Source organism: Diceros bicornis, chromosome X, assembly GCF_020826845.1.
Source record: "Diceros bicornis minor isolate mBicDic1 chromosome X, mDicBic1.mat.cur, whole genome shotgun sequence".
NCBI classification, from domain to species: Eukaryota; Metazoa; Chordata; class Mammalia; order Perissodactyla; family Rhinocerotidae; genus Diceros; species Diceros bicornis.
In genome coordinates this window covers 2241423-2313511 of record NC_080781.1, presented here as the reverse complement: position 1 = coordinate 2313511, position 72089 = coordinate 2241423, and the positions used below count along the sequence as shown (strand labels likewise).

The following is a 72089-nucleotide window of genomic DNA, read 5'->3' as shown; positions in this document are numbered from 1 at the left end:
ATCTCCAGAGATACGTGTCAGATTTGGGCGATGGTCCAGGATGATGTTTCCCAGGCTGGTTCTGGGTGTGGCATCCATCCGTGTGTGGGTGGGTGAATGGAAGGTAGAGAAGAAGAGGAAGCATCTTGTGGGGTCTCCCTGGAGCTCCTCAGGTGGCCTGGGCTCTCCATTAAGCCTCCCTAAGAACCCAATGCCTTGTGTGCGAAGGAGCGATTTGTGCCTACCATAGCAGACTTTCTGGTCCCACTGACATGTAGTTACTACATACCGGGAGGAAATATTTACCGTGATTAAACTTTTAATAACACTTCATTAAGGTTATCCCCCCTGAAGCAACTTGGCTCCCAAAGACCTGGCTGTTATGGTAACCGCGGTGTCTCTTTACGGGTGAAGAAGAATTCAACTAGGCTTCGATTCGCACATTCCTGCCTTTTTCTCCTCCCGGATTAAAAATACTCTGAAAGAGAAACCTTTCTCTAAGAACTGGATGTGTTGAAATGCATGTGCAGTCATTTATTGCAAACGGAGTCCAAACACTGAATTTTCCTCATTCCCTCCTATTTTTTGTAGCTTTTGGCTTGACTTTAGCCTCCCCCCCCCCTTTTTCCTTTTAGTTCTGAGCGCATTTCCAAAAAATACACGCAGAAAATAATTTAAGAAATTTCCCCTCCTAACGTATTTTCATAATTTAAGGTGTCAGTGCCATCATTTTAAATTTATATACTTGCACAAAGAAAAATACATCCTCTCACAGGAACACAAAGACATACTTATGGTCCAGTAATAAAGTAGACCCGTCCCAAATGCCAGAGAAATGAAGAAAACAGATTCTTCTCTCTCTGGTAACTTAGAAATGCGTTTGCTTATTTTTACACCTTCTTTGAGCCAACCCACAATGACAATACGGAAGAGGTATTCAAGTTGGGTAACCAGATCTAATGTTTCTGAAGTTTGTAAAACTCTCGCATGGTACCACAAAGCTGTCTTTGATCTGAACCCCAAGGAATCTCTCCCTTCACCTCTCTCAACTCTTCCCTTTTGTGGTCACATGGAGATTGGTCATCATTCCACTGCACTACTTCTGAAATAGTGGCTCTGAGAGCTCCCGTCTCTAACCACCACTCCGGGTCACTTTCTCTAGCATCCTCCTCACATCCCTTCCAGGCACCAATAAGTTGACCAATCTGCCCTTATTTCCACCACTTATGTTCCACGTCATGGTTGAGAACCACAAGCACTGCCTTCAAACATCCTTCACTCAGTGATCCCTTCAACGTCAATCCTGCTTAAATCTTGTTCGCCAATTCACCTGAGCTGGGTGTGGCTGGAGAAGAACCTGACCATCATGCCCATTTCTCTGAGGTATCCTTTTGTGCCAGTACATATCTTTTCCCACTTTCTAAAATCATTGTTTTCCATCTTCTCCCCTCTTCCTTAAAACCCCAATATGCCTTCCCCAGTCTAAGCTAATGACCTTAAACCTTATAAAGAACATAAATTCTATCAGCTAAGATCTACATCTCCTTCCCTCCATCAAATCCACCAGTCCACCTATAGCGCCCCCTCCCTTCTCTCTATCTCCTCGAGTTCAAATGGAAGAAGCGTCCGAGCTTCTTAGCTCTGAAGCTCCTATGTTCATCTCCTACCCCGGCAACCCAAGTTAATTCCCACACTCCCGAAGGGCTGGTCCACTGTCCGTGGCACATCTCCTCAGTCATGTCCAACTCCAGAAGAAGATGGTCTCCAGTTCCTATGCATGCAGGCAATATCCCACCTCCAGTGGCTCCTCCCACAGCTGTTCTGTCTCAGAAACTCTGGCAAAGCTCAGATTTTTGGAGGAGGTGGCGGTGGTGAATAGCATCTGGATTATCCTCAGCCAACATGGATGGGTTTGGGACATAGGTGTCCCATCCTTGGGGGGACAATCCTGATATTCATTCTACCAGGATGCTGAGAGAGTCCCCAGTGGGACTGAAGCCCAGCTGCACCATGGTTACCATCCCTTTCCTCCTGTCTCTCTCACACCAGATTCTTGGGACAACCTCCCAAATAAACTACTTCACCCAGGTCCCTGGCTCAGGCTCTGTTTTTGATGGAACCAAAACTTAAGACGCCCACCTCCACAGGAAACGCCTGCTTTTCCACCACAGAGAACAAAAAGCCTCATCGTTCCTCTGAAAGTAAGAAAAGGCTCATCTCAAAGCAGAAAGGCTGGGAAAATCTTTTTTTGAGGCTTAGGACTCAGAGCTGAGCACCATCCAACCTTTCTTTTTCATTTCTTGCCCCAAGTCCCAGACCTCGATAACCACTTTTCTACTCTCTGCTTCTGTGAGTTTGACTGTTGGGTTTTTTTTTTTTTTTTTTTCAGATTCTACATATAAGTGAGATCACACAGTGTTTGTCTTTCTCTGTCTGACTTATTTCACTTAGCATAATGCCCTCAAGGTCCATCTATATTGTTCAAATGGCAGAATTTCCTTCTTTCTTATGACTGAGTAGTGTTCCATTGTATATATACAGCACATCTTCTTTATCTATTCATCTATCAATGGGCACATAGGTTGTCTCCATGTCTTGGCTACTGTGAATAATGCTTCAGTGAACGTGGGGGTGCAGATATCTCTTTGACGTAGTGATTTAATTTTCTTCAGATATATACCCAGAAATGAGATTGCTGGACTGTATGATAATTCTATTTTTACTTTTTTGAGGAATCTTTGTACTGTTTTCCATAGTGGCTACACCAACCTACATTCCCACCAGCAGTGTATGAGGGTTCCCTTTTCTCCACATCCTCACCTACACTTTTATCTTTTTGATAAAAGCCCTTCTGACAGGTGTGAGGTGGTATCTCACTGTGGTTTTGATTTGTGTTTCCCTGATAGTTAATGACGTTGAGCACATTTTCAAGTACCCATTGGCCATTTGTATGTCATCTTTAGAAAAACATCGAATCAGGTCCTCTGCTCATTTTTTAATCAGATTGTTTGCTTTTTTGCTATTGAGTTGTGTGAGTTCATCTCATCTTTCTTGATAACATTAGTTTTAAAAACAAAATGTGTGATAGTTTGCAAATGACCTGTTATTAGGTCATTGAAAGACATACCATGAATGCAAAGAGCGGCCAAGACTAGAGCACTCACGACTAATGTTTCTAGCCCAGCCTATCTGGGAATTCAGATGGGGAATCAGAACAATCTTGGTGAAAGTACTGTGGTAGAGTAATCGATCCTAAATTAACGACTTAACCGGATCCTGAGAACCTGTTTAAAATTGGCCAGCCACCTAGATGCTATATCTTTATTATCATACTGAAAATGGAATTAGTTAGCAATGGTATGTACTCAAAACATACTTACAGCTCTTTTCCTTGAATATTGAATTAGTGGCAGACATTTGGCTTAAATTTCTGTTCAAAAAAACGGATTATCGTCTGAAATGTGGCTGGAGTGAAAGGCACAGATGCAGACAGCCCACACAATAATTAGTTGAACAGTCAGAGAATTGGTTTTCCAGATTTCTTAACCTGCTCGACAGGACTCCAAGAAATAGAAAAAGTCCATATGCATTTTCATTCTTAAGGGATGTTATCCTTTGGAAAAGTATTACTCAAAAGTGGAGGAAGCAGAATTACTCTCTTCTGGAAAACAGGTGTATCTAATGTTATAATTTTTTCATGAATTGTCTATCTTTCATGGCTGTTCTTTCTATTCTAAGAATTTATGGAGAGCTGAAATGACTTTTACTTCAAGGTCATAAAATATAAGACAAAAAGAGAAACTGGTCTGTAACAGTTTACAAACATTTGCACACAAGCCTGTAAAGAGAGTCGCTTTTGGCAAGTGTTAATTGTTGACCATCTTAAATCAAGATATTCTGGAGGGCTGAGTGATACTCGATGGTGAATCCTGGTGGGATCTGCCAATCTAAAAAGGAAATCAGTAACTAGAGAGGTTCCATATGTCCCAAGGTTCTCTATATTTCCACCAGAGTGTGTGTGTGTGTGTGTGTGTGCGCGTGTGTGTGTGTGCATCTGAGTTCTACGTCAAGGAAATGAATGGGGCAAGGACAATAATGTCTATGGTGAAGAAGCTTGTTGTGGATTGAACTGTGTCACTGTTCCCCCCCAAATCCATATGTTGAAGTTGTTGGGGAAGAGGGAGAATCCCCCTCCACACTTTCCCATAAGTTTCTTATGACTGGCCAAATAATTAAAAGACAGGCTAGCAGGAGAAAATAATACCAAGTTTAATAACATGTATACATGGGGGAAACCATGGAAACTGAGTTTCTCAACAAAATGGCAGAGATTCTCATCTTAAATACTATCTTCAGCTAAAGACAAAGGAGGATGCTGGGGAGGGGGGTTTGGGATTTCAGAGGGGAAGAAGACAATTCACATGGAGAGGGAAATGTAAATGTTTGTCAGACAATTCTTTGCAGGGCCACCTGTAGATAATGTGGCTGGAAAGACAGGAATCACAGTAATCAAGAGTATGTAGATTTAAGTCCTCTTCTTCCAGCCTGATAAGAGTTTTCACAGATAAGGTCATCCGCCCCTCTTCCCACTACACAGAGGGAGACACCTTTGCAAATGCAAATATTTGGTAAACAGAACTTTGAAAAGAATGGGCTCAGCCAGGACCCTGCCAGTCTGTCCATACCCAGAGCTAAATTTCTTTAGGCAGTTTGGAGGAGGTCAAATGTCCGTGACAGAAAATAATCAAGGTAAAAAGACATATTTCAGGGTGGCCAAATTTTTATCTCCCACAAAGTCCTAACCCCCAGGACTTCATTATGTGACTGTATTTGGAGATGGGTCTTTAAACAGGTAATGAAGGTAAAATGAGGTAATTAGATTGGATCCTAATCCAATAGGACTGGTGTTCTTACAAGAAGAGGAAACGAGGACACAGACACACACAGAGGGAGACCATGTGAGGACACAGGGAGAAGATGGTGTCTACATGCCAAGGAGAGAGGCCTCAGGAGGAACCAGCCCTGCCCACACCTGGATCTCAGATTCCAGCCTCCAGAAGTGTGAGAAAATAAATATTTGTTATTTAAACCATCTAGTTTGTGGTCTTCTGTTATGGCAACCTTAGCAAAGTAATGCAAAGCTCTAAATGGCTGTTATGATGCAAAATACTGATGACAATGATGATAAAGATCTTGCAATTAATGAAGGAACCTGGAGGATGAGTACTATGAATATTGTTTACTGTTTCAGCTTCCTGATATTATTGACATGCAGATTTCAGCAAAGTACATTTTCTTTAGCATTTTAACTCTATGCTTTATAGGAGGCATAGTTTCAAAAAGGGAACGAAGAGGACAGTCACCATGAATGCATGAAAAGGAGGAAAAAGCTAATGGAAGAAAGGATGTAAGTGAAGAGTACCTATTGTTAAATTGAATTATTAACATCAGCCAATTGAGTTAGTTTCCTAGGACTACATTATTTATATGGAATGTAGAAAAGCAAAAACATATTTGCCAAGATGAAATGCCAATTTACTGACAGCACATTGAAAAAATGAATGAGAGATCACTTTTAAAGATAAGACTTTATACTGTACCACCTTCCACTCATACTTTGAGAAATTCTATTTATGAAAGTTGAAAGCTTGAAGATCATTTTAACCACCACAATCTATTTGTCCTATCTGGGATTACTTTTCACTGGAGAAAGAGAAGAGAAGGAAATATGAATTGCATACACAGTAAATAATTCCGTGAGGTTATTTCAAAACTCACCAAATTGATGTGTACATTGTAATGTTGGTGCTTTATGTGTATTGATCTGTTGATTTGAAGTTGGATATTCAACTTTATAAGCCATGCGAAGACTTGAATTGGAAAATATAAAGAGCCAATGACGCACATGTGAAATTTGGCATTGATTGATAAATGAAACTTTGTTATAAGAACAATATTCTCTGCTTAGTATCCTATAAAAAAGGCTAATTTGAGTCTCTGGTATATCTTTAAAACTCCATTCACTCTTGTCCATGCTGCAAATCTTACACTTAAATGTTTATATAACAAATTTCTATGAAAAGAGAAATATGCAGTAAAGATACATGGTTAGAACAGGGAATTAAAGGCAGAATTTGACAGGTTAGTGATTTACTTCACTCAAAACAGCTCAGGAAATGGAAACATACAAATATTATCCACACACACATACACACATATGTGTTTATGTATATGTTTATATGTACTTGTGTATATATGTTATCGAGATAAATTAAATGGGTTATATAAATACATATACAGAATAAAAGTTATACACTAGATCATTACCCAATTTTTACACATAAACGTCAGGTTTAATCAAGTAAAAAGAACAGTTTTCTACATTGATGAGTATAAATAAAATATTTAAAAATAAACAAAGCAGATAAATTTTAGTTAATTTAAATAAAACGTCTCTCTCCCGAAAGATGAGCTTGTATGAGAAATGTATGAGAAACATACATTTATCTTGTAGGTTTTTGTATCCACTTGGGTTTGCTCCTGCACCCTCTGAACCCACAGATACAAGGTATCTGTTGGCCATAGAATTACTCTCTGGGTCTTGCTGGTATAGCAGTGGATTACCTTTAAAAACTCCATTTCTGTGAGTCTTTCCTTGAGTTCAAGGAAAGTCTGTTATCTTTCTTTTTTTTTTTTCAGCTTAGCCATATCAGAAATTTCTGTGAAGGGTCCCAACACCTTATTATTTGTTTCTGTCAACTTCAGGGTAGTATTTGATCACGCATGCCTGGTATTCCTATACCCTACATGCTTGCAACTTTTGGGAGACACAAAGTTCATTTCTATCATTTAATAAGAAATTCTGTCTAATCCTTCTGCATTCACATTCCATTGAAAGGCCAATACATGGTAAATTTATTATTATACTTCTTCCCAGGAAAGTCCTACATACTGTTATGTATTGTATCTGTGTGTCTGTGTTGATATCACTGGCATTTTCTAAATATTAAGGGCTCACATGCCGTGGTGCAGGGCTGCGTACAGAATAGTCAGTGTGATTGCTTCCCACTACACTCACATTATTTAGCAAAATATGAATAAATGGTACACTGTGAAATGCTGAGGAATTAAATAGCTGCCAATTGAGTACCATCTGAATGAGAGCATTTCAATCCACTCATCAGCAAATTTAACTGTGCCTTAGACATTTGATTCTGAGCATTCTCAGTCATGACTCCTTCAATAAGCTTCAAAAATCGTTTCAGGGTCTGGTCCCATGGCACAGCGGTTAAGTGTGCATGCTCCACTGCTGGCGGCCAGGGTTCGGATCCTGGGCACAGCCCGATGCACCACTTGTCAGGCCATGCTGTGGTGGCGTCCCATATAAAGTGGAGGAAGGTGGGCACGGATGTTGGCCCAGGGCCAGTCTTCCTCAGCAAAAAAGAGGAGGATTGGCAGATGTTAGCTCAGGGCTGATCTTCCTCACACACACACATACACAAAAATCATTTTAAAGCAAGGATGCTATCTCTGCTAACTTTCAACAATGTACAGTCCCAAGAGGAGAAACAATTAACGCCTCTGAAATAGGAATCATTCAAGATCTCCTCTACCTCCTACCTACCCACCCAGCCGTTCTGCCCTCCACAAGACACAGAAACATTGCAAGGCACTTGAAGTAAAAAGGAAACATTCATTTTATATATCAGAAAGCAGGGATTTAAAACGAATTAGGAGTACGCTCACTTTGGGGCAAGAAGAGCCCACATTGAAGCCTAGATGTGTTCAATCCTAGGCTCAGACAGCTAACCATTCAGCAATACTGACTTGCCAAGGCTGCACACAGTTTGGGAAGTATATGGGCATGTGTAGTTACTATGGCAATGAGCCAAATTTCCTTCTGCACTTCTTTATAGTTAGAAGAAAACCATGATAAGTTAAAAAAAAAATCCATAGTGCCCATTGTGCAAACTAAAATCACTTGATAGTCGGGGAGAGATTTTTTCATGTTTCCTGGAGTTGATTTAGTGGAAATATCCTTGATGACGTTCTGACATAAACACATGATGTGTTTCAAAAGCTCCTTGTTTTCATGATCCCAATATAAACCTCTGTCACGGAGCAGAAGCAATATTGGGAAGGCTTTTCTGTAAGAACCCAGCATATTGAACTCTAAAATTATATCTCTCTTAAATTTCAAATATTTTTTAATGGTCTGAGTTGACCAGGGGGTAAAATCTAGGATATATAGAAGAACTAAAAGACTAAATGTCCCTCAGGCAATCCTTCAGGAGTAATGAAGTTTACCTGGGATTCCGGGTAAAGATTGAAGGGTGAAAACTTCAAAGTTGACATCTCTTGCAGAATCCCAGAGTCCAGATGCTGAGAACAAGCAAGGAATCACAAGTCAGGGTTGTACCTTCTCATGAAAGCAGACTTCCAGCAAATTTGTTTATCTAATGGATGTCACCCCAACCTTGTACGGAAGGGGGCTGGAACGTATCTCTGGATGGGACAAAATCTTCCCCAGAAAATAATTCTGGATGGACACCAATGTGCATATGGTTGTTGAAGCCTTAGGAATGGGAATATTGGCAAACACTGATTTTTCTGGATTGATTCACTCATTTATTTACATTTTTTGACTCACTTATTACTGGTTTAATTTATTTTTGGGCACCACGTGCTAATCTTCTGCTTTGCCCAAGGGGCTGTCAACAAAACCTCACAACTACAAACGCTGAAAATGAAAAACAAACAAACAAAACTTGTCCTGCCTTGAAAGCAAGTTCAGTGTTCCAAAATGGTTGATTTGAACGGTTTCATGTCTGGGTGAAAAAAAAAAAAATCCCTCTTCGACAAAGATACAACAACTTGGCTTCTTCCCATCTTGCCCACAGGATTGGAATAAATATTCCTGCAAGAATCGGTATGCAGCTTTGATGTAAACTGTTGGCAGAAATTTTTGTTGAAAATTAGTGATATAAAGTCTAACAGCTGCTTAGTTTTTTTTTTTTTTCAGAGTTTTATACTTTCATTGATGTTTTAATAGTTTTTAACATTGTGAAATTTCGGGTTGTACATTTTTGTTTGTCCATCACCATATGTATGTCTCCCTTCACCCCTTGTGCCTGCCCCCCACCCCCACTGCCCCTGGTAACCACAGTCCAGTTTTCTCTGTCCATGTGTTGGTTTATATTCCACATATGAGTGAGATCATACAGTGTTTGTCTTTCTCTTTCCGGCTTATTTCGCTTAACATAATACGCTCCAGGCCCATCCACGTTGTTGCAAATGGGACGATTTTGTCCTTTTTTATGGCTGAGTAGTATTCCATTGTATATATATACCACATTTTCTTAATCCAATCATCAGTCAAGGGACACTTAGGTTGCTTGCACTTCTTGGCTATGGTGAATAATGCTGCAATGAACATAGGGGTGCATAAGCCTCTTTGGATTGTTGATTACAGGTTCGTTGGATAGATTCCCAGTAGTGGGATGGCTGGGTCATAGGGCAACTCTATTTTTAATTCTTTGAGGAATTTCCATACTGTTTTCCATAGAGGCTGCACCAGTTTGCATTCCCACCAGCTGTGTATGAGGGTTACAGGCTGCTTAGTTTTTATATATACTAACTTTGTTTTCTTGTGTTGTGAAAATCAAATCAACCATATACACAGATATACAGATATATAATGCAGAAAATGGATATACATTATACATACCTACATACACACACACATACATATACACATATGTACTGTAAATCTCTTCTTGGCTCTGTTTTTGCCTAGAACTAATTAGAAGCTTGGTGAGGCCAATTTAACGTGTAACAACAACATTCTGCACCTTCCAATAAAGTGACTTTTACCCAATTTGAAGAACCAGTTAGCAGAAGATTTGAGATGAGTTTTAGGTCACTGGGGTGTTTGCTGTCCACCTCAGGGTTAGGGGGCTGACCTCAGGGGATGAGGGCTTCCCAAGGTGAATTCAAAGTGACCCTTGTCCCCTGACGTCTCCCCTAAGCCACCAAACCGGCCTGGGGCTCCCAACTGTCCCCCAAGGGGTCTCCTTCACCTTCCCTCCATCTGTTTATCAGGACCCAAATGGCCCTATGCTCCTAATTGCCTGGAGACCTTAGTCCTGGGGATGACAGCCAAACTCAATATGTGAAGTACTTGCCAATCTTTGTAGTGTACATACTCTGATCACAGCTGATTGCAAGCCATCTGTGACTTAACAACCCGCAGGCTCCAGCAACCAGCCTCATGCAAACAGAACTTCAGCTGGTCCCTCTGGTCTGTTATTCTGCAGACTAGATAGTCCCAACCTCGGCTGCATATGAGCAACATCTGAGGAGCTTTTCCGAAATCCTAATGCCCAATATGCACCCCACATCAATTTGCTAGAATATCTGGGGTGTGCCTTGGGTATCAGTATCTTTAAAGATTTCCCAATGATTCCAATGTGTGATAAAGTTCAGAAACCCCTGTTCCAAGTATTAAGCCCGTTAATTAACTAAAAAATTTTAAAAAAATGCCTGCTTGTTGCCTACTCTGACGCGTCTGAATTTTCGGTATTACACTGGAGGCTCTCACCCTGAGATCTTTGTAAAACCTATTCCCCCGTGCCCCTGGGAGCATCAAGAATGTAATCTAGCACAATATTGCATACTAAAGGTACCTATATATGTAGGGACCAAAATTAAATCTGTTATTTCATATTGATTCATATACTAGCTTCATGGAAATTTTTAAAAATCTATTTTTTTAAATTAAAAAGATAATTAGTGGTGGATACATGCCGTTGTACATTTGTCCAAACCTATAGAATGTACGACATAAAGAGTGAACCTTAATGTCAACTATGGACTTTGAGTGATGATGTGTCAATTGTAGGTTCATCGATTGCAACAAATGTACCATCTGATGGGGATTGTTGATAATGGGGGAGGCTGTACATGTGGGTAATGGGCAAGGGGTGTATGGAAACTCTCTGTTCCTTCTTCTCAATTTTGCTGCGAACCTAGAACTGCTGTAAAAAAAAAATGAAGTCTTAAACAAAAAACTAATTTGTCTCATGCAAATTGAACATTTTTCTCTATTTGTAATGACCTGAGCTTTTCAATTACTTTTTTCAAAGCTTGAGTCTTCTGAATCAGCTGAGTTAGACCCCAGGCACTGAGTTCTCAACTTGCCTTGTACTTCCCTGGGTGAATCGTCCACCTGTCTCCCTATTCTGGCTCCTTTCAACACAGAGCTCCTTGGGATTGCAGACGGTATCATTAATGCCTACCAGATAAAGCAAGGATTTGCAGTCTGGTGGACTTCAATTCTTGAGCAATTATTTTTATTAAACGTCTTTGGACTTTGTTGGGCTTCAGACAGGATTCCATGAGATGCTGTGTGCCAAGGACTTGGCCCCAGGTACGTGTACAAATCATCCTCTTCTCTGTGTTTCCTGGGGTTTCAGATGGTGCTCATTGTTGAATGCAATGAGCCTATTCTCATGCCATGGACTTATATCCAAACCAAATACAGAGGACACACATTTCTCCTAATGTTGATGGAATTCCGTTTGCAAGTATACATACACAAACCACCCTCTTTTTCACCTACTGTGTCTTACCGGAGTCTCTAAAACACTGCCTTTGCAGCAATTGGGAAAATAAAACAGTCATGATGCATCACTTAGAGATATAACCAGAAGGCAATGGTTAATCAAAGTATTTTTCTTTCCAAATTAATTATTTCACCTAAGGGGAGAAAGAATTCTAGTTAGTATTCATTAACTGCCTCATTCCCTACTAGGCATCTTGAACTGAGTCCTGGTTCCTTGAGAAAACAGATCAGAACATGCTTCACAGCCTGAGATCATAAACCAGATAAAGCAGTTACCAGGATTAATATGAGTTGAGACAAGAAATGCATCGAGAAGAGTCCTTATCCTCAGAATTCCAATGTTTACAAGTGAAACAAACATAAAGAGTAAAACATCATTACATTACATTTGTTCCCATGAGCTAAATAAGGAACATCTTTAGACATTTTTATGAACCGTGCTATGTGAGCTGCCCAAGGATGCTTTTCAAAATCAGCAGGAGCAGCCAGAACTATGGCTCCTGGGGGATAGAGTTTCCTGTTTAACTTCCTCGTCCAAGACAGGCTTCCTGGTAGCTAAGTCTTTAAATAGCTTGGTAGTACAGTATCCATATCCATTTGTTTATGGGTATTTGTTGCTAGATGCCAGGCACAGAGCTGGTGATGGGGATCGAGGAGTCAACACAACCAGACAACCGTGCTCATGGAAGTCACCGTCTAGTGGAGGCAGAGAGTAATAAAAAAAAATCAGACAAATAGCTGTATAATTACAGACTGCGGTGGGGGCTAGGATGGAAATGAATGTGATGCTAAAAGAATGTATAACAGAGTGAGTGGGTTGATCCAGGAGGTCAGAGATGGATGGACTGTGTTTTAGGGTCTTCCTGGGAAACACAGTATGTCCAGAGGATCTCCAGCAGATAGAGGTGGAAGTGGGGAAAGCCAGTGCGACTAGAGGGCATCTGGACAGGGGAGAGAGGTGAGAAATGAAACCAGGGATGGAGGGAAGGACCAGAGCATAGAGTCCTGTGGACCATGTCAAGGACATCATTCAATGTAAGAGCAATGGCAAGCAGTCAAAAGGTTGAAGAAGGCAGGGCTTCCTCGAGTAGAGTGGAATTCTGGAAAGGTCACTGTGGCTGCAGGGCAGAGAATATGGATGGGAGTGGGCCCACAGGGTGGCCTCCTAGGAAGCAGATAAAGTGTCCAGGTGAGAGATGATGGCAGTTTCCACTAGACTGATGGTGACGGAGATGGAGAGATGCAGAGAAATGAGAGCCATCCATGAGGGTTGGCGATGGATCCGAGAAGGGGGAATGAAGTCTTCTAAGTTTTGGGTTTGTGGAACTGGACCTCCAAGGCTGGAATGCATGTTTGTTTTTTGGTCTTGATGAGTTTAACAACCTCTAAGGTATCAGAGATGAAATGTTGGAGATGAAATGAAATATAGGGGTCTGGAATGTCGAGACAAGATCTGGGCTGGAAACACAAGTTTGGAATGAGAAGTCTAGAGATGGTGATGGAAACCAAGGACATCCAATGATAAAACTTAGAAAGGAGAGTAGTATAAGAGGAAATAGCCTAGGAGACACCCTTGAGGAGCTCCAACACAACTGCTCAGTGAAGATGGTGAAGGTCTAAATGCATTCTTTGGGTTAAGTGATGTTAACTGAATTGTCATGAGCTCATCGAGAGTTATGGGGGAGGATGGTCAGGGTCAACTTCAGATCGTGTCTGAGGATGAAGGGGGTAGAGAAATAGGACTTTGAGTATCAACAACTCCAAGAATATTGTTTACTATACTTACTTAGCCATGCTTCTACGTCATTGCATATCATCTACTTATGATATGCTATACCATCTCACACCACTAGAAATAAACTCTTTCCTATTATTTCTCTTACCAGTACACAGGGTTTCAATTCAGCAGTAAATTGTGAATTACATTTTGCTGACAGAAGCACAATCTGCGTGTCTCTTATCTCCCCTGAGGTATTTTTCTTTAAAGCCTGGAACTGAAATCATTAATATGCAAAGACAGATATCTTCCATTGCATGGCATGACCAACTTGAAAAGGCAGCCTGTTTTTTTGAAAGTTCCAAGAAGCCACCAAGTCAATGAAAAGCAGAACACCATTCCTAAAAATATGTATTTACAGTTTCAGTAAAGAAGTATGATATGTTCCAGAAGAAATCTGGAAAGTCAAAAAAAAAAAAAATCGGTTCAGTGGGAAGCAGTTTTATTTCCCTGGATGGAACTACCTGGCTCAGCAAATTCTCTGCACGTCGGCTGAACTGCGAATATGATTTCCACTCCTAGCCTGCTGACGAGGCTGGACCGCCTTGAAGGACTTCTTGTCCAGATGGTTCGGGCCATCCACCCTGTGGTCAGTGTGTGGTCAGCAGACAGTCCTCTTGGGGGGAAAAGACACAGACAGCGTGGTCTCGGAGGGGAGGGTGAAGAGTTGGCACCCATCATCTGCCAAGGAAATCCCAGAGAAGGAGGTGAGATGCTCTTGTTTCATGAAAGAACTCAGGCAGGATGAGATTTTTGCATCGTGATCTCTTGGTGTCTCAGAGGCCTCAGGAAATGTTGCGGGCGAGAATCTGGCTGCGGCTGGAGGGAGCAAGTTTCTGGAGAGGAAACTGGCCTCCCACGTGTTGGATAAAGCACGGAAGGGAGAGATTCAGAAGCTCCGGGGATGGGCAGAGGAAACTTGAGAACTCTGGCAGCAGGAACAGAAAAGCTGTAGTCAAAGTCACTGTGTGGTTCCTCCCTGCCTTTCTCTCTCTTCCCACTCATGCTTTCTCTGCCCTGAAGCCTCTTCTTTCCCTCTCTTCCCTTCCTCTCCCTGCTTTCCACCTCCCCTGCTCTCTCCTCCCACACTCTGTGCACATCTTCCTTCCCTCTCCTTCCACTCTCCACTCACACAGAATGAATTTGCATTCAGCCAACTGACAACTCATTCTGGTTTATCCCTTTATCTCTTCCAGGGCACATTTCCTTTAAATACAAACCTGCAAACTGAGGATTCTTTCCTGGTGAAATTTCAACATGTGACAGTTGATCGGAGAGAGTGTGGTGAGCTGGAGAAACTTTCTGGGTGACATAACTGAGCCAGGAAGGCAGTCCCCAAATTACCCCAGACCCACGGCTGGCTCCCTGTGATGCTGATGCATATCGGACAGATTTTTACGTTGAGTGCATGCATACGCTTCTGCAGATCAATAAAGGGTTATGAAGATTAAATGATGAATCCATACAAAGCAAAACCATTGCTCAGGGAGCTTAACTGTGTGAGTAACTGATCTTAGTGCTTTAAGATGTGGCTCTGAACTCCAACTTTTATGTTTTTATTAGTTTCCAAGGGCTGCCATAACACAGCAACTCCAATTTCATCTTCTACTAACCACAGACTGGGGGCCTAAAACAACAGACATGTATTTTCTCACAATCCTGGAGGCTGGAAGTCCAAGATCCAGATGTGGGGAGGGCTGGTTCCTCCTGAGGCCTCTCTCCTTGGCATGTAGACGCCATCTTCTCACTGTGTCCTCACATGGTCGTGCCTCTGTGCCTGTCTGTCTCCTCATCTCCTCTTCTTACAAGGACCTCAGTCCTATTGGATTAAGGCTCACTCAAATCACCTCGTTTTACCTTAATCACCTCTTTAAAGACCCATCTCCAAAGGATAGGTAAATAGGAGCCAGTCAAGGACAAAACCTTTGTTTGGAAGGTGTGGGGTTTGGACAACCCATCCCCAATGAGTTAACCTTTTACAGCACAGCTTCCCACAAGAGATCTCACAAGAGATGCAGGCCTGGTTGGAAGGTGGACTGCAACCTGGAACCATTCACCAGCTAGGTCAGGACTTTGCTGCCTTGCCCCTTCATCTCCTTCACCCCAACTCTGGAAGGGGCGATAATGAGCAGCCAGCAGCTGAAGAATGAAGAGAGCATCAACCCCGCGACATGGTTTCCCCAAGTCAGCAAAGCATCAATCACAGACCATGGTGGCCAGAGGGGAATTCTGAAGTGTTGTTAATAGTGCACGTAGGACACTTTTACTTTCTCCAAATTGAGACTCTATTTTGTGACGTGAGATGACTGTTGGACCATCTGTTACTTAAGAAAGAAAAAATCCATGGGACCCACTGAGTTTTTAAATAGCAACAGGGAAAGTTTTCTTTAGTTAAATAAATTGAAAAGAACTAGCAGAAGACAAAAATGGAGTTGCCTTTTACCCCATTGTTATAGGTGGAATTGTGTCCTCCAAATTATCATGTTGAAGTCCTAACCCCCAGGACCTCAGAATGTGACTGTACTTGGAGATGGATCTTTAAAGAGGTGATGAAGGTTAAATGAAGTCATGAGGGTGGGTTCTGATCCAATAGGACTGGTGTCCTTATGAGAAGAGGAGATGAGGACACAGACACGCACAGAGGGATGACCATGCGAGGACACAGGGAGAAGACGGCCTCTACACGCCAAGGAGAGAGGCCTCAGGAGGAACCAGCCCTGCCCACACCTGGATCTCAGATTCCAGCCTCCAGGACTGTGAGACCATAAATGTCTGTTGTTTAAGCCACACCATCTGTGGCCCTTTACTATGGCAGCCACAGGACACTAATGCACCCATGCAATGGTCATACCTGTACACATCATCTCCATATTTGAGCAGGAGGTTGTACCTCTTCCCAGGTCCTTACAATGTTGATGAAAACCATGACAACTCACATCAAGGTATTTGTTTCGTGTTAGTTTAGAATCATTATCTTTAAATCATGTTAACTTTAAAACAAAGATGGCTTATAGAGTTTTGAAAGTTGGGCACAGAGAGTTCATGGCAACGAACTCAGACTTTTAGAAATTAATGTACTTTGTGCATCTCCCTTCCCATTAGCAACAAAGGCTGCCATTCATAAGTAATCTGTAAGAAATAGTCATTGAACCAATTCTTAGTAATATCAACTGTCCAGTCACAGAAAGGATTCAAGAGTAAATTAGAAAAATTGAACAGGAAATGTGACTCTCTCGGTTAGGACTATAGAAACTCATAAGTCCTGAGCCCTTTTGAAATACAAGAAAACTCAACATGAAAATGGTAGTATTTTTAGAGCAGCCAATAAAGTGCAAATTCAATTGAGTTCAAGCCCTGCCTAAGTTTACATTTCTGTCAAATACATCCAACCACCCATATATGGGGAAGTGTTTATTAGGGTGAATAGGACAAAACCCACACAAAAAACTCAAAGCTTGAGGAGGTATGCCATTTTAGATTGCAAATGAAATTTCACGGCAATGGAATAACGTTCCCTGCTTCAAAAGAAGCCCTTCTAAGTCAGTTCACTGTGTGGACTGGAGGTGAGATGGGGTGAGCGTGATCTGGAGCCTTACGTTTGCAATTGGCATCCCTTCAAAGACTCCACACTTGGGTCTAATCAGCAATTATCTCCACGTCTAGACAGTGAGGTAGGCCTGGCCAGCGATCAGGCTTGCTCATGCAGATAGAGTGGGCTGGCGTAGTCCACCAGAGGTCTTTGACGACAAAACCAAGAGACAGCGCTGGTGTACAACCAGGGACATGACTTCCGTTCCATGAACTGGCTCTCTGAATTCCAACAGATGCGTTGGACACATTCGACGATGAAACTCCTACACATCGTTTACCTAAAATGCTGCTGGCTGATATCATTTCTGGCAAGAGCAATGGATTATAACAAATCATGATTTCCTAGTCTTCACGTTGCTGGTAATTTTCTTTTTCGCTGTGAAATTCTCCAATTCCCTGGGGGACACGTTCACAGCCCAGTGGCCCTACCTCCTTCTACACATGGATCTTAAATTATCTCATGGCTTCAGCATCTTGTCAGGAGATAGCGTGTCTGGAATACTAAGAAGTAAAATGAAGAGCTAATTGTCCAATTGGTGAGAAATGATGAGAAACAGGGCAATGAACCCATTTCTCCATTGTACAGAAACGAAAGTATATAAAGTCATCACGATAATATCGATGAATGCTCCCTGTGTGCTAGAGCCTCTGCTAATTGCTTCACAGACTTTATCTTTCTGAACCAGTGAGTCAGGACTATTATGATTATCCATCTGGGAGCTGGAGTCTGAACTCAGGATTTGGCTTGGTCTCTGAGACTTAACCACCGGTCTACACAACAGAGCATTTCAGGGCTCAGCATAATCATTATATGTGGGCTTTTATTTTTTCTTCTTTTCACATCAGGATCTTGGAGTTCTTTCAAGATATAAATAAATGGCGCTTTTTTGTATGAAACAGAAACTTTTTGCTAGAAATTTTTTTTTGTTTTTTTTCTATTTAATCTCTCTCCAAGCAGGAGAATCTAACTGAAGAAAAACGGTGATTCCATTCAAGTAGGGAGAGCTTATTATGGGTGAATATGCACTAAAAACTGTTGTGACTTTGTTCCATCACAAACCAGGAGTGGGGCTGGAAGAGGAACTGACTCTTAGACCCCCTCAATTTTGAATCAATGATATCTCTCGTGGTACTTTCATTGGTGGTTTCTAGAAGGTGCCGGGATAGTCCTTAGTGTAAATTTCCTCAACAAGAGAATCTGTGCAAATCTGCTTCTCATGTTCTCCTGAAGCCCTAGTAGCTGTGAAAAAGAAATTGTTTATTTCTAGAACCACAGAGCTCTGGACGGCCCTGCATGTTCCCTGTGCTGCTCAGCTGCAAAGAGACGACGCAGGCTGAAGCTCTATGCCCTCTTCTCTTTATCCCTGGCTGTCTTACCTTTCTTGAGTGGTGAGAAATTGTCCATCTCTCTGAGCTGCCCTCACGAGGAAGAAGTGTTCAGACTGATTTCTCGGCTTGCTGATGATAGGATTTCAGACAGCATTGGCTCCCATGGCTCTTCAGGAATTTTGTTTTGGAAAAAACACAAAACATATTTGGCACTGATAATAGTGTCTTTCAGATGAAGTTGAGTGGGCGTGTCAAGGAACTCATATGGCGGGGGAAGGAATGGATGGCGTCGTCCCAATGAACATCATGACTCTGTAGGGGTGTCTCTTGTGTAGACTGGAGGCCAGTGCAGCCTGATCGAATGCTTCTGTTGTCACCATCTGTCTGTCTGTCTTCTCTCCTCCCCCACAATCCTTATTACCACCTGCCTCACCATCATATTGCCTTCTCCTCCTTTCTTCAAGGATGAAGAATGCCCTCTTCCCACTTGGCACCAAAGGAGGAATGGAAAGACTACATTTGTGATGGAATTTCCTCCACTCGAATTTGTAGCCCTTCAGTCATTAGTTTCTGATGTTTTTTTTTTTTTTAAATCGATAAAAGATCTTCAGATCAAGGATGCTGGGATGGTGAAGAATCAGGTATGAAAACCTCGGAGTCAGGGAAGCAGGCTGCGGTTTCCATCATTCCACTCTGCTGTTGTGCCAACTTGGCCAAGCCCGAAGAGCCCTAGATCTTATTCTCCGTTCTCCTCTTCTGGAAAACGCAGGCGTCTGCGTAAATCTGGATTTTTCGATCCCAGCTGCATATTAACATTACCTGGAGAGTTTAAGAACCAATCCAGTGCTGGATTCTGCTCCTGGAGATTCTGACTTCATGAGTCTGCTACTCCGAGTGTGGTCCACAGATCCGCATCATCGGCATTACCTGGGAGCTGTTGCAAACGCAGAATTTTGCCTCCCCACCCCCTCCAAATGTGCTGAGCCAAAATCTGCATCACAACAAGATCCTCCTTGGGTGATTCATATGAACATTAAAGCTTTAGAAGTACTGGTCTAGGAGGATTGCTCAGATCCTTGTATTATGGGCTTTTCTTCTTACAAAGCACTGCAGATGATACCATATACACCGAAATTAGAAAGTACCAATTTTATATTAAGAAGCTCTGAGCAAGCAGTCCATCTATGAAACGCATTCACAGAATGCTGTTCACATGCCTAGATATTACGTCTACACTTTTAATTTCTGTTTTAGATCTCTTTAATAGATGCTTGCTCTCATCACCCTTTAATTTAATGCTGGATAAAGGACGAGCCAGAAAGGAACCTTAAATCTCTTTCAAAGTAAACAGTATTGAGAAAGAGTTCTTCTATGGTTCATCATTTTTTTTTTTTTTCTTTTTGCTGACCGAAAGCTAAACCCCAAAACAGCATCTACTGCAATTCCAGGGCACCATGTGGAATCTTAGAAACAAATTATATGTTAACAATTTGCAACTGCAAATTCCCACATGATCAGTAATTGAGAGAGTACGTACAGCTTACAAAGAATAAAGGAAAAAAAAAAAGGAGACATTCTTTCGCCTAAGGCTTTATTTTTTAATTTGTAAATTGGCTTCCTTTTTGCATTTGTCTTCCAAGATGTGGAGCAATTTAGGGTATGGCCACTTGTCATCTGCTTCATTCAATTAAAAACGTTTTTGATCCTAATATATTTTTCACCACGACTTTTTCCTTCTTTTAATCTACCTGCTTAGTGACAGTTAAAATATACATTTGCTCTAAGTGGCTGCAATTTTCAAGGTCTTTGTCAAAATTATAAAAGTAGTTGCAATTGCTTGGCTCTAGTGAGTTAAAAAATAAATTCTTTAGGCACTGACATGCTACAGATCACGGATCAGCCTCCTTTCCACTAATCTGTCTTCTGCTTGTGATGAATATTCAGCATTTGCATTATCCAGTTACAATGTGTTATGTTTTGCATTTATCGTGTATCCTATTATAGTAAAATCATTGCAGATTATTTTTTTCCAGGCTGTGTTCTCTGTAAAAACAGTTCAAATAAAAATTTCTAAAAATGACATTTTTTCCCCTTTTGGATCTAGTTGAATTAAAGATTCCTTGGGTCTTTAAGCGTCAAGTAAAGACATTCAAGTCTTTTGAACTGATGCCACTTTTATTTTCCAAATGCTAGTCATGTAATAGTTCGCAAATGCAAAGAACATACTTTAAAAACATCCAGAAGCACGAGGCTGAAAATGATCAAACAAGGATAGGATGAATACTTTAGTATCACATATGGAGATGCATTTTTAAAATACATTCAGTCTGCATTGCTACTTTCAAAGAAAAGTCGCTATTTCCTGTGGGTTCAATGCTTTGTCTTTGCCTGTTAGCATCCTGACCTGGAGAAGGAAGAAGAAAGAGCAGATGAACAAGGCTAGGCAACCGGGTGTGACTTTGCGTGGTTATTAGAACAATGCCCAAACTGGTGGGATTTGAGGTAAACAGGGAAGTTCTTGCATCACAAGAAATCAATATAATAGTAATAATAATTCTATTGAGGCTAAAGAGTCAGATACTCGGTCTAATATCAACTCACTTATCTTTTACTTCTCAAAATGCAATGGCCAATGGTAGAGTTGTCACATGCAGCAAACAGGGTGTCCAGCGAAAGGTGAGTTTCTGATTAACAACCGATAATTTTTTAGTCTAAGTATGACCCACAAAATATGTTGGATATTGTTATACTTAAAAAAATATTGTTCATCAGAAAATCAAATTGAACTGAAGTCTTGTTCATGGGGGCAATGCTACCATGAATATAGGGAACTCTGCATCTTCAATACCTCAGAAAGCAGGGGAGTCCAGGATTGTGCCCCCCTGGGAGGAGGCCGGGGCAGCCATCTGGAGGCATAAAGCTCCAGGAACGAGGCACTCCTGTCGGGATCAATTGTCGTGAAGAAGGAACAAGGCATTCTGGGAAACTCTGCCCAGTCCATCACTTGGCCCTGAGCCAACCTTGCTGCTGGTACCATCTCAACAGATCAGAGTACCTTCTCCCCTCACTAAAGAAACAGTGGCTGTAGAATGAGCAGATGCTAACGTCTGTTTGTTTCATGGCACCTAAGAACAAACACATATAGGTGAGTTTATTTCTGGATGTCAAAACCCTTCCTGGCCCTAACCACTCGGCACTCACGTTGTCATTCAAGGCATGTTATCTTTTCCTTCTGTCATCTGGTCTTGCCTCACCAACCCGTGTTCTTCACGCTCTTGGCTATTTAGTAAAATAAAGTGAAGAGAAAAGATGGCTTCTATTCTTCTGAACACTCTGGGCTTGGTTTGGCTTCTCTATACCTATACCATCTCTTCCCTCTTGCTTTCTCTCACAGATCTATGGCAATACCAACGTCATGTAGATCCTAGCTGGTTTTAAGTGGAGATTTCGATAAATCAATGCATGAGGATTTAGTATGAAATGGGGTCACCCCTTCCCTGTTGTAGAGAATCCCTGTTTCTCATGGAGTCCAGCATTCCGACCGGGAGAAACTTCTCTCTCTCTCATGCATTGTGTGCAGTACTTGGTCAGCACGTGGCATTGTATTTCATTATTATTAATTGATAAATTATAAATTGATAAATATTTGTTTGTTAATTGATAAATTATAATTGATAAATAATAAATTAATTTATTATTAATGGATATCTATCTATCTGTTATCTATCTGTTTATCATCTATCTATCCATCTGTCTATCATCTATATCTATCTATCTATCTACCTATCTATCTATCTATGATCTATGTATCTATCTATCATGTATTATCTATCTATCTACCTATCTATGTATCTATGTATCTATGTATCTATGTATCTATGTATCTATCTATCTATCTATCTATCTGTCTATCATCTATTATCTATCTATCTATCTATCTATCAACCATCCATCCATCTATGTACTTATCTATCAATCTATCATCTATCTATCATTTACCCATCAATCTGTCTATCTACCTATCTATCAATCTATCTATATATCTATCCACATAGACTATCATGGGAATATCCACCCTACTAGATTCCAAGCTCCTTGAGACAATATTCATCTTCCTATTTATAGGGCACACATATTACTCTCCTCCAACAAAAACGCCCACACAGTTCAAAACTGTCCACATATTCTGACTACTTTATTATCCAATTTTACTTTTCACATAAGCCGGTTCAAACCCTCTGTCTAGTTTAGGCAGGTGGGCCCAATATTCCTACTATACTTAGCGCTAAGATTTCACTTTTAGTCTAGCATTCTTGAGTACAGGAATCATCACATTTATTTTTCTTCTTACTTTTTTCAACTTAAGAAATGCTCACCCCGGGATATCTTGGCCTAAGCTCCTCTGAGGCAGGATTTGTGAGCAGAAACTTTATTTGCCGAGTGATTCCAGGGCAAAGTGGGGAAGGACTGTGAGGTGGAACCGGGAAGAAAGTAAAAGGCAAACGAGATCGTGTTGTGAAATTGGTCTTTGTTGCAGAAGACCCTTCAGAAGGGTGGCCTTGAGAAATGTGCTTCAGAACTGCCCACTCAAGGGGAGGAAGGGTTAGTCGCTTCTCTAGCGGCTTGTAAATCCCACGAGGCATCATGTTCCCTGCACATCTAGGTCTTGCTTGCCTACCCACAAGAAGAGAGGAATCCACAGAGAAGCACTGTGGCTGGAAGATAAGGTATGGCCCACACACCTGAGACTGGACTGTCAGGGGACACCCTGGGGAAAGTGGCTGAAGTTTCTGGGAACTGGCCATTGCAGCAGTAACTGGGGTAAGAGATGAACCTGGGAGGATTTGACTGAAACCCAGAAGGTGTCCTATAACAGAAGGGGCTTGTCAAGCAAATAATGTAGAAGTCGGAATATAAAAACATTTTCAACTTCAGATATTAACTTTATGTCTCAATTTGGCTGGGCCACAGTACCCAGATATTTGATCAAACACTAGTCAAAATGTCATTGTGAAAGTAGTTTTTGGATGAGATTAACATTTATATCAGTACGCTTTGAGTAAAGCAGATCATCCTCCATAACGTGGGTGGGACTTGTCCAATCAGTTGAAGGCCTTAAGAGAAAAAAGACAGACAACTCCAAAGGAAGACGAAATTTTGCAGCAGAGGACCTTTGACCTTGAGCCTCACTGTCACCTCTTTCCTGGGTCTCCAGCCTGCTCGTCTACCCTACAAGTTTTGGGCTTGCTGAGCCTCCACAATAGTGTCAACAAATTTCTTAAAAAATAAATCCCTCTCTGTCACTCTGTCTCTCTCTCTCTCATACACACACACACACACACACACACACACATATATACACACAAACACGCTCACACACACACATCCTGTTGATTCTGTTTCTCTGGAGAACCCTAACATATTAGGCAATGAATATAATGCACATTAGTCGAGTAAATTCAGTCTTCGTTGCACTGAAACTCTTACAAGTCTGGGGAAATGACACATTTCACAATTGTTGAACATACTAAATATGAAGTGGACATTAGCATCTGTTTTATAACCTCCTACGAACAGAGAGTAGGAATGGAAAAATTCAAGCCAGTTGCTGAGCTCTGAGAATCTGCCTTGTGCAAGCCTATGGGAAACTTCACACCCTCAGAGCTCAATAAAATCAGGACCATTAACCAAATGGCATGTGCCATCAGAACTGCTCCAAGTGGAGGGTAATTTGTAGTTGTAGTGATCTCTTTGTTGGTAGTCAACATATAAATCTTGCCTTGTCCTTTGAAGAGCAGGAGAGGGATGATGCAAGAGAAAAGAGAATTACACAAGATAATAAAATACAACTGCAAATAGGATGTTATGGAATACAGATTACGAATGAAGACTAGAAAACCAGGGTGATGGAATAGATCAAAAATGAACCCAAGAGGGTGAACATAGATGGTAATGTACGTGTGCTTTCTGACAGTCTAAATAGAGAAGGAACATAGTCAGACACCAATTTCAATACTTAAGAAAAGGAAATGTGACTATGTTTAAGAGGAGGCAAATCTTTTCCTCCTACTGGATTCCAGAACGGACCACTTTCTTGGGATGTTATATATGGCGGAGAGATGCATAAAGTGAACACGGCCCTTTCACAGATTCCAGTGGCTGATCCAGTCACCAATTTCACACAGGTATTTATCGGCACATCCTTCAATGTGCCTTCATGTGCAGCTGCTGGCAGCTCATGAAACCACAACGACCAAGGCATGGCGGTAATCAAACTATCTCCCAACTTTGGAAAGTGCTGATGCTGCAGCTACGTCGGAGGATAGGATTTGGAGCATGCAGAGTCAGGGACAGATTATACAAAGACTGTCTTCCAAAAATAACATTTCTACTGGATGATAAAAGAGCTTCAAGGCAGAGAGCACAATGCTAGAAGCTCTGGGGAGAACTGGATGAAAGTGAATTATGTACTTTAGAAGCTGATCTGCTGCTCCTGGTGTTGAAAGTCTCATGAAATCTGGGGTACCCAGACAGGATTCTTGCCTGAATGAGAGACCAGGATTAAGATCAGAGATCCCCATAGGCAAATAAAGAGGGAAGCCAGCCACCACATTGGAGCTTCCCAATGGAGAACTCCACATGCAGGAAATGGAGGGATGCCTTTAGACAATAGCCAGTGAGGAACTGAATCCCGCTAACAGCCGTGTGAGTACAGATGCTCCCCCAAGCCTTGAGATGAATGCAACCTCCACCAACACCTTGATTGCAACCTCCTGAGACCCTTAGTCGTAAGACCTGACTAAGCCATGTCAACTTGTTCTCAGATCCCTATCCCACAGAAACTATGAGACATGTGTTGCTTTAAGCCCCTCAGTTTTGGGGTAATTTGTTACACAGCATTAGCTAACAGGGTTATGAATCGCCAACAAGGGTAATACATCCAACATTTCTAAAGTGTATTTGATCATAGAATCCATGTTGAATGGACCATGTTGTGAGGATAGGGTGCTGTGGGGTAATGGGACCCATGGGGAAATGCTGCCCCAGAATGCAGGTAAGGTCACTGCATTGTGGGAAAAAAAAAAAGCACATAAGTAATGAGAACCCTAGAGCACCATTAATTATAAAAAGGGTAATAATGATTATTGCTGTTATTATTATTGTTTTAAATGCTACAGAAGATCTACTCTTTGGCAATCTATCAAACAACAGCTGTCCACCACGTCAAACCCTCTTAAATCCTCTTATGCCTCCAGCCACTGCTGCTTTACCAGTTTCCCAAGAATCCAGCCTGGCTGCAGTCACTCAGCTGTCATGGAAATCTTTCCAGCTCTCTGGAATGCACATTTAGAAGGGAGGGGGAACCATCCTGGACCAATGGGAGTTGCAGAGAGATGGATAAATAACCTCCTCTTTCATCTTCTGGGAACAGAATCTTGAGATTATTTAAAATCCTCGTAAACTCTGCAAGGCCAGATTCAGTTGCCAGCATTGGTGGCTAATCCACTAACGTGTCCTCAAATTGGCCTTCTCTCCTTCTACTTTATCCCCTCTTCCTGAATTCTTGTTTCTGGCTCTCCATTCCCAAATAAATGACTTGCACAGAAGCCTTGGCCTCAGTCTCCACTGTGAGCGATCCTCTGAGGATATGGTACCTACAAAATAAATTCTTGGGTGGCTAAGAGAATCAAATGAATGCACAGAGTTCTTTGAAATGAATCAATTGCATTTTTCGAACATCTGCAAAATACCATCATTTCATTTTTAAAATAATTATAACACTGATCTTTCCGGCAATTCAGTTCTTAATTAGTCCCAGACGAAAGTGACTGAAAGAAAAGAGTGTGTCGATGTATCCTAGTTAAGTGTTTGAATTTGGGGACGAAAGAAAAATATCTTAGAAACCAGGCAGAAAAGTACCTCCCCACCCACACACACACGGTGTATCAACCTGACAAGAAATTAATATCTATAATATCCAAAGAATGCCTATTAGAACAAAAAGGAAATCTAAGAAAAAAAAAAGAGTCGGTGGTCAGGGAGAGATAGCTGTTAGAAGGGGAAGCCCATACAGTTTAATTGAAAGTAGTAGGCAGAACAATGCCTCCCGCAAAAGACATCCACATCCCAATCCCCAGAAACTGTGAATATGTTACATTCCATGGCAAAGGGAAATTAAAGTAGCAGATGTAATTAAGGTTGCTTATCAGGTGATTTTCAAATAAGGAGATGATCTTGACTTATCCAGGTGGGCCCAATGGAATCACAAGGGTTCTTATAAGTGGAAGAAGAAGGCTGAAGAGAGAGAACCACAGAGGAAGCAGCGTAAGAAGTGTTGGACCCAACATTGCTGGCCCAGAAGATGGAGGAAGGGACCACATGCCTAGGAATGTGGGTGGATCCTAGAAGCTGGAAGAAGCAAGAACACATTCTCCCTTGGAGCCTCCAGAAGGAATGAGGTCCTGCCTTGCCTAAAATACATTGATTTTAGCCCAGCAAGACCCACTTTGGAATTCTGACCTCCAAAAGGGTAAGATAATAAAGTGCATTGATTTAAGCCACTGAGTTTGTGGTTATTTGTTACAGCAATCACAAGAAACTCACACAATGAATAGGAAGAGATGCCCAAATTAGAATTAAAATAATGACGTGTTACTTCATACAATCAGAAGGAGGTTAAAAGGGAGAAAATTAGGAAGAGAGAAAGAATAACATTTCCTGTTGCATTTTCCAGTCTTATTTACTTAGTGCTTTCAGTATTTTATGTGAGTGAATGTTAATATAGTAGCGTGTCATTCAACATGGGACAGACAAGACCAGTGTCAGCCATTCAAATGGATGATGGGAAACATGGGGCAATCCTGGTTGGCTTAGCGACCCACCGTCCTCCAATTGGGCACGGAACCATTCCATTCAAAGGGTCTCCTTTTATCACATCAAATGTTCATGGACAAATCTACATCCTATGCATCTGTTTCCTTGGAACATCCAGAGAATATCTATAAATATTTTTCAAAGAGTTCTTCCCATGCAGACGCGACATTTCTTTTCCTTCATGCTTCTCTTCTCTCCATAATCTTTCTCAGGGGAAAAAACTGAAGCAACGCCTCCTTCCAATTGCAAAAGTCTCACTTGGCACATGAGAACGATTTCCTTCATGTGGTTCCACGTATGAGCTTCACATAGCCCCTCGATTTCTCCTCAGTCTTCTAGTGGTGTAGACATTGGATGCAGACACAACACACTACTGTTTAGGGTCCCAAAGTTTTGTTTCTATTGCATCTCTTGGGACATCATGATTTTCTCGGTGGCTTCTTGGAATTAAATTACAGGCTTTCCTTAGGATGGAATTGCACGGAAAAAATATTTACCATTGTCTTTGGGAGTTAATGGGCAAATACCGCCTGCCCACTAAATGTCCCCTTCATTACTTTCCATTTCCATTCATTACAACTGTCTTAGACAACTAAAATTCTGCCTGTCCCCCTTATGTCTGAACACATAGCCAAAAAACTCGGTTGGCTTCAGATAAAAGAAAATTACTTTCTGTGCGGAACTTTGTATATGTTTTCTTTATTTCAGAAATATAAATTGTATAATAACGTTTAAGTCCTTAAGGCATAGATAAGCATGTACACACACGCACGCACACACTTGTCTAACTCAACTTAAAAGCTGAGTTTGTTTTACTCTGTAGATGGAAAATATGTACATCTTGATACAAAAGATCTACTTTTTCAGGACTTTTCCATCTTCCCTGATCTCTTGCGTTCCCCTCTCCTGCATCTTGAGCCAATTTGACATTCACTGTAATTTGGTTTCTATCTTGGGATCTGGGTGTTACCACATCCATACGTGGATTGTTGCAGTCACCTGGAGAACATTTACCATCCCAGGGTCCAGACCAGACCACACCCAAGATCATTGAAGCTGGAATCTCTGGGCAGGACCACAGGCGTGGGCATTTCCCAAAGCACGTGGTGATGTCACTGTGCATCTGAGTCTGAGAACCATGGGTAGAAGGAGCTTCGCCCTGTGGCTTATGTCTCAGAATCAAGGACACACATCCAGTGGGTGAGTATCTTCTGATCCTGGTTTCCAATTGTAAGAGATGTGCTTCTGCTCTTTCCCTAACAGAGCCTTCTGGCTCTCTCTGTCCTTCATTGGACCCCCTAAACTTTGGCCATGCTCATGTCTTCATCTCATAGGTACTGATGGCTCTTGGTGCCATATTACAAACAGCAGTGAGTCAACGCTGAAAATGCCATCAAGCTCACATTTTGCTGGGAGCACTCAGGTATTGTGCAATAAATCCTGAATTTAAGTGTTAACGGCTGTTTCCAAAAGTAAATAAGGGCAAAGAGAGGGAGTTGTTTTGTAAAGAAGGGGAGCAGGAAAGCCTCTCTGAGGAGGTGTTCTCTGAATAAACCATTCAGCATTTGGAGGAAGAAGTTTCTACCAGTGAGAGCAGTAGGTGCAAAGGGCCTGAGCATGATTTATCTTGTAGCTTACATTGAATGGCAGGATTCACATGCGTTAGTCTCCTAGGGATGCTGTAACAGATGATCATGCACTTAGTGGCTTCAAACAACACAAATTTATTCTCTTACTATTCTGGATATCGAAGTCCTAAAATTAAGGTGTGGGCAGGGCTGCGTTCCTTCTGGAGGCTCTATGGGAGAATCCGCTTCTTGCCTTTTCCAGCTTCTAGGGGTGCCCACATTCCTCTGCTCTCGGCCCCTTCTTCACATCACTCCCACCTCTGTTTTTCTCCTTTTTCAAGCATTCAGCCTCTTGCCTCCCTTTTATGAGGACCCCTGTGATGATATCATGCCCACCTGGATAAGCCAGGTATCCTGACTCAGTCCACACCAGCATTTGCTATCTCCTCTCTATACTCAATGGGCAGAGATTACTGAACGGCTCTGAAACCTTTTACAAATCCCTACCGCTGAATCAATGAGAATTGGTCATGAGAAATACCTACCCAGAGGGAATGAGGCACTATGACATCCAGCTGCATCAGCTAAGGGGCAAATACAACCCTCTGCCCTACCTGGGCCCACCTGGATACCACGGGCACCGACTGCTCTATTTTGAAAGGATGCAGAAGAGCGAAGGCAGGTGTAAGGACTGTTAACCACAACATGTATGAACACGGATTTATTCTAAAGAAAGAGAAACCCAGGAAGCACAGGGATTTTTTTTTTTTCCTAACATTTGAAGGGCTGCCATGTGGATGAAGTACCATAGACATCCCATGTGGCCCCTTGAGGTATATCTCTTTCCCAAGAAAGTTACAAAGAGATGGATTTGGGGGTATCAGAGCCGGCTGAATGTGGAACGCACATGCCTCGAAAAGAATCAGGCTCCTATCCCTGGAGGCAGTCAACTCATTTAGTCCAGCCAGGCACTTGGCAAGGATGTCATGGAATTAATTTAGCCATCTATGGGGTGATAAAATTAGACGGGAACTATATAGCCAAAGGGGAAACCGCTCCCAGTGAATTTATTTCCTTTAAAAGCACAATGATATCTGTTATCTCCATTGTTCCTTAAACAGCAGTCCTGAATAATTTCCTTCTTTTTATTGTGCTCCTAACTACCCAAGCCAGAGAAGGATCCAGATCACCTGACTCCTTCTGGATCTGCACAGTTTCCCTCCATCGAGGTTACATTCACGATTGCAGCAGTGTCTTTATCTACAATTAATTTAGCCACCTGGGTTACTTAGACTGCTGTTTCTATATGTGGAAAGTATGTAAATCGTATCTGTACTCCTTCAGAAAAAAAAAAAAGATATAATTTCCCAGGTGTTTAGGTGTTTTGGCCCCAGGGTTAAGTTTATGTATGAACATGTTACTTTGTTTTTACTTACTTCACTGTCATGCAATGTTTAATCTCTCTTGGAAACTGTTACACAACACCACTCAGTGGGTGTCACTTAAGGATGTTCTGCGAAGGAAACAAAGTCACCTCCTCTTAGATACCTGTCCGGGACATGTGGGTGGTTCATTTAGAACACAGGTCTCATATTTTAAGATTCAAGTTCACGTGCACCTACCACTTTTTTCTAGGACTGGCAGAAGCAGGGGCTGAAATTATGTTGTTAAATTCACGCACTTTGAAAAATTCAGTTACGCAATCTAATTTGCAGCAAGCAGCTTAATAAGCACTTTTAAAGAAACGAAGTTTGAGGGAAAAGCGACTAACCAGAGACTATGATAATCAGATTTATGTTGTCCTGTTGACACTGTGACCTCAGCTTAAGGGGAGGGAGGGAATATCTAGGTGGCAAATCATCACCAGGGTTCATAATGTGGGGTAACAAGTTAGACGGGGAAAGGGAAACACAGCACAGAAGCTTCACGACACTGGATTTGGCAGTGATTTCTCGGATGTGACACCAAAGGCACAGGCAACAAAAGAAAAAATAGACGAAGTGGACCTCATGAAAATTAAGAAATTTTGTGCATCCAAAGACAATATCCACAGATAAAGAGGCAACACCCAGAATAGGAGAAAATGTTTGCAAATCATAAATCTGATAAGGTATTAACATCCATTGTATATAGAGAATTTCTAAAACTCCACAACAAAAATAATGAACCGTCAGATTGAAAAATGGGCAAAAGTCCTAACAGACATTTCTCCAGAGAACATACAAATGGCCAGGAAGCACGTGAAAAGAGGCTCAACATCACTAATCATCAGGGAAATGCGAATCAAAACCACAACGAGATGTCACCTTACACCTGTTAGGGTGGCTACCCACCCCCTCACCAAAAAAAAAAAAAAAAAAAAAACAGAAAATAACAAGTGTTGGCGAAGATGTGAAGAAATTTGAACGCTTGTGCACTGTTGATGGGAATGTAAATTGGTGCAGTCACTACGGAAAAGAGGATGGAGGTTCCTCAAAACATTAAAAATAGAACTACCATATGAGCCAGGAATCCCACTTCTGGGTATATATCCAAAAAATTGAAAGTAGAATCTCACTTTTTAAAGAATATGGAAATGCATTTTATTATTACTTTATTTCAAAAGAAACCATTACACTCAAAATTTCAAGGGAACCTTTGGAAAAGGTTGTTTTTTAATCAAATTAATGGAAATGAGTTGTGTTCATTTATCTTAAGTATAGGTAGGTAGATAGATAGATAGATGATAGATAGATAGGTAGGTAGGTAGATAGATAGATAGATAGATAGATAGATAGATAGATAGATAGATAGACAGATGATAGGTAGATGATAGATAGATTGATAGATGATGGACATATTACCCTACTCTCTCCAGAAAAAAAGTAGACTACCTTGAGAAATAATAGTATACGAAATCTTACAAAATCCCTACTCGCTGCAGTAATATTTTCTCTATGAGGTTTTCATCATAACTTGAACACTTGAGTCTGTGGGTGGTCGAGTTCTATTGGGAGAACAGCAAACCAGATGATGACTCCAAATGGATGCTCCATTGGAGAGTTTCTCTGAGCCTTTTCCAGCAATGAACAATTTACACGGTAGGAGACCACACAATACAAAGCAATTTGCTTGTACACTATCTGGGCTTAACAGAGATTCCTGAACTCAGATGTCTTCTGAAAGATGCTGGAAGGAGAACCTTCCCCTGTGTTAGTACATCATTGTTGTACTTAGTTTTTGAAAGTCTGGCATGCAGACATGCATATCTATAAGAAGGTATACCTGGGCTCTTCTCTTCTCTTGCCAACGTATATGGCAGAACAGCATGGAATTCCTTTAGATCTAAAATCAGGTCTCAGAGTCCAGAGTTGCATCAAGGTTATGTGAGTGTGTACGCACTTCGGGACAGGACACATATTATTCTATTCAGAACTTAAAGTCAGCAAGGAGACCCAAGGCTCATTGGTGTGAACTTTGGTAGGCAAGGCATAAATAGTCATAAAATATACTTTTCCTTTAACAAATTAAATCTAACTTAAAACATTAGCAAGCAGAAAAATGGCTGTATGCTCTCATTCTCTGTTCTTTGACTTAGAAAGTGCTAAAATGGGCAGCATTCATGCTAGGCTACAGAGAAAAGGTTTCGCACCGGACACACTTTGCCAGCTCATCTTAATTATAGTTTTATTGATGCAAATTACAAGCTGAGATAACCATAACACCTAGACACGAAATTCAGAGTCAAATGCCTTTAATTAAGTGCTGCTAGGGACAAGTCAGCAGTACAATGTAGCTATTAGATTTCAAAAAATGATTTTCATCCCTAGTTCTATTGAATGATGCTGCACATGGGTTCCAAACAGATTTCTCATGCATTTCATCCCTGTGGAGAAGGGATCAATTGGGAGAAAGCCCACCTTTCCCTGGAGAAGTACAAGAACTGTGGATGCATGGGTGTTCTCAGACACTCTACGTGTCACAGTCGTGGGTGGCTGTTTCTTGACATGCAGAGCCCACGGCTGTTTCAGCAGGGCTAAAATAGAGGCTGACATCTTTGGCTATTTTCTCAACAGCATTACACTTAGTTTTACCCATCCATCCAAGGGTGAACAGATAGAACGTGGTCCAGCATGCAGGGGAATATTACTCCAGCATGAAAAGGAATGAAGCACTGACACACGCTACAGTGTGGATGGACCTTGAAAACACCATGCTCAGTGAGAGAAGTCAGACACAAAAGACCACATAATGTATGATTCCATTGATACAAAATCTCCCAAATAGGTAAATCTATAGAGACAGAAAGTAGATTAGTGGTTGTCAGAGCCTGGAGGAGGGGAGAGTGCGCAGTGACTATTTAATGGGTCTCCTTCAGGGATGATGAAAATATTTTGGAACTAGACAGAGGTGATGGTTGCACAACACTGTGAACGCACTAAGCGCCACTGAATGGTACACTTTAAAATGGTTAAAATGGTGAATTTTAGATTGAGCGAGTTTTATCTTAATAAAAGTGAAGGTCAAGGAATTACTAAACCTCAGACAGATGTTTCATTTAAACAAGAAATATTTCTTCTTAAAAGATTATTCTAAGTGAAAAGAAAAAAAAAAAAAAAAACCAAAGATTAAAACCATTATATGCCCTGGGTCTTTTAGAATTTTAACTAGGATAACCTCATGTTCTTTAATGGCTTTACGTTTAAATGTCCAAACAATAAAATATTCAGCTGTTTTTTAATAAAAATCAGAAGACATTCCTAAGCCAAACAAATCACGCTTTTTGGTATAAAACTAAAAATATATATAGTAAAAAAACAGAAAAAAGTAAAGAATAGAAACACTAAACTTTTCTTTCTGTGTACTCCCTCTCGTCTTCCAGTCTTAAACACTAGGAGTGACCATTAGCAATTTCTTTTAACTTCTTGCAGAATTTTTATATACACTCAAGCATGTATATATGGATGGGTGCCAGTTAAAATATTTTGATTAATGAAAGAATAAACATTAATGCATCTGCCTACCTTTATAATGATTATGCCTGAGAAATAAATGGAGAAAGACCAGTCATAAACCATTACCTTAGCAACCATTTTCAAGAAAAAATGAAACTCCTGGGTAAATGACTATGCCTCATAACAGTAATGAAACATAGTGTAATAGTGAAAACAAAGCAACGTACATTTTTTCCCCTCTATTTCCCCACCAGTTTAGTACTGGTTTTGGTGACCTAGGAAATGCTGAATCTTACATTATCATTTGCCTAAATGATACAATTTTGTAAAAAAAAAAAAATTGAGTTTACACTTGAACCCTGATTATTATATCATAGAGAATTTCTTTTGGTTGTTGCAAGTAAGAAAAACTCCAGTCAAATTAAGACAGCCACAAAGGTGTGTATTGACTTAGTCAGTATTAAGAAGGTTCCTGAATCAAACGAAACCATGAAATCCCCACCAATGATAACCTGAGACTCAAAGCTGCTGCCCATATCTGCCTGCTTCTCCTCAGGTCCACTTGCCTCTCCTTGGCTCTAGACTCTGGAAAAATAAAGAAGGAAAGGAAGTTGGAAAGTATAGCGGGATTGGTCAGGGCAGGACCTGCTGAAAGGGAACCACTGACCAAGGATGAGGAGAAGGTGCTGGAGGAAGCCAGGAGGGGAGCTGGGAGAAGAGTATTCCAGGCAGCAGACAGTCTCTGCAAAGGTCCTGAGGCAGCAGCTGATCTGGCTGAATCAACGGTAATGAGTGTGAGAGAAAGTCTCCCATAGGCACACACACTCAGAATTTACAAAGGATGTTTTGGAGAAGAGGGTCTGCATTCTTGGACCTTCTCCCCTATATTGAGGTAGAAAAAGATATCAGAGAATGGAGAAGGCTTTAGTGAAACTATTGTTTTTGAAAGACCTACAGCCATGTTACTTTCTTCAGTCCAGGAGAAAGTGGGCTCTGGCAGAAGGCTCCCTTGGAGAATTGATAGGTGTTACTGGCAGTTTGGGGACCCTGGATGGGTGCCACCAGCACACCCAGAGTTTTTTCCAGCAAAGAATGCCGAGTGTTTCCCTTGAGGACTGGATAAGGCTGAGTTATTTGGTGTCCCAGCTCAAGACAGCAAAGGGACTCCAGTGGTAATAGTGACACATGGGGAGAGGGGAAGGTTGTCTGTCCAGTGGTACTGAGGACAATAAATTGCATCATCTCCAGGATCTGAGATGGAGGAGAAGGGTCCCAGCCACGGGTGTCCCTGGAGGACCTCCCAAAGGGCCAAATCGGGAGACAGCTTTCCACACCAGCCAGGGCCAGAGGGAGTGCCTGTGGGATATCCCTTTACCCCGAAACCTTCTTACCCTGAGCTGCTCCTGGGAGCAGAATAGCAGCTGCCAAAACAGGAGAGATGGTGGGTGAGCTTGGAATGAAGATACAACTTGCTGCAGTTCTGTGTTCCTCAAACATGGGCAGCAGCCAAGGAGGAGGTTATAAAATGAGGGGAACACGTGAATGTGTTACCTGGGGATGAGATTCCAGGATTGGTGATTATCCAGGGCCCAACTTCTCCTTACTGCTGAACTGAGACTGTGCTTCGAGATCGAAAGTGATTGTAGACGATTGCATGAGTCTCTTATTGCTGCTGTAACAAATGACCCCCAACGTCATGGCTTAAACAACACAGGTTTATCATCCTGCAGTTCTATGGGTCAGAGTTCTGAAATAAGTCTCTTGGGGTTAAAATCAAGGTGCCACAAGGTGGTTAGAAATCAAAGTGTCTGCTAAAATCAAGGTGTCAGCAGGGCTGGTTCCTTTTGGAGACTCTAGAGAAGAGTCCGTTTCCTTGCCTTTTCCAGCTCCTGGAGCCCGCCCACATTCCTTGGCTCGTGGCCCCTTCCTCCATCTTTACAACCAGCAACAGCCAGTCCAGTCCTTCCTACATGTCATCCTTCTGACTTCCTCTCCTGCCTCAGTCTTCCACTGTTGAGGATCCCCGTGATTACATGGGGCCCACCCAGATCATCTCTGCATCTCAAGCTCGGCTGATCATCAACTTTAATTCCATCTGCAACCTTCATTCCCACCTGCCACGTAAGGGAACTTCTTCACAGGTTCTGGGGATTAAGATGTGGCCATCTTTGGGGGAGCCATTCATGATTCCACCTGCCACCCGCCTATTACATGAAACTGAGTGAAAAGTCAGGAGGTTGCGCCCAGGTCCCGTGGAAAATCATCTCTTCTAGATACAATTTGTCAGTGAGGAGACATAGGTTTGATATTGATGCCATCCAGGAAACTTGTGTCCAGTGCACAGATGACTCATGCTTTCTTTGTTAAGCAAAGAACTACGCCTTTGTCTGCTGGTGTGTGCTTCTGAGATCTCACATCACGTATCCGTCTTTGGAGTTGCCAGTGCTACCGTGGGATATGGAGGGGAGACGGAGGAAAAATTCCATTGCCTCATCTCCCTACAGTTGGTTTTCCACCAAGCAGAATTTGGAGATCCAGAATGGAGGAGCACATACCTATGACTTTCACTGTTCTAGATGCTTCTGGCTCAGATAAGGGGGCAGTGATGGATCATAGCTTCCATTTTGCCCAGAAATCCCCTGCAGCATATCCCCCACCACGGGTCAGACTGAGTTCTCATCTACACACGGTCCTTTTTCCGCAGGTTGCTGCCCTCCTGGCCGAGCAGACTCTCCTCCAGCCTATTTTTTAGAAATAATTCAACAGTGTTTGACAGATCTGGGGAGTCCCTCTGATGTGTACCTCATTTTTTATTCACACTCTTCCATTTTAAAATATGCTGCTGACAAAATCTGCAAGCATTTTAGTCAAGACGACAGGACAGAAGATTTCTACTGACCATGGAACATAGGAATGAATCAAAACAAAAATATCCTCTCAATTTCAGCAAGATTGCCAGTAGCCTGGATTATCATTCAGCGTTTACCCTAGACAGACCGGGAGCAAGCTTCACATGGAACATTCCTGAAAGTGTGTTTCTGCTCAAATCAAGATACACCCCCACTAGCTATCAGTCCCCCCTGGGATTTCCCAGCTATTCAAATAGATATTTCCTGTGTAGACTTTTTTTTTTTTCCTTCTCTCCAGTCATCCTAGAATATTTAGGGTCAGCCCTTCCCCTGATTATGGAGGCTGAGCGGCAGCAGGAGGGCAGCCATGGACTCAGGAGTTCCTTTTATAATCCCTGTTAAGAAAAGAACCACATAATTCCACACTAATCCACAGCCTCCCTTAGAATATTAAACTCTCCCATTGAAGCGTCAGAGACCTTAGGAACTTTAGCCTGTACAAGAAACAGCCAATACATCCCCAGAGATCCTGCCTTGGGGTAAAATTGGACAACAAGATGAAAGGCACAGGAATAGAGTAAAAATAAATGACTGTAGGTTGGCCGGATCCTATGTATTAACTACCGATACAGTGCAGGTACCGTGTTAAATTCTCTGAATTCGGGATTGCAACCTGTCGTTAGGTGGGCATCATTATGCTTATTTCATGTTGATTTGAGGAAGGGCGAATAGTGTGTTCTAGGCTACCCAGTCAAGAAATAGTAGGCAGGAGGATGGCGTGGCTCGATCCCAGCTGTCTGACTCAATTACCAATTGCTCTGCTGTTAAGGGGGGTCACACACTCCTCAGAAGGAGAGTGGATCGGAGGGTTCTTATGATCATGCAGAATGATGACCAGTCGCCCACAGCAGAGGCCTGTAGGGACTTCTGAGCTTTGAGTTTTTGCCATCCCCATGTCCCTAAAAGGAAGTCTGGTCCAGGGCATCAGTTAGAGACTGGGGACTGACCTGGCAAACCTGTCAGGATTTCCTTCTGAATGCACGAGTCTAGGGAGATGAATTTAAAGAGCAGGCACATCTCGGTTATGCCTTTTCCAAGGATCATCTTTAAAAAGCTGCATGCTATCAGCCTGCTGCGGGGCCATCTTGGCAGGGAGGAGTTCTTGCACAATTAAATGATACCACTGGGCTTGTAAGAAATATGTTTCTGTACTAACAGATGTCTTTGGTAGATCAAAGACCACAATAGGCAAGAATTGACCAGGAAGTACATTGTGTTCTCTTGGGCTACTGTCACAAAATACCATAGATCAGGGGACTTAGACAACAGACATTTATTACTCACAGTTCTGGAGGCTGGAAGTCTGAGATCAAGGTGCTGGCAGATTTGGTTCTTGGAGAAGGCCCTCTTCCTGGCTTGCAGATGGCCACCTTCTCACTGTGTCCTCACCTGGTGGAGAGAGAGAGAGCTCTGGTCTCTTTCTCTTCTTATAAGGACACCAATCCCATCATGGGGGCCCCACTCTCATGACCTCATCTAACCCTAATCGCCTCCCAAAGACCCCACCTCTTACTATCATCACCTAAAGGGCTAGGGCGTCCACATATGAATTTTGAGGGCACACAATTCAGTCCAGAGCATGCATATTGTCAAAAGTCTGGTTCAAGAAAAGAGATGCTGCCAAAAATAAGAACAGAGAAAAAACATAGCTGATGAAATCACCAGGTGCGCCATACAATGAGCTGTGATCCAACAGATTGCATGGTGTTTGGTTACTAGGAGGACTCCAACCTCGTCAGAGCCCTTAGGAACTTCAGCCTGTACAAGAAACAGCCATTGAGGTCAATATAGCTCATTTGTTCAAAGCACATAATTAGGTAGCTACAATCTGTCCTGCCTTGTTGGCCTGTCCTCCATCCTTTCATTCCTCCTCAATGTCCTCATACTGGAATTCTGAGCAAACAGGTGAATTTAATTCAACCAACATGTATTTAAAACCTTCCATATCCAAGGCATCTTGTTGATTCTGGAGATTTAACAGTAAGTAAAACACGGTTCCTACCCCTGGAAATAACCACTGAGGAAGCTGACAGTGCTGGCAGGACAAATGACAAAACAAAAGGCTTAAAGACACCAAAATATTGATTTTTTTTAAAAAAATACTGAATCATTGAGAATCCGTAATGCTATATTCACGGATTTGTCATACAAGTCATGTGCTGTTACTTCTTTAATCTACACATTTCTTAATAGAATTGAACTTCATTCATTGATTCATTCGTGCATTCAATTGAGTGCCTAGTGTGTGCTAACCTCCGTGCTTCAAAAAGTTACCATATAATTAGACAAGGGTATGGAATTGGCCATAATGCAAGCCAATGGCCACACGGATGGGCAGGAATGTTGGCAAATGCCTTGAGATGGAGGTTGAGGAAGACATTATCAAGCAACAGTAGGGGAAGGGCAAAGAATTGACTACAACAAGAACCTCAAGATGAAAACAAGCATGGACATTAAAAGAAGAAGAAGACCCTGGGATCTGGTACCATTTCTTCAAAGCCTGGAATGTCAACAGATGCAAGATTCCTGGGACAGGCTGGGAAGACCCTGGCATCTCATGTGCCCCCCATGGACAACTTCAGAACTTGTTTTGAGGATGATGGCAGCCCTCCAAGTTTTGGTGACCCCCTGGAGGCTGAGGAAAGAAGGAATTAGTGGAGGAAAAGACTGGCAGATGCTAAGACCTGAGGACACATACCATGGCAGGGAGAGAGGGGGAGGGAAGAGGCCATGGGGCCCAACATTCTTATAAGTCAGAATCCGCTAGACTTGGCCACCAGTTGACTGTGAGGTCATACAGGAGAGGCACATGGGGAGGGTGACGTGAGTTTTCAGTTTCTCTGAGTAGGTGGGTGGCAATGCCCTTAACACAGATAAGATGTTCTCAGGACAAGTTTTTTATACACTTAATCAATAGGTTTGGGCATTCCAAGAATGTGGATATCTAGTCTCTAGAAACATGTCAACACACTTTATTGAAAAGTAAAGCTGTAGGAGTCAAACCATTCATGAACCGGCACCCATTGATGATCCACCAGGTGGACGCCACCCTGGGAGAGGGGTAGTGAGGAATTCCTGGACACTTCTTAGGAGACACTAAGGCAATCCATCCATACTCCGTGCATCAGAAGCAACTCATCTCAAGGCTCATTTCTGGCCACCTCCTAACAGCCGTTGGCGGAGTCCTGAGCATGCAGCAGGCTCAATCAGGACTCCTGGAATGTTCCTTTCCTGGCTGCTCGTGGTGCTAGGATGCCCCCATTTTCTCTCTTCTCACAGTGGCTCTGTCCTTTTGTCCCAGGAGGGCTCTGCTGATGACTGTACTCACTTCACCCCTTCCCACCTGTCTCAGGTCTGATTCCTCCTGGAAACCAGGCAACCTTCTTCTGTTCTCTCCCCTTCTGGCTTAGGGACGCACCATCCTCTCCAGCCTCTGTTTCTTGCCCTCTCCTGAGGTCGTCCCCACTTCCCCCAACTAGTGCCACCAGGTTCCCCAAAGTTTCCCATCCTGGCCCTGCCCCTGCAGACTCCCCCAGCCGGAGGAGAGCAGTTCCAAGTTTTTGGCAGGAGGACTCTGGCTGCGGGAGGGAGGCGGGAGGCCAGGAGCCACCGGAGAGGCGGGAGGGCGTGGCCGCGGCTCTCACGTTGCAGCCGGGCCTGCCGCTCCGGGGATGCCGGCGGGGCGCTGCCAGCTCCTGCCTGCACACGGGTTCCGAGGCGCTGCCAGAGAAAATTCCGTCCCGTCTGGAGGAGTACAAACCCTGCTCCTTCTTTCTTTCTCCAAAGGAAAGAAACCGCCTCCACCGCTGCAGGGAAGAGCGCTCTGTGTGCGGACTCCGGCAGCAGCTCGCACCGAGCTCCCTGCTTTTCCTCCTCCCCTCGGGTCCCTGGACTTGCTCTCGGACCGCGAATACTGCTTCCAAAAGCCCTGTGCGTTTGGCTCCTGCGCTTCTCCCAGCCGGAGCAGGCGAGGCGTGCCCACCCGGGACGAGGCGCGATGAAGATGCGAGAGGAGGGCTGAGCGCAGAGCGGCGCGGCCAGGGTCCCTCAGCTCGGGGGCGCGCCCCGTCTCCCCGGGGTGGGGCAGGGTGGGGGTGGGCCGAGGCGTGGACTCGGGGAAGTCTCTCGGCGACCGGAATAAAAGGGCGCCGGCTCGCCGTGCCGCGCTGGGAAGCCGTGCTGCCGCGCCCCCGGCCCCGGGAAGGGCATGGCCCCGGCGGACCCCCGGCGGTGACTCGCGCGCCCCGGCCCCGTGGATGCTCCGGGCGCACCGCTCCCGTGTGTCGCGGCTTCCGAAGGACAGGTGAGGACCGAGGGCAGCCTGGGTGCTCGGGAGTGGGGAGGGAGTGGCCGGGGGAGGCATTGGTCTGTCTGCAAGGGGTGAAGGGAGTTGGGGGACGGCCAAGAGAAAGACTGGGGGGCGAGGGCGTAGAGGCATCTCGAACTGTTTCCTGGCACTCTTTGAAGGAGCGGAGGGGCCAGTTTCCATTCAACAGGGAAGCCGATGCACTCTTGCGGGAGGATGCTTTGAATAGATCTAATCAGCGAACGCCCGACCCTTTCTCCCTTCATCCTTCCTCCCTCTCCCTAATCCTCCCCTGGTTTCTGGGGATCCCCAAGTGAAAGCGGTCCCGCTCTTGGCGTTGGTGGGGAAGGCACGGTGCAGAGCCTCCTGCCCATTCCTCGGGCTCCGGGTACTGAGTCTCCCCCACGCCCCTCCTCCTACCCCGGAGAGCGGGAGACCCAAGGCCTCGCCAGGGCTGAGCCGCGCAGAAGCTGGAGAAGTCATCATCTGGGAGAGACGGCTTTTGGTGTGCGGGTCGCGGCAGCCGGGACCCGCGGGGCAACCCGAGCCGCGTTCCGGGAAAGCCTGTAATTCACCGCTCCGCCGGCGGGGCACGTCGGAGCGGGCGCTGGAAGCCGGCCAGGGGCGCAGGGCTGCGCGCCCGGCCGCCCCACATTGTCCGCCTCCGGCAGGGGGAACGCGGACTGCCTCGTGCCCGCGGCAGCCCCGGAGGCCAAGGGCGGTTTCCCTTGCGGCCCCAGGACTAGGGTTCCCTGGGGCGCGTTCCTTCTGTCTCCGGGAAGGACCTGGGTGGGAGGCAGGACCGAGAGCGAAGGCTGGAGAGGAGGCGTGGGGACGCTGGCGCCAGGTCCGCCTGCGGGCACGGGGCACGGGCCGGGATGCCCTTGGCAGAAGCCCAGAGCCGAGGTCGGGCGCGCAGGCGACAGGGGGAGGCCTGGGCTCCGGCGAGCGACGAAACTCCTCTCTGCAAAGCTTCAGAAGCCTGTTCCAGAGCGCGGAGGGGAAGCCTGAACTTGTTTTCTGCAAAGCTGCCTGCATGGTCAGCTCTTTATGGGCAGCTGAAAGGCGAGACGCACGCGGGCTTAAGAGAGTATCTATTTCGAGGTCATGGAAAGGATGGAAAAGCTACGGATTTGGGATCTCTCTACGCTGTATGAGCGGATGTGGAGTTTATTATTAGTGAGCGCTTGCCCAGAGCAGGGACGAAGGGACAGACGCGTTTCTCTATTGTGCGTTTTCCTGTCCACGTGGACTCCTATTTGTAAATAAACTTCATCCAAGACAACACAAAAATATGAGATGATGAAGGCATGGCCAACGCCTGAAAAAGATAATCACTGACGTTCTAAAGGAGGTAGCCGATGCAAACTAATATTTGAAATATCTGAGCATTCCCGTTTTTCTTTTCTTTTCTTTCTTTTTATTTATTTAGCGTTTTTGGTAACCTCCTTGATCGTTTTTGTTTGCGTGAACATATTTCATCAGGCAGTTCCTTTCCTTTTTATCAAATGGCAGATTTTACCGAGGTTTCCACAAACTTCCTCCTGATAAACAAGGATGCTGCACCATCGCAACACTTTTTGTCCCTTCCCAGAAAAAATTAGGGCTGGTAAACAAACTCACAAATAATGGAATAAATTTTGCTTTAGTGAATACTCTTGAAGCACTTTAAGAAGATATAATTAAAACTTAAGGAATGTCATTAAAAGAACGAAATAGTCCTAGTAATAATGACCTTCTTGAGAAGTTTTTTATTCAAATATATACAATATACGAAGGCTCAGAATTAACACTGGAGGCAGACACACAATTATTTTTTATTATTTACTTTATTATTATAGAAACAGAAATGTACCTTTCCTTCTCTATGTATATATGTGTATTTACAAATATATATGTAAATATATATATATATATATGTGTGTGTGTGTTATGTGTGTGCATTTTCCATATCCTCGCTCATAACATAGTGAGACTTCCAAACCGTAGTATCCAAGTCAGGAATTAAGGCTCTGTTCTATACTAACGATTAAAGTTAACGGCAAAAGATTGAAAAAAAATAAGTTTCGTGTTTCTTGACTCAAACATTCTGTGTCACGAAGATAAATCATGTGAAGTCTTGGGAAGCTTAAAACCGGTATGCACAACTCAAATAAAATTTGCTGAAAATGAGAAAGTTCGACCTGACTAAGCGCATCCCGTTTTGTGGTTCCGCTACAGGTGTCCAAGGATGAGGCATCCGGACAAGATGCCCACGCGGGTGCACTGGCGAGTACTCTCCGTGGTGCTGATTCTGGTCTGGGGCCATCCTCCAGCCTCGCTCGCCTGCCCTCACCCTTGCACCTGCTATGTTCCCAGCGAGGTGCACTGCACGTTTCGCTCCCTGGTTTCTGTGCCAGCTGGGATTTCTAAACATGTGGAAAGAATCAATTTGGGGTTTGTACCACATTCTTACTGAACAATTTTGGCCTCTTTGCATGCATGTTTACTTGCTTTTGCATATATGTATGTGTATCTACATAATGCAAATGGATATTCCTTTATGTGTCATTCTACCTAGCGTTATGTACTTCTATATGGGCAGAATCAAGGTGACAGTTTTTAACTATACTAAACGCAGTCCTTTTGGACGATTTTCTGAATTCAGCCATCAGCTGCAACCACTATCATAAGATTTAGTAATGAAGCATCGTGAACACCTTCAGTTTGTCAAGAAATTTCCCTCGATATATTGTAGATACGAACGCATATGACACATATGTAAATATGTGAATATTATTTAAATAGACTTCAGAAACTATTTAAAACAGCACAAAGAATAAATGGGACATCTCTGACATTTTGAAAGTTATCTGGATGATGTAATTGTGACTTTGACAAAATAAAAGAGTTCTTTCAGATTTTGCCTATTTAAAGTATTAATATCTTTTTAAGAGATGAATTTCTGCAGCATCCCAGATAGAATTTTTATATTTTTAAATTTCATTTTATACACATAAATGTTTTATGTGCATAAATATTAGTTGCTATGGATCACTCATGTACAATTTTAATAGTAGACAATCCTTTAGACTTCTTCAAAAAAATATGTGAGCTATTTTCTACCATCTAGAAAACAGCAAAGTAATTTAGAGTTTGATGAATACTCACTAAGGGAACATTGTAATAAAATGGAGTGGCCAAACTTCGGTCAATGAACAAAGAACTGTATGTGTGCAGAGTTAAAAAATATTCTTGCATTTATTGACTATAAAGCCCAGTAGCAGAATAGGAGAATGTGAAATTCAAACAATAAGATAGAAACTTAGCTAATCCAAGGCAATAAGCCATTAGATAGTCTTCTCAATTAAATCTTGGGAAACCGTATGACTTGACTAACTAAATCCAACCACAATGATGATAGTTCCATTGGGAAAACAATTTGGCTTTGCCAAAAGAGGGAACATTAATCTTTAAACTTGTTTCCTTTTTACAATCTAGAATTTAAAATTTATTAGGACACATCACTTGTCTAATGGGAGAAAGAGATAAGGAAGAGGAACTCGAGCCCATTGGAATCAGGGTTGGGTGAGCTACGCCAAGTTTGTAGAGAGGGAAATGGTGCTTGTCTATGATTTCCCTTCTTTCTTGCACATCCTTCAGACAAGGTTTAGTGGACCCCCCTAGAAAGTGTGGGAATGGGAGTGGTCCAAGAGAACTGTTTTCTATCACACTTCCTGCCTTGGAGGTGTGAGTGTACTGCCTGTTGTGAGTTGGGGGTCTGGGCTGTCAGTTGGACATGAGTGGAGAAGATACTACATGCATCCCGCCAAAAGGTTAACTGTGTGATGGCTTTAGACTGGCGACACCAATAGACTATTTCCTCTCAAGCTGTTTGCATCTCATTGACAGTTTCTGGGATATTTTTCTTCGATCCATTTTTAAATTGAAGCATTTTGTAAGTGTGAAACTTAACTAACCTTTCAATTAGAACATAACTTCTGGCGGTTTCATTTTAAACAACTAATGATAAAGACAACGAATTATGGTGTCCTAAAGGCTTTGCCACTAGAATAAAGCAAAGATATCAAGATGCTTCCTTTTCCTGCTGATGCTAATAATCTCCTGTGATGGGTTTGTGTAATATTAAAGATAAAAGAAAAAACAACTGAGGAATAGTTTCACTGTGCCAACATATATTACTTCCATCTGGCTTAATTTGTAACATGAATCCATGTGCCACATTTCTAAATTACGCCTATAATATCACAGCACTGTCTCTGAAAACCAATCTCAAAGTAGATAAGGAGACTGGCAATGTGCATTTTGTTGGAAAAAAAGAAACAAGAGCCATGTCTAGTACAGATAGAACTCAGGGTTGGATTTGTCTTTTTGCAATCTGGAGACTGTATAAAACTCTCAAGGAATGAGGGATTTTTGGCAGAGCATGAAGGACATTTTTCATTCCCACACAGATGTTTTTAGGGTTCTCAGTCACCATTGAAAGAGAAAGCTGCTGTTTCTTGTTGGGCCAGCCCCAAAGCTTTTTAAAAAAATTGCTTTCCAGATATTTTTGAGTAAACCAAAAATATCATCCACTTAGCATCTGATTTATAGACCTTTAAAGATTTTTTTACCCTTGATTAAAAGATTGGTTTTGATGACATCTGTCTGGAATATCCCAAATGCCCATACTCCTCTATTTTATCTTAAATTTTGCTTTGGGATACTAATTGTTATTCATGAAGCAGTTTTACATATATTTCTTTTTTTATTGAGATATAATTGACATAGAACATTATATCAGTTTCAGGTGTACAACATAATGACTCGACATTTGCATATATTGCAAAATGATCATATATTTCTGATATTGAAAAATCATTTCTTTAGGTGGTTATGTAGTTAGTTATTGTCAATCAACAGGTGAGGAAGACACTGGAGAGGAGGGTAAGCTGGCTCTGTCCAGGGTCATTTCAGTGTCCCATCAGGTTCTCTTCCTTGAGTACCACGCCAATTCCCCCATCTCTCTGCTGGTGTTTAGACAGATGCAAAGAGGATTCATCCACACCCATTGGGTGCTGCGAGGGAAGAAAATGCCTCCTCTACTTTGCATTTAGGCAATTCTCTTGGCTTTGTTTGTCCCAGAAAAGTCTCCCCTGTCTTAGCTCTGCCACCAACAACACCTTCATCTGTAGCTTTTGATGACCCTTAAAAATGAGTACCAAGAAAACGGTACAGTAAGACAGGTTCCTGAGCTGATACATCCCCATCCAGGACTTTAAACTATTTATTCAGGTGTGGAGGGAGCTCAAACAATGGTGTTCCTCTCTCCCCAGCCATCTTCCTTCCTTTCACCTTCTCCACCTTGGAATCCACCATTATAGTTGAATGCCAAGTTGGAAGTGAGAATTTTGGGCAACAAAGAGAGGAGAGGAAGCCTTGATGAGCATCCCACATCCCTGGACTAACATGTGCTGAGGAACATCAAACTGTTTCTGATCCATTTTTGAGGTTGAGCCTCTGACCCCCACCTCCTCCATCTCAAGCCCTGCCTCCTCCTTCTGGCTTCTCTACTCTTCTTTACCTTTAGGGGTCTTCTCAGGTGATCTTGTTTACTCCCAGGGCTTCACTCCATTAGTCAGTTGGCCAAGGTCTCCTGAATGTGCACACCTTGGGTCTCTGTCTTGGTCCTGAGTGCCACCCTCACCTTGGATTCTCACAAACATCTTCAACATCACATGATGAATATAACTTGGAATGGTTTCCCCCACACCCTCTGCTCCCTATCTCAGCAAAAGGCACAATCCACTCATTGGCTCACACCCAGGCAGAAGTCATTCCTCTGATCTTTTCCTTATTTGCAGTTCCATCACTCAGCAATGCCTGTTGGCTCTTCGTCTAAGCACCTCTGGAAACTCCCCATGTAGCTTTATCTCCACTGCCTTTACCTTAACCAGGGACACCAGCATCCCTCCCTGGAATTCACCCCATCTCCTGCTTCCTCTCTTGTCCATCTCTGACCCGTTCTCCATGTAGTGGCCAGCATTGTTGTTTTAGCACATAACTTGGTTCCCATCACTCTCCTCCTTAAAACCCTCCAATGGCTTCCCTCTGAACCTGGAACAAAATAAACGCACTCCTTCCCATGTCCTCCCAGCTCCTAAATTACCTGGTGCCTGCAAATCACACCTACCTGACCTGAGACCATTCTCCACCTTACTTCCTGTTTGTAGACAAACCTCAGGCTCCAGAAAATGGAAAAGAGTTCAAACGTTGACATTGATTCTCATTTCCCAGGCAGATTTAATTGTAGGATCCTAAATAATGATAGACTAATGAGGCAGTGCATTTGCCCATAGACTAGTCCATCTTTGGGTAGAACACAGTTTCTGACCTTCAGCACAATTGACATTTGGAGCACTATTTCCATTTTGGATAGGATGACTCCTTGTTGTGGGGGCTGTCCTGGCCATTGCAGGATGTGGAGCAGCGTTCTTGACCTTTTCCCACTAGATGTCGGTAATACCCTCCCGCTTAGTTGTGATCACCCAAAATGACCCCAGGTATTACCAAATGTCCCCTGGGGGCAAAGTCACCCTAGTTCAAAACAACTACCATAGATAGATAAATGATAGATAGATAGATAGATAGATAGATAGATAGATAGATAGATAATAGATAGATGACAGATAGATTATAGATAGATGATAGATAGGTGATAGATAGATAAAAAGAGGATAGATAGACAGATAGATAATAGGTAGATAGATCAATAGATAATAGATAGATACATAGATAGGTAATGACAGACAGATAATAAGATATATAGACTGATAATAGATAGGTTGATAGATAGACAAACCAACAGACAGAGTCTCTCACCACTTTTCCAAATCTCACCACTTTTGATATTTGGGGCTGGATAATTCTTTGTGGTGAGGGACGTCCTGTGCACTGTAGAATGTTAGCAGCATCCCTGGTCTCCAACCATTAGATGCTAGTAACATACTCCCACCCAGTCGTGACACCCAGAAATGTCTGCAGACATAGTGGAATACCCATGGTGGACTATCTGTTAACTCTCTAAGTTGTTTGCTATTTGCCTTAGAGTTAGAGATCATCTGCCATCTTTCTGTCCCTTGGACTTGCCCAGGAAGAAGTCCGCTTGTTTCCCCTGCTTTAGGGCACTTTCACTTGATTTGTTCTCTGCTGAGTCTTCTAATCAGGGTTTCCTAACTGGGCCCATTCCTGTTAATATTTTACCTCTCACCACTGTGAAATAGAGCAGAGTCAGCTGACGAGACACTGGGGCAAAGCACTAAAGAGGGAATGCCATGTCATCCAGAAGAGGGACACGCTATATAATCGTTCAATGACTACAAGTCAAATGAGAAACAAGACCGGGGATTCCCTTTTGCTATATTTTCCCCATGCACCATTTTGAATCTCTATAGCGTTATCCTAATAAGGTGGGTTGCATTTCATTCCATCTGATGCTTTCTTTGGATAAACTGGTCTTATAAAACAATGCGATGATTAAAATATTTCTTTGAAGAGTGTGAAGCAACCAAGGTGAGTGGTTTTGGTTCTGGAGGTTACATTTCCTGCACTCAAGAGTTTGTAGCTGAAAGGTGCTTCCTCAGGATGACTCCTAGAGGAGGAACTACCCAGCTATTGACTGCAAAATTGGGGTCTGGATTTAGGCCCATATGTATTTATAAGAAAGTTGCAAAATTGGGGCCCTGGTTTAAGCTAGTGTTGGGGCAGGCCATCCCAAAATATCCCACAGTAGCAGATTGATTATTTTGAATTGAAGTTACTTGACTAACAAAAAGGGCATTCAGACCCTCCTGTCTCTGTTCCCCTGAAAGCAGGAAATCAATCTTCCATTTGAAAGGTACTCTCCATGCATTCTTATCACCAGAGCTGGAGAATTCAGGGCTGAGAAGCCTGAATAAACAAATCTTGCTAATTTACCACCTCAAGCCTAAACTCTGCTTAAATTCCTCACTAATTACCTACCCCAAACCTAAGTTTCTTTGTCCTGTCAATTCTTCACAAATTTATTATTTCCTTCGGTAAAAGATACATATACTGCCTGCTTTGTTCACTGTCTGAGCATCATTTCTTTGTGATCTCCAACACATACGTATTAAACTGAGTTTTTCTCCTGTTAATCTAGTCTGGTGTCAATTTTACTATCAGTCCAGCCAGAGGAACACAAGAAGGGGAGAAAGGGATTTTCCCCTCCCTGACACTAGCATTGGCTGCATTGAGCTGTGAGCTCTTCACCTGCATTCTCTACAGATCTAGTTCCTTCTATTTAGGTGATAAGGAGAAGCGATAGTGTCAGGCTATATACCAATGTATTTGCAAAAACAAAAACACACTAGAATGTTTAGAGATAACTTAGACAATCCATCTGAAATGACAACTTGTCCCTGGGAAATAAGAATCCGTGTTTGGCTATCAGTGTTTTAATTTCTTCCTTTAGATGGGAGCCCTCTCCCTCTCTTATTATATGCAAATCCTCTTCTCAGGCTGCCTGTTTCTTTTCATTCATGCCTGCCATGTGTCTTTCATTATTGCAGTTCCAGAGTAGAATTTCCAATGAGGGGCCATTTGGACGAGCTTCCTTTAGAATTCTAACTCCTATTTGTTTCCCTAAAGTACCGTCTAACTACATTAGCATATTCAAAGTCAAAAGGCCCAGCCAACATTCCTTAATTGATTGAAGGCTAATAAAAATAGGTCGGTTTCCTTGTGACCCCAGAAATGGACAAGGATGCAAAGAGACAATGAGACTGGCATCAATCCGACCTCAAAATCAACATTTTGCTAACTTGCTTGCTCCTGGGCAGGCTGGGGAAACTTTCCCATATGGGATTTAAGTATTCACTGTTTCTTTTTCTAATTACTTATTTTTTTAGGTTTAATAGTATACAGGCTTTGTCAGAAACCTCATTTGCAGGACTGGCCAAGTTGGAACTACTTATGCTTCATGGCAACAACATCCCCAGCATCCCCGACGGGGCTTTAAGAGACCTCAGCTCTCTACAGGTAAACCCCGGCATTTATGAGCATCACTAATTGCAGCCTGTACGACCAGTCATGAATAGTGGAAACGATATAATGCTCCCTAATGAGTAATAAAATTGCCATTTTCTTACGTTGAAAACAAGCTTAACGTCATTACTTTCCTGCCCTTTGTTCTGGTCTCTGTTTCTGGTTGTGGCTTTTTAAATTATAAACAGGATTTTCCAACCCCCTGTCTTTGTAGGTTTTCAAGTTCAGCTACAACAAGCTACGAGTGATCACAGGACAGACGCTGCAGGGGCTCTGGAGCCTAATGAGGCTGCACATTGACCATAACAAGATTGAGTTTATCCACCCACAGGCTTTCAATGGCTTAACGTCCCTAAGGCTACTCCATTTAGAAGGAAACCTGCTCCACCAGCTACACCCTGGCACATTCTCCACATTCACGTTTCTGGATTACTTCAGACTCTCCACCATAAGACACCTCTACTTAGCAGAGAACATGATTAGAACTCTTCCCACGGGCATGCTTCAGAATATGCCACTTCTGGAGAATCTTTACCTTCAGGGGAATCCGTGGTCCTGTGATTGTGACATGAGATGGTTTCTGGAATGGGACGCAAAATCCAAAGGTAAGATGAGAGGAGAGTCCATGTATCTCCTAGCTGCACATTCCTTACCTCCATAATTCAAATACATTTTTATATTTTAGTAAAATGTAAAGTAACAATCATTTAGTCAGTTGTGTACAGTGGACTATGCTGGTCATGGAATGGATATCTGGAGTGTTGTGTTCAGTCTTGGGCTGCAGCTAAAGGTGGAATTTCCTGTGCATCCATGTCCTCTGAGGAAGTATTCAAGGCTGCTTGGAAAAAAGAAGGCTGGACGTGGCTATGAGATTATTCTCATGGATGGAGGAGAGCGATGTTCTGTATTGACCCAGAGCATTAAAAAACAGGACCAATGTGTACAAGTTGTAAGAAAGCAGATTTTGATTCAAAATAAGGAAGACTTTTTCTTTCTTTACCACCTTCTCCAAGCCCCACCTTGGAACCCATTCTCAGATCCCATTGGGTTTACCATACCCTGGGTCTTTTTGCACATCACCATCTTCAGAGCTATCAGCCTGGGTCAAGCTCCGTTATTCTCTCTCTGGGAGGAGAGTGGAGCATCATAAGCAGGTCTTCCTGCTGCCTTGATTGCCCCACTTCAATCAACCCTCCACAGAGTGGTTTTCAGAAAAAATTTTCAGAGTGAGCATCTGGCCATGCCACACCCCTGCATAAATCCTCCACTGGCAGCCCATTGTTCTTCAGACAAAACACACACTCCTTACCAGGAGTTCCTACACTATGGTGTTTCCCCCTACTGCCCACCCTCCCATAATGGGCTGGCCCCACAGTTCCCCTCATTCACTCAGTTCCAGCCACGCTGCTCTCCTTTGTGTTCCTTGTACCTTCCAAACTTATTTCCAGCTCAATGGCGTCAGACTTGCTCAACCTCCAGCCAAGAAAACTTTCCTGCTAGATGTTCACGGGGCTGGCTTCTTCTCAGCGTTCAGGTCTTTGCTAAAAGTTCACGTCTTCTGAGAGGTCTTGCTGTCCTCAATTTCTACGTAGCATCTTCAGCCTGTGCCTATCTAGGAACTTCCAGCACACCCAACTTTTATCACAATTTGATGTGAGTTCTTTCAGCTGCCAGGCAGCTTTCCTCCATGGATTGATTGAGGGATCCAGCTGCTTCTATCTGTGGCTCCAACTTAAATCTGGCGTCAGATTTGATTAATCAGGCAGTGGATGGCGAAAGACAGATGTAGACTCACTCCTTAATAGTCTTAACTAGAAAAGATACATGCCACCTCCATTCATATTTCATTGATGGAAACTAGATCCCAAACCCCACTGGGTACAAGAGGGGCTGAAAATCCGTTTGGATAGTCATTTCCCAAGAGCGATGCTACACCACAGAGATGAAACCATGAAGCTTGGGCAGAGAGCCATCTTGGACATTCTGGATATACGTGTGTGTGCCTTTGTGTGTGCATGTCCGTGCGTGTATGCTTGTATGTATGTGTGGTGTACGTGTATATTTGTCTGCATGTGTTGGAGGATGTATGTGAAACAAGCATATTTGCATTTTGAGATGTTTACTCTTAAAGTCACATAGAGAACTGTCTTCAGAGAAGCAAAAGGAATTATAGTGAAACCAGTTAGCAGGTTTATAATATTCCAAGTCATAGATGATGGCGCTTTGACTGGTGTAGTCCCAGTGGGAATGGGAAGAAGTGGGCAGATACCAAGAGGACTGTCAAAAAGCATTCCTAGTCTTCCAGTTTTGCCAGTGGGAGAGATTATGGCACCAGTTAATGATATAGAAAAGGCATGAAAAGTGTAGGTTTGGAGCAGGGAGAAAACATAATTTGGTTCTGTAGATGTAAGTTTGAGGAGACGTTGTGACCTCCAAATAGACATGTCAAGTAGGGAATTGAGTGTGGACCTCATAAGGATGTACTTGGACTGCAGAAGCCCATATGGGAGTCATCATTGGCTAATGCAGGGTAATGGAAACCACGCCTGTGGGCAAGGGCTATGACGGGGCAGAACAAGAAGGAAAAAGACTCAAACCAAGTCAAAGAATGCTCCATCACTAATGAGTTGGGCAGAGGAGGAGGAAACAGTGAAAGAGACTGAGTGGTGGCCAGAAAGGGAGAAAATTCTGGAGGATTTGATGTCCAGGAAGCCAAGAGTAGAATGTGAATCCAAAAAGTAAACACTGCCTGAAATGAAAAATTACAGCAAGACAAAAAAAATGGTGAAGGGTGATGTGATGTGATTCATCTCAAAAGATGATCCTTTATCCATAAATATTTTCATGAGTTGCAATTATTTATGTAGCCTCTTCTGGATCTTCATAGAACGCAAATCATAGAGTGTATATGAATAGAGTTTTTTTCAACTTAAAAATATTTTTTAAAGGGTACTTATTATCCATTGGCAAGTAGATATAAAACTCTGGTTAGTTAACCACACACTGTGCAGAACTAATTTCAGGTCGTAAGTGATGTCACAGAGGCAAAGCCAGTGAGGTATTCAAATCGTTATGGAAATGCACCCAGTTGGTAAAGATGCAAACAAAGCCTTTATCCTCTGTCCAGGTGCAAGTCTTGCTGTTCTTCGGTTCCTTAACTTACATCATGTTTCTTTGGTTATTTGTTTCAGGGATACTGAAGTGTAAGAAAGACAAAGCTTATGAAGGTGGGCAGTTATGTGCCATGTGCTCCAGTCCCAAGAAGATGCACAAACAAGAGATTCACAAGTTGAAGGACGTTACTTGTCAGAAGCCTTCCATAGAGTCCCCTCTGAGACAGAACAGGAGTCTTGAGGAGGAGCAGGACCAAGAGGAAGACAGCGACAGCCAGCTCTCCCTGGAGAGGTTCCAATTCCCCCCGTGGAACATCTCTTTGAACATGACTGACGAGCACCAGAACACAGTGAACTTGGTCTGTGACATCAGGAAGCCAATGGATGCGTACAAAATTCACCTGAACCAAACGGATCCTCAAGAGATTGAGATAAATGCCACAGTCACCTTGGACTTTGAATGTCCGATGACCCGGGAAAACTATGAAAAGCTGTGGAAACTGATCGCCTATTACAGTGAGGTCCCCGTTAAGCTGCACCGAGAACTCCCTCTCAGCAAAGACCCCAAAGTCAGCTACCAGTACAGGCAAGATGCTGACGACGATGCTCTTTACTACACAGGCGTCAAAGCCCATATTCTTGCAGAACCAGAATGGGTCATGCAGCCGTCCATAGATATCCAACTGAACCGACGTCAGAGTACAGCCAAAAAAGTGTTGCTCTCCTATTCTTCCCACTACGCTTTAACAATGCCCGCCAAAGATGCAAGGCAGTCTCGGAGCAGAAGCTGGGTCATGATCGAGCCAAGTGGAGCGGTGCAAAGAGCTCAGACTGTCTTGGAAGGGAGTCCGTGCCAGCTGAGCTGCAATGTGAAGGCTTCTGAGAGTCCATCCATCTTCTGGGTGCTCCCGGATGGCTCTGTCCTGAAAGCACCCATGGAGGACCAGGATGGCAAGTTCTCCATCCTCACCAGTGGCTGGCTGAAGATCAAGTCAACAGACCAGCTGGACTCTGGTTTGTACCAGTGCATTGCTCAGGTGAAGGATGAAATGGACCGGATGGTGTACAGGGTTCTTGTTCAGCCACCTGCCACTCAGCCACCTAATAGCCATACAGTGACTATTCAAAAGAACCCAGGGGAGCCAGTGATGTTGCCTTGTAATGCATTGGCAATCCCTGAAGCTGAGCTTAGCTGGATTCTTCCAAACAAAAGGATAATTAACAATTTGGCTAACACATCACACACTTACATGTTGGCAAATGGAACTCTTTCCATCCCAAAGGTCCAAGTCAGCGACAGTGGTTACTACAGATGCGTAGCTGTCAACCAGCAAGGGGCAGATCATTTCACCGTGGAGGTCACAGTGAGCAAGAAAGGATCTGGCAGGTCAGCCAAAACAGGCAGACGCCCAGGTGGGAAGGCTCTTTCCAGAAGGAGAGGAGATGTTGTGGAGGATGAAGGGGGCTCAGGCATGGGAGATGAAGATAACACTTCGAGGAGAGTTCTACATCCAAAGGACCAAGAGATGCTCATCAAAACCAAGGACGATGCCATTCCCGGGGGTAAGAAAACCAAGAAAGGGAGAAGAAAACTGAACCTCAAAGAACCAGAGACAAACATCGCAGAGGGTCGCAGAGTGTTCGAGTCCAGACGAAGGATAAATATGGCAAACAAACAGATTAACCCAGAGCGCTGGGCAGATATTTTAGCCAGAGTACGCGGGAAAAATCTCCCTAAGGGAACAGAAGGACCCCAGGTCATTAAAACCACCACTCCTCCATCAGTGAGTCTCCAAGAGACACCCCTTATGCTTGCTGTTCCTCCCCCCTCAATATGGCCTGTGCAGACCACAACCAGTGCCGAAGAATCCTCAGCAGATGTGTCTTTATTTGATGAGGAAGAACAGGTTTCCAGTACTGTTTCCTCAACCAGGATGGCACCAGAACATGGCCACGATGGAGTAATCCTTGCTGAACCCAAAGTGACAAGCACCCACCTGGAGGAATTTACTGATGATCAGTTATTTGACAAGACAGAGGACACGCATCCTACTGATGTTGGCTCAAAGTGGGCTACAGCCACTATACTGATCTCTGTGCCTTATGAATCTTCTCCTACTCCACAGACCCTGGACAGAGTCTACGAAGAGCCCACCAATGAAAATATAGCCACAGAGGGCTGGTCTACTGCAGATGTTGGATCCATGCCAGAGCCTACATCAAATGAGTATGAGTCTCCATTGGATATCATCTCTTTGGCTGAGTCTGGGACTGTGCCATATGTTTATCCAGATTTGGAGACTAATTCGCAACCCAGTGAAGATAAGATGAACGAACTGACCTCCACACACTTTACTCCAACCCCCACCTGGTGGGTTGCTGACTCTAGGACAGCTGAGCCATTTGAAGATCTCCCTTTAGAGGCGCCAGGTGTCCCCACACAAGTGCATCTACAGGAACAAACAGACAACCTCCAGCTTGCGCAAGATGGTTTAAGCACTCAGGGCAACACATTGATTAAAAAGGGCACAGAAGAGACTTCTCAGACACTACAGGAAGGAGATATGCTAGAGAGAGACCCCACAAACTCCAGAAGTCCTGGGAGTAAGAGACAGGGCATCGAATCCACCACTCTGCATGACTCTCTACTGAGAGTGATGAACAGCAAACATTCCTTCAAGCATCCCCAGGAAACCACACCGGGCACCATGTTTGACAAGGACATCTCCACAGTAGCGATGATGATGCCAACTCAAAAGGCCACTTCACCATCGGCGCTCACCACTCACCCTTCTCGAAAGAGACAGAAGGGAAGGAAGAAATCACGCCACCAGAGACTCCAACACTGGCATAAACAAACTCCACCCACGACTCCTGCCCCAACGAGTTTCTCGACTCGACCAACGCAAGTACCTGAAGTGAAAATTCTAAACCAAGTGGAGAGTTCACTGGTTCCTACATCTTGGGTTGATAGCACAGTTGGTATCCCCAAACAGTTGGAGAAGCATGCAGAACCAGTATCCAAAGGAACATCACGAAGGAAACAAGGAAAGAGGCCAAATAAACATCGGTCTTCTATTTCTACAGCAAGCCCTAGACCTTCTGTGTCCACACCCAGCCCTTCCATAGAAAATCAACAAAAAAATGTGATTACCTCTAGTACAGAAACTGTACTTTTGTCTACAACGGCTTCTCTGGGAACTGGGGACCCACATGAGATAACTAGAATGGAAGAGTATGTGACAAGCACTGCAAAAATACATTTATCTCATGATAAACTCCAAGAGACAATTCCAGTCACATACAAACCTGCATTAGATGAAAAGGAAAGTAAGAATGATGATGTCACAAACATCAATGACTATACAACTGACAGTTTAGTCTCTGGTAAGTCCATCACTAATGTCGTATCACCTTCTGACTCCGAGGTGTCCACCGTGGGAGAATTTCAGGAAGAATCCTCCCCTTCTGCCTCTCCCGGAACTGCAAGCTGGAATCTCCCAAAGGCAGTCCAGCCTGGGGGACTGCAGATAGACACACCTGTTACCAGCTCTTGGGAAATCCTTACAGACTCATCTTTTGTTAAAGAGTCGGAGGATCTGGATTTTCCTTCTGAGTTTTCACCTTCTGTTGCAGTCTTGACACTATTTCAACAGGAAAAGGTGGTTGCATCAACTACTCTCTCTCGTATGAAAGCAGAGTCGCCTTCACGTCAAGCAGAAACCACCATCAGTGGTCGGGATCATCAAGAAACCACTCCAGCTGAAATTAGACCACAGCCTCTCATCCCAACTCCTGCCCCAATGGAGGAGCCAACATCCTCATTCTCACCCACGACCCTTGTGTCTTTAGCACAAACCACCACGAAGTCCAGGCCTCTTACTTCGAAAACATTTCCAACTTCAAGAGGTTCCAAGGAAAACGTTTCCTTGAATTATGTGGGAATCCCCAAAACTGAAACACCCCTAGTGAATAATGAGGGAACTCAACATTTATTCAGGCCAAGTGAATTATCCACCCTGTCTTCCAACCAGGATACATTTAACTTAAGTCCAAAGCAGGAGTTAGGAAAGGAAGCATTTGATGGTAGGACCAAAAACATTCTTCCACGTGGCCCAGAGAGTCACCACCAGGATAGAAGAGTCCAAATTTTCCATCAACCAACCAAACCTATCCCACCGAGAGGGACCGTTAGGCCACCTCACGTGGCCACACAAAGTCCCTCTAGATACTTTGTAACTTTCCAGCCCCCTCGTCACTTGACCAGCAAACCGGAAATAACTGCGTATCCTACAAGGGTTTTGCCAGAGATCAAGCACTTTACGACTCCAAAATTATCAAGCACAACAACTCCTATTGTTCCGTTGCATGGGTCCAAACCTGGCATTCCTAGTAAATTTACTGACCAAGGAACTGACCAATTCAACGGCCACTCCAAAGTCTTTGGAAATAACAACATCCCTGATCTCAGAGACCCTGTTGGCAAGCTTCCAACTCCAAGAGTTCCTTACTATCCCCATGGAAGATTCCCTTTCTTTTTCAACAAGACTGTCTCTTTCCCACAATTGGGAGTTACACTGAAACCCCGGACACCCACTTCTCCCGCCCCAGTGACGAGAGAGAGAAAAGTCAACCCAGGTGCCTACAATAGGATACATTCTCAGAGCATCATCCACATGGATTTTGGACCCCCCGCACCTCCATTACTGCATCCTCCTCGGACCACGGCGTTACCATCAACGAACTTAAAGAACATCCCTCTGGTCTACTCCACTCGGAGCTCCATCCCCATCATGACATCTTCTGGCCAGCCCTCCAGAAGCTTCCATCAGAGCGGCTCAAAACTCTTCTCTCCCGTAGGACCGCCTGCATCCAAATTCTGGACGCTTGGGGAAAAGCCCCAAATTATCACCAAATCCCCTCAGTCCATGTCCATCACTGTGGACACTGATGCTATGATCCCATGTGAAGCAACAGGGAAGCCCAAGCCCTTCATTACCTGGACAAAGGTTTCCACAGGTAGGGTATTTAAGCATCTGTATTTTAACTACAGCTTGTGTAGGAGGAGGTTACTTGAGTCTGTGGCCCTGGGCAGAACTAGAGGATCTGGGAAAAGACAAGTTGATGGGATGGGAGGGAACTTCTGAAAACCTAGATAGAAGCATGTTCCTTTAGAGGGACAAGAAATAAGGACCTAGAATGGATGTGAGATTTTAATGGGCTATGGAAACAATAGGCTCCTTGGATGGGGAACAATCTAAGCTTAGGAATATTTCACAAAAGAGCCTCTTATCTTCTCCCACTGAGGTCCAATGCAAAAGTCTTCCACACCCATGTCAGGGGGCAAGATTGGGGGGAAGGGTAAGAGTGCAAATTCCGCTTGTCCTTTCACTGGCTTGAAAGATAAATACAGCTTGGTCTGAGCCCATCACGGATTGCTTTGACTTCAACCTAGAGATATTGTTATATTGGTTTGCTGCGGCTGCCATAACAAAGTTCCACAGTGGCTTAAACAGCAGACATTTATGGTCTCACAGTTCTGGAGGCTGGAAGTCTTAGATCAAGGTGTCAACAAGGCTGGTTCCCCCTAAGGCTTCTCTCTTTGTCATGTACACTGTCTTCTCTGTGTCCTCTGTCTCTGCAGACCTGTGTCCTCACATGGTCGTCCCTCTGTGGGTGTCTGTGTCCTCATCTCCTCTTCTTATAAGGACATCAGTCCTATTGGATCAGATTGCACCCCAATGACCTCATTTAACCTTCATCACCTCTTTAAAGACCCATCTCCAAATACAGCCACATTCTGAGGTCCTGGGAGTCAGGATTTCAATCCCAGGATTTTAGTATGTGAATTTTGGGGGGAACACAATTTGACCCATACAATGGTCTATATTTGGAATCCTGGCATGCCCAGAGAGCACTCCACCTCATAAAAATGACCATCTCCTTTGTCTGAATGGCAAAACAATTTCTAGGTGGCAGAAGAAAGTAAGATCTGAGAAGCTACAGCCTCTCCGTGAAAGAAAGGCTCTCCCTGTTCCTCCTTCTCTTTTCTTCTCTCTCAACATGGCTGTATCCTCCAGTCCTGGACTCTGATCTGAGGGGCTTTTTTTCATTTGGTCTCCATTTTGATAACACAGGAATGATTTATGCTGATAGCGCTTGGGAAATCTATGCATTCCTCGTTCAAGTTTATCTCACGAATGTTGGAAGTGTTCCAAAGGTTAGCAGAGGCTCTGAGCATGGGGAAATGATTGACTTCTTTGATCAGCTCAGCATTTAATGTTGGATGTTTTCCTAATGGTTTAATAAGGGATTTTGCTTGAAGCAGCAAGTGAAGAACACCATGGGCTTTTCAATCTAAAAGGATTATGCCTTTGAAGAAAAGAACCTGTCTCTACTGGGAAATCCCATTTATATTCATCCTTAGGGTTTTTCATACCTTGTGCCCTTTCTGAGCATCCCTGGACAATGCCCCCTCACTAGACATTCTTGCACGTTCTACATGGTCAGGAATCAGCTTCTACTGCCGGCAGCTTGTCAGAACTAAATGAGTAGCCCACGGTGGAAGCATGGACCCAGGAACCCAGCAGTGTGGGAATGGAAGGGAGAACTAAAAATCAGGGTTTTCCAGTTTTTAAGTATGAGATTTATTATTGAGGTGCGGTGAGGCCCACAGATCAGGAGATGACTGCCACTGAAAATCTAGTTTGCTCCTCACAGGTCTTAAGAGGAGGGGGCATACCATGCCATGCAGGGCCACACAAGAAAGCACCAGGTTGGTTAAGAGGCAGAGGGAGAGATGGGAAAATGTGGGCGAGAGCCTTTATTGTGGTTTCCACAGGAAGGAATGGGCAAGGCAGGGTGAGCAGCTTTAGGACTGCCTGGCTTGATAGTATCAGTGAGCAGTGAGGCATAGGGACTGTCCCTAGTTGTCTGGTACCTGGTCCTGGGGAGATTAGGGCAGGCGGATGGTGGCCTGGAGTGTGAGAGCCCCATAGTGGAGGTGGTTGGAAGTCTAGGCTCTGGGTTGGTTAGTTTACATTCGAAAGGTACATCCTTTGCTCTCTCTAGGAATTGGCTAGCCCTGGGAGGGCCATCCCTTTAGAGTCAGCAAGACCCCAGATGTCCAAGCATCAGAAACACTTGGTTAATACAGACTCTGACTGTGGCAGAGCCCCTAGAAGGCAGGATATAAAACATCGGAAGTATAGAGAGTGAGGAGAAAGATGGGCAGGTGCCCCCTGACTATAGTGGTGGGGATGTCCGCCATCCCCATCTGGAAACAAGAGTTAGTGCTCAGCTCATCCAGGCCGTGCAGAGAATGACCTGCTCAATCTAGCTGTCTTGTTGGACTCAGGAGCCTGGCTGGGCAGAGGTGGATGGTGGATGTAAGCTTGGGGTGTCTCTGCAGCCAACATGGGGACCTCAAGAGGACAACCTACCCCAATGAGGCATGGGCTGAGCAAATGGGGGCTGTGTCTCCAGTAACTGAAGTGAATGAGGAGGCCAAATTGGGGGGGCCTGGGGCTCATGAGGGCTTCCAGAACCATCTGTGAAACCCATGTTGGCTGCCCTTTGCTTGAAGGTGGCATATGCCCTGATTCTGGGATTTGTTAAAAGTCAAGAAGGGTGAAAACAAGGTTCTCTCTTCCCCACATTGGAGTTGCAGGGTGAGTCTTTGCTTTTCATGATTTGCATGCAAAGAGAATTGATTAATCAGCTGATTGTTTGGTCCTCATGGAAAGGGCACGTTTAGGTAGAATCTGATGGTACGTATTTCTCCTTTCCAGGAGCTATCATGACCCCAAACACCAGAGTGCAACGATTCGAAGTCCTCAAGAACGGCACCTTCGTCATCCGAAACGTCCAGGTGCAGGACCGTGGCCAGTACATGTGCACCGCCAAAAACTTGCACGGCGTGGACAGGATGGTTGTCCTGCTGTCTGTCACGGTGCAGCAGCCCCAAATCCTAGCTTCCCACTACCAGGATGTCACCGTCTACCTGGGAGACACGATTGCCATGGAGTGTCTGGCCAAGGGGACCCCAGCCCCCCAGATCTCCTGGATTTTCCCGGACAGGAGGGTGTGGCAGACCGTGTCCCCCGTGGAGGGCAGGGTCACCCTGCACGAAAACCGCACCCTTTCCATCAAAGAGGCAACCTTCTCCGACAGAGGTGTATACAAGTGCGTGGCCAGCAATGCAGCCGGCGCCGACAGCCTGGCCATCCGCCTCCATGTGGCGGCCTTGCCCCCGGTCATCCACCAGGAGAAGATGGAGAACATCTCGCTGCCCCCGGGACTCAGCATCCACATCCACTGCACCGCCAAGGCCGCGCCCCTGCCCAGCGTGCGCTGGGTGCTCTGGGATGGGACCCAGATCCGCCCCTCGCAGTTCATCAACGGGAACCTGTTCGTCTTCCCCAATGGGACGCTCTACATCCGCAACCTGGCGCCCAAGGATAGCGGGCGCTACGAGTGCGTGGCCGCCAACCTGGTGGGCTCTGCGCGCAGGACTGTGCAGCTGACCGTTCAGCGCGCGGCGGCCAACGCGCGCATCACCAGCACCTCCCCGCAGAGGACCGACGTCCGCTACGGTGGGACCCTCCGGCTGGACTGCAGCGCCTCGGGGGACCCCTGGCCGCGCATCCTCTGGAGGCTCCCATCCAAGAGGATGATCGACGCGCTCTTCAGGTACGTGGTGTTCCTTTTTCTCCATCAACCACTGGGCTCCTGGACCCCCTCCCCTTCCGACGCTGAGACACCTGTTTATGGAGCGTCCTTGTCCGGGACGAAGACGCACAGACATGCTCCTTGTGTGCAGCGGGCGGGAGACACTTTTTCACCCAATGAAATCTTGTCTTTATAAACTAGGATCCAGAACGAACACCTGTCCTTTCCCCTTCTCCTTCCCCGCTCCCCCTAAAAAGAAAAACGAACTAAATAACTTTTGTTTTAATCGTTATCTGTGTAACTGTGTTTTAAATGATAATATTAGGTAAAGCAATTTAGGCTGCTTTCTGTTTCTGTTATCTGAGATCAAAAAATTATAGAGAAGCTTCAGAACTTGTTTTTAAACGGCATTAGTGATAGAAGGAAAGGACATAAAACAAAACATTTCAAGGCATTATTATAGCCCCGGGGTAGCACATTTGGAACTCTAAAAATGCGTTTTGGCTAGGAAGAAAGCCACCCGCCATTCCAGTGTCTTCGATTCCCAGATACATGGATTTAGAGCACTGGTTCTCAACACAGAGGTGTGGGGTGGGGTAAGATTTTGCCCCCAGGGGACATTTGGCAATGTCTGGAGACATTTTTTGTTGATGTGACTCGGGGAATGGGGGTTGCTAGTGGCATCTAGTGGATGGAGACCAGAGATGCTCCTCATCATCCTACAATGAACAGGACGGCCCACCACAGAGATAATCTTGTCCCAAATGTCAGTAGTGTGAGATTGAGAAGCCCTGTCTTACCCTGAAAGACTATCATTTATCTATCTATCTATCATCTATCTCTCTCTCTATCTATCTATCTATCATCTGTCTATCTATCATCATCATCTATGTGTTATCTATCTACCCATCTATTTTTCTATCTATAATCTATTATCTTTATCTATCCATGTCTATTTATCTATCATCTACCTATCTATCTATCTATGTATGTCTATCTATCATCTACCTTTCTATCTGTCTGTCTATCTATCTATCTATCTAATCTATCTATCTGTCTATTTATCTATCTATCAACTGTCTATCTATCTATCCAGTTATCTATCATCTGTCTACGTATAGCAGTGGTTCTCAACTAGACGATTATGCCCCCAGGGGACACTCATCAACACCTGGAGACATTTTTGGTTGTCACAACTAGGGGTGCACGAGGTGCTACTGCCAATGAATGTAGACCAGGGATGCTGCTCAACATCCCACAATGCACAGGGTGCTCCCACCACTGAGAATCATCCATCCCTACTAGTGCCCAGGCTGAGAAACCCTAGGCTAGATCCAAAAAAGATATCCAAAATATCTCTTTAATAAGCATTTCAAGATATAGGGGAAAGAGACAATGATTGGCAAAGCGGAATCAAAGACACGTCAATGGTGCTGTGGTGGAGAAACCCTGGCTTTGGGTGTGACCCTGGCAGCTCAGAGAAGAATCCCTCTCAGCGTGGGTTCTACTCCAAGACATGAGCAAAGCCAGCGTTCAAGGGCTCTGCACAGCTGTGCCTGGTCTCCCCAGTCTCTTTCTTTTCTTTCTTTTTTTTTTTTTGTGAGGAAGATTAGCCCTGAGCTAATATCCATGCCAATCCTCCTCTTTTTGCTGAGGAAGACCTGCCCTGAGCTAACATCTATTGCCAATCTTCCTCCTTTTTTTCCCTTTTTCTCCCCAAAGCCCCAGTAGATAGTTGTATGTCATAGTTGCAAATCCTTCTAGTTGCTGTATGTGGGACGCGGCCTCAGCATGGCCGGAGAAGCGGTGCGTCGGTGCGCGCCCAGGATCCGAACCCGGGCCGCTAGTAGCAGAGCGCTCGCACTTAACCGCTAAGCCACGGGGCCGGCCCCTCCCCCATCTCTTTCTAATGTAGGAATAGGTTGAAGGCCCTTTCCCCACTGTGTATTTAACGTTAGACAGCTGTGTGGTGCCTGGTCAACCTTGCACAATGCATCCAGAATACCACGTACCCAATTTTCCCCGGAATATCTTCCAGCTGAGCAGATGTACTGCCATGTGAAGAACTGTTTTCAGTCGATTTTGGCACGGCGGAGACAGGGTTGAATGAACGACAGTAAAAGAATGTCATTCCAGCATGAATTTGAGCCATTCTGTTCATATCTCGCTATAAATCATTGTCTCTGTAGCTTCAGTATTACTAAATTCTGAATAGTAATATTCTTAGTAAATCGTAACTGAACAGCCCATGTGAGTTTTATAAAAGAGCGGGCTCTTTGCCCTGCCTACACATTGGGACTATTTAAAAATACAGATATTGGAGTTTCACTTCTTGAAGCCAAATCCCCAGCGATGCATAGGCATGTATATTTTTCAGAGTTGCTCAGTTGATTCTGATTACAACTGGGACCAGGAATCACTGCTCTAGAAGTTTCAAAATATTTACAAACATGTGCTACTGTAGGAATTTTTGGATTCAAACTCCGAGACACATTAAAATATCTTTATCTGCTCCACTCCTATCAAATGACCTACCAATTTATGTTGACTTGATTGTCACTCATGGAAAACAAAACAGTTTATTTGGTCATTGTTCATAGTAGCTTTTATTAACAATAATCAGGTCGAATTCAATCACAGGCAGATTTTTTTTTTTTTTTTAGATCTATGACGTAATTCCAGACACGCTGTTAGAATAACACAGTATTTAGGAAATATTTAGGGATTAAAATTCAAGCCCCCTCTCCCCGCAATGCCACATTTATAAATGATGTGCAACTGAGATTTCCAATCTGAACAGTTTTAAAGTCAGAACTTCCAAAATCTTTTCACCATGTTATTCGAAACATCAGTTCTGAATTGCTCAGGGGCACCCCCATGTTGGTAAAAATGTCACATGCATAGTGAAGATCCTTTAAACATTTCCATGTTGTCCCTTTAAACTGAAAGCCTTTTTAAATATTAACTCAGAGGTATGTGGGCTTAGGTCCAACAGTTATCATTTCATATGGAGGAATGGAATGCCAGCATTGGGGTGCCAGCTGGTGAATGCCGTTCAGCTTTAGTTGCAGATTCTAGGGAAGAAGGCTTTACACCGACATTGCCCAGTTTTGAAGAATCCAACTTGAGCATTGAAACTCTGGGTGTAGCCATAATTACAATATCCATCTTATAGCTACTTTGCTGCCCATTGCCTCGTAGTGGGATACAAGATCGTAAAACATCATCAAGAGTAAAAATAGCGTCTGGCGCATTTTCTTCGAGAAGAGCTTTGTCTCTGTAAGGTTAACTCAGATTCATTCTCTCCATGGCTGTAGCATCTTACCTGATTTTCTCATTACAATAAGCTGTGCATTGACCGCCATGCAAATACTCAATCTACACACAGAGCTCAAGTCTGTAACTGCTTTTCACATCCTTGAGTGAGTGGCCAGGCCAGCCAAAGGTCAGACTCAACCCGAGAGTTCTTATTTGCTGTAAATAAACCCTTTCCGCACTTGGACTCGGTCCCCCCAGGCTGCAAAAACCATCTGACATTTTGCAATAACAGTCGCCTGCCCTGATCATTCTCAGCACATGTTTTTGTTTCATTCTGATGACCTACAGCGGGGGTAGAGCACTGGGGAGACTGACATCTTACTCCTTTTCTTTTTCTCCACCAGCTTTGATACCAGAATCAAGGCGTTTGCCAACGGGACCCTGGTGGTGAAATCCGTCACGGACAAAGACGCGGGAGACTACCTGTGTGTCGCCCGGAACAAGGTCGGGGATGACTTTGTCGTGCTCAAAGTTAACGTGGTCATGAAACCAGCCAAGATTGAGCACAAAGAAGAGAATGACCACAGGGTCTTCTATGGGGGGGACCTGAAGGTCGACTGCGTGGCCACTGGGCTTCCCAACCCGGAGATCTCCTGGAGCCTCCCGGATGGGAGCCTGGTCAACTCCTTCATGCAGGCCGACGACAGTGGCGGGCGTGCCAAGCGCTATGTGGTCTTCAACAATGGGACCCTCTATTTCAACGAAGTAGGCATGCGGGAGGAAGGCGACTACACCTGCTTTGCGGAAAACCAGGTGGGGAAGGATGAGATGCGAGTGCGCGTCAAGGTGGTGACAGAGCCCGCAGCCATCCGGAACAAGACGTACTCCGTGGTCCAGGTCCCCTATGGGGATGTGGTCACCGTGGCGTGCGAGGCCAAGGGGGAGCCCACGCCCAGAGTGACGTGGCTCTCTCCAACCAACAGGCTGATCCCCACCTCCTCCGAAAAGTATCAGATATATCAGGACGGCACTCTCCTGATTCAGAAAGCCCAGCGCTCGGACAGCGGGAACTACACTTGTGTGGTCAGAAATAGCGCCGGGGAGGACAGGAAGACAGTCTGGATCCATGTCAACGTCCAGTCACCCAAGATCAACGGGCACCCCAATGCCATCACCACGGTGCGCGAGATTGCCCCCGGGGGCAGCCGGAAACTCATTGACTGCCAAGCGGAAGGCATCCCCACCCCCAGGGTGCTGTGGGCCTTTCCCGAGGGCGTGGTTCTGCCGGCCCCCTACTATGGGAACCGGATCACCATCCATCGCAACGGCACCCTGGACATCAGGAGTCTGAGGAAGAGCGACTCCGTCCAGCTGGCGTGCATTGGCCGTAACGAGGGGGGTGAGGCCAAGCTGATCGTCCAGCTCACCGTCTTGGAGCCGGTGGAGAAGCCCATCTTCCACGACCCGGTCAGTGAGAAGATTACCGCCATGGCGGGCCACACCATCAGCCTCAACTGCTCAGCTGGGGGGACCCCCACACCCACCCTGCTGTGGGTCCTTCCCAACGGGACGGAGCTCCAGAGTGGCCAGCAGCTGCAGAGGTTCTTCCATAAGGGTGATGGCATGTTGCACATCAGCGGCCTCTCCTCCGTGGACGCGGGGGCCTACCGCTGCGTGGCGCGCAACTCCGCGGGCTACACGGAGAGGCTGGTCTCTCTGAAGGTGGGGCTGAAGCCGGCACCGAACAACCAGTACCACAATCTGGTGAGCATCATCAACGGTGAGACCCTACAGCTTCACTGCGTCGCTCCAGGGGGCCGGCAGGCACGCTTCTCTTGGACGCTGCCCAACGGCATGTTCTTGGAGAGCCCTCAAGCACGAGGGCGCTTCTCCCTTGGGGAAAATGGCACCCTCACCGTCCGCGATGCCTCAGTGTTTGACAGGGGCACCTACGTGTGCAAGGCGGAGACGGAGTATGGCTCTTCCGTCACGAACTTCCCCGTTATTGTGATAGCCTATCCACCTCGGATCACCAGCGAACCAACGCCTGTCATCTACACCCGGCCTGGGAACACTGTCAAGATGAACTGCATGGCCATGGGAGTCCCCAAAGCTGAGATCACGTGGGAGCTACCGGATAGATCACATCTGACTGCTGGGGCACAGGCCCGTCTGTACGGGAACAGGTTCCTTCACCCACAAGGATCCTTAACCATCCAGCAGGCCACACAGAGAGACGCCGGCTTCTACAAGTGTACCGCGAAGAACATCCTGGGCAGTGACTCCAAAACAACTTACATTCATGTCTACTGAAACACCTGCGGGAGAACGTGCCCTCCACAGTCATTGCTTACGATGTCAGCACAAAGCCTGATTTGCAAGGAAAGCCGGGGCCGGAGGGTCAGAACCCTAAAAGGATTTGTCATTGGCACAGTGGTGCCCACTTGGCATTCAGGTTCATGTTGACTTTGACCTATGCTTATTGGCGAAAGGAAGCAGTCAGACGTGGGAAAGAGGGGTCCACCTGTCTGGGGACTTTCTTCCACATTTCCAGGATGCCGTGTGCTCATGGGTGCAAATTTACAATGTCTGTGTTGCAAACAACATTCTGATGCTTTAACAACCATCTGTAGCATCCCTAAGGAGCATTCACTGAAAATAAACCATAGAGATTAACAGTGCCTTGCCACCCCATTGAACATGCACCACTTAGTTAACCCACTGCCATTTTTACATGATAGAACATTCTAGAATGAGTACCCATCTTTCAGTTATTGCCTCTGTCACTTCAAAACTCCAATGTGCCCAGTAAGGGCTTAGAACCAGAGTGATTGATTTTTTTTTTTGTTTTTTTTTGTAATGTACAAATTACATACAATACAGCTACCATTTTATATGAAAGAACTCTTTCTCCCTGGAACTCACTTTTTATATAGTTTATATATATATATATATATATATACACATATATATATATATATTTCTAATCAGACGATGAGACTAGAAAGAGAAAGAAATACTTTCTGTCTCATTAAAAATAATAAATTATTGGTCTTTACAAGACTTGGGTACATTAGAGCAGTCATGGAAATGCAATTAAAAAAAATTCCTCCCCAACTTCCTTCAAATTCAGTAACTGCTGTTATATTACCGTTCCCAGGAACCCCACAGGGAGGGAGGCTGAGATCTTGGATTTCCTTCTTTATGAAGTTTATCTTAAAAGCTGTGGTGGGGGGAGAGGAGAGGAAGGAGAGAGCTAAGTCGTGACCCCGCAGAATGAATCCAGAGCCTTCCGGAAAAATCCAGAAACGTCTCTCCCCCTGTCAGTTTGTGCCCACAGAAAGTAGGAGATCTGTCATTTCCATGACTGCTTTACTGTATTTTTAAGGTCAATATAATGTACATTTGATAATAAAATACTATTTTCCAAATAACTGGGCAACGATGACAGTGATATTTTCAAGCACAAAAGCAAATTTGGGTCTAAATAACAGTGGTTGAAATCTGTTTTTATCCACCACCTTTGAATTATTCTATTCCTTACAAGTTTTTAAGAGGCAGGGAAACAGTCCGAGCCAGTGGCTCCAACGTTGTATTTGACAGACAGGAAGGCAGGGTGAGACCCCTCGCGCCCCTATGGTGACAGTTCTACGGTGAAGCAGGATGATTTGGGGAGTAAGACGTGAGGCCATAGCCATCCAGGAGATGTTCTTTAGGAAGAGCCATCCAGGGTACATATACTAGCATTCCTCAAAAAGTCAAAACTGTCATTCTTTTGCCTCCTCTGAGAGGAAGAAATGAAGCAAACTCAAGATAAATATTTGGGAAGAACTTGAGTGTCAGCATTGAGAGAAATACAGTGCTGTCAATCTTTAAAGAATGTCGGTCATTGAAACAGAAGAGTGCTTCGCTTTTCACAACTCTGTGAGAAGCACAGAGCCTCTCTCGTTCATTAATCTGTTTATTTGCTTAAGTAGATCCTCACAGCCCTTACTGTGTGCCAGGTACCAGGAGGGGCACTGGGAATACCCAGATAGGTAGGATACACATCCTGCTTGAGGAGTTCACGTTCCATAGACACGCCCTTCAGCTAGATCAGGGTTTCCCAACATTAGCACTAGTGACATTTGGGGTTGGATGATTCTCTGTGGTGGAGACTGTCTTGTGCATTGTAGGATGTTGACCAGCATCTCTGGGCTATACCCACTAGACGCCAGTAGCATCCTCTCCTCCAGCTGTGAGGACCAAAAAATGGTTCTAGATATTGCCAAGTATCCCCCTTGGGAGGGGTGTGCAGAATTGTCCCTAGTTGAGAACCACTACCATAGAAGATAGATAGATAGATAGATAGATAGACAGACAGACAGACAGACAGGCAGATAGATAGACGAGAGAGATGAGAGATAGATAGATAGATGATAGATAGATAGATAAATAGATAGATAGATAGATAGATATATGATAGATAGATAGATAGATAGATAGATAGATAGATAGATAGATAGATGAGATTAGACAGATAAATGAGATTAAATAGGTAGATGATAGACGAGATAAATGATAGATAGATATAGACAGAGTCTCTCGTGCTAGGTCTGGGTTTCTCAACCTTGACACTGACATTTGGGGCCGGATGACTCTGTGATGAGATGGTCTGTGCACTGTAGGGTGTTGAGCAGCGTCCCTGGTCTCCATCTGCTACATACCAGTATCCCTTTCCACCCTCCTCTCCCCCAGTTTGATGAGTGAAAATGTCTCCAGATGTTGTGACATGCCCCCTGGGGTACAGAATCCTCCCTGTTTGGAAATCATTGTGCTACATAAAGAAACACAGCAAGGAATTTTAGAAACATGTTCATTTGGACTGCCTGCCTCAGTATATCGATGCAGAAACTGAAATCAGGGAGGTAAAGTAACCTAGGTGTATAGAAATCCTCTGCTAGATACACCTCGGTGCAATTTCACCTGGGCAAAATGGTAAACCATCCACTGACCTATCGTTCTGGGTTGATGTAAGGTTAAAGATTAATAATAAGTGTTTGTGGGTGGACTCAACGTACATTCATGAAGACTTGCCCTGTCCTGTTGTAGGCAAGGTAGGATGACGTGAAGAGGCATGTGGTGGTCTGCACACACCATATTCCTAAAGGACGTAAAACAAGTGTACAAGTCAGGTTAATTCAAGGCTAAGACATTCAGAAGCACTAAAGGTGGTTCAAGGAGTGTTTTAAGTTCCAGGAGACTCAAAGCCCACATCGCATGGGAAGGTAAGGGATGTTTTTATGACTGAGAAGGCATTTTACTAGGCTAAGAAAGAGGGATGGTTGGGCAGAATGAGATGAATAAGAGGGAAAAACTGCTCCCTCAGCAGCAAAACACTGCAAGGAAAGTTACAGACAGAAGCAAGGAGACCTGGGGCATATTTGGACTAGATTCTAAGTGTTTCATTTTGGTTGAAAATTGTAAGATATTGTAGTTGGTTGAATGTTCTGCAGAACTTCGTGTCCAACTGAAACCTTAGAATGGGACCCTGTTTGGAAATAGGGTCTTTGCAGATGTGATTAAGTGAAGGATGGAGATGAGGTCATCCTGGATGAGGGCGGCCCTAAATCCAATGACAGTGTCCTCATCAGAGACAGAAGAGGAGAGACACAGACACAGAGGAAAAGCCACGTGGACATGGAGGCAGAGACGGGAGGGAGGTGGCCACCAGCCCAGGGACGCCTGGAGCCCCAGAAGCTGGAAGAGGCAGGAAGGACCCTCCTCTGGAGCCTGTGGAGGGAGCGCGGCCCTGCGACAAGTTCATCTTACACTTCCGGTCTCCAGAACTGGGGGAGGATGAATTCCTGCTATTGTAAGCCCCACAGTTTGTGGTAACTGGCTATAGCAGCCCTGATGAATGAATACAAAGATTTAAAATTTTGTAGTAAACAACAGTCCTGAGGCGAAGCGCTTAAGTACTTTGTGACTTAGTGACACCGAGTGGCATTTAAACCAATTTGGCCATAATAAGGGCATGTGTGATTTAAGAAGATCATTAATTGGAATCACATATGGTTCTATTAGGATTTGTAAACAATATAGTAACTAAAAGATAGCTCCCCGCCCCCCAGATGGCCAACTTCTAACATCTGGTATATGTGCTTGTAAATCTTTGTGCACAAGCAAAATTTTTAGCTAGCAGTCCATTGTCACTCTTTGATGGTTCCCAGGTCCTTACAGAAAAACAAAACCCACGCCAAGCTATTCTCTTTAAGATTTGGTTTGTAATTGCAAATGCAGCTTTTATTCCAATGAAACTGGACTGTTATAGCCTCAAGACTCTAGAGCTGGTGAGGGATGCTTCTACTATGCTACTGAATTCAAGACGCAAGATGCCGAGACCTGCAGAAGCTTTTTCTGCACTTTTCATCATGTAAAACCAAACTACAGACAGGCAGTGTGGTGTACAGTGCCTGGAGGCTGGGAGGACCTGAGGCTGCATGGGGAGGAGGAGGGGGTCCCCGAAGGTCGTTCAACTCCATCCTGAGTGTCTGGCTGTTCAGCCTCCTTCTGAGCAGAGTCGTCTTTACTTTAACCTTATTATGACATAATAACCAGTGATTCTTCTCCTTGGCTTCATGTCGCAATTCCCTGGGGAGAATAAAAATTTGTCATGTCCTGGTGTGGTGGTTTCCTGGGGCTGCCAAAACAAAGTACTACAAACTGGGGGGCTTAAAACAACTGAAATGTATGCTCCCCTAGTCCTGGAGACCAGAAGTCTGAGATGAAGGTGTCGCAGGGCCGGGCTCCCTCCCGAGGCTCCAGGGGAGGGTCTTTCCTGCCTCTTTCAGCTTCCGGGGCTCCAGGCGTCCCCGGGCTGGTGGCCGCCTCCCTCCCATCTCTGCCTCCGTTTTCACGTGGCTTCTCCTCTGTGTCTGTGTCTCTCCTCTTCTGTCTCTGATGAAGACACTGTCATTGCATTTAGGGCCACCCTCATCCAGGATGCCCTCCTCTCCATCCTTCACTTAATCACATCTGCAAAGACCCTATTTCCTAATAAGGCCCCACTCCAAGGTCCCAGAGGTTAGAATGTGGACATAGATTTTCGGGGTCACCATTCAACCCACT

The 72089-nt window shown here is 44.1% G+C and overlaps 1 protein-coding gene across 1 annotated transcript; it reads left to right on the top strand.

The window, feature by feature from the left end:
* The first annotated feature begins 40732 nt into the window (after positions 1-40732).
* MXRA5 (matrix remodeling associated 5) lies at positions 40733-68413 on the top strand. Its single transcript, XM_058535380.1, has 7 exons — positions 40733-40887; positions 43111-43326; positions 49803-49932; positions 50153-50543; positions 53130-58070; positions 60842-61742; positions 65384-68413. The coding sequence occupies exons 1-7, from the start codon at positions 40841-40843 to the stop codon at positions 67290-67292; spliced, it is 8535 nt and encodes a 2844-aa protein (XP_058391363.1). The 5' UTR covers positions 40733-40840; the 3' UTR covers positions 67293-68413.
* The last annotated feature ends 3676 nt before the right edge of the window (positions 68414-72089 follow it).

Excerpts from the sequence above, each read along its gene's own strand:
- MXRA5 (XM_058535380.1), top strand. The coding sequence starts at position 40,841 with ATGCTCCGGGCGCACCGCTCCCGTGTGTCGCGGCTTCCGAAGGACAG. Across the intron at positions 49,933-50,152 it reads GAGACCTCAGCTCTCTACAG|GTTTTCAAGTTCAGCTACAA; the intron begins GTAAACCCCGGC and ends CTGTCTTTGTAG. Across the intron at positions 50,544-53,129 it reads ATGGGACGCAAAATCCAAAG|GGATACTGAAGTGTAAGAAA; the intron begins GTAAGATGAGAG and ends TATTTGTTTCAG.